At 37.6% G+C, this 64,536-nt stretch overlaps 2 protein-coding genes across 3 annotated transcripts; both read left to right on the top strand.

Moving 5' to 3' along the window:
- The first annotated feature begins 4,158 nt into the window (after window positions 1–4,158).
- Window positions 4,159–11,085, top strand: LOC107786310 (uncharacterized). Of its 2 annotated transcripts, XM_075233681.1 has the most exons (10): window positions 4,159–4,375; window positions 4,466–4,549; window positions 6,238–6,347; window positions 6,484–6,534; window positions 8,136–8,279; window positions 8,376–8,465; window positions 8,982–9,088; window positions 9,637–9,721; window positions 10,067–10,147; window positions 10,651–10,784. In XM_075233681.1, exons 1-9 carry the CDS (start codon window positions 4,264–4,266, stop codon window positions 10,136–10,138), a joined length of 855 nt encoding a protein of 284 aa, XP_075089782.1. In that variant the 5' UTR covers window positions 4,159–4,263; the 3' UTR covers window positions 10,139–10,147; window positions 10,651–10,784. The 2 variants fall into 2 exon arrangements, with proteins under 2 accessions (XP_075089782.1, XP_075089781.1); XM_075233680.1 differs by lacking the exon at window positions 10,067–10,147 and having other exon boundaries at window positions 4,160–4,375; window positions 10,651–11,085.
- A 7,809-nt stretch (window positions 11,086–18,894) lies between these two features.
- On the top strand, window positions 18,895–20,541 carry LOC107786311 (uncharacterized). The gene is made up of 2 exons (XM_016607772.2): window positions 18,895–19,098; window positions 19,393–20,541. Exons 1-2 carry the CDS (start codon window positions 18,895–18,897, stop codon window positions 20,539–20,541), a joined length of 1,353 nt encoding a protein of 450 aa, XP_016463258.2.
- The last annotated feature ends 43,995 nt before the right edge of the window (window positions 20,542–64,536 follow it).

Here is a 64,536-nt window from a genome sequence, read left to right as displayed (position 1 = left end):
GAATCCCAAATGGACATCGATAATACCAAAGTCCTCCTCAAACCAAACTTAGGAAATTCTAAAACCTTCAAAATGCCAACTTTTCACAATAGGCATCGAAATGCTCCCGGGTGATCCGATACTCAACCCGAACATATGTCCAAGTCCAAAATTATCATACGAACCTATTGGAATCTTCAAATTCTGATTCCAAAGTCGTTTACTCAAAGTCAAACCTTAGTCAATTCTTCCAACTTAAAGCTTCCGAAATTAGAATTTTCTTTCCAAATCAACTTCGAATTTTCCGAAATTCAATTCCGACCACACGTACAAGTCATAATACCTGAAGTGAAGTTACCCAAGGTCTCAAACCACCAAACAATACGCTAGAACTCAAAACGACCGGTCGGGTCATTATAGTATGAATGAAAGGGAAAGATGTAGTTCGACTTTCTATGAGCAATTTTGACTTTCCACTTCGATTGTTCCGCTTTTATAATAGTAAAATAATAGATGTAATAGATAGTATAATAGAGTAATAAATAGATGCATTATAAAATCAACGAATATAAATTAATAAAAGTTGTATGATTAGAAATTATTGATCATCCAAGTAAATATTTGTTAAACAAAAACTTTTTTTAAAAAAAAAACTAAAATATGAAGGAGAAATATATAAAATGCACCTTGTACTTGTCCTAAAAAGTCAGTTTTATATTTAACCTTTACGGATGTCCTAATACCTCTCTATCGTTGGCCAAGGTAAATTTAATACCTCCCTCAAAGCTAACAACTATATTTTATTTTAGTTGTGTAAACACGCGCTGACACGTGTCATTTGCATAATTTTTACTTTTTGTTTTTCTAACTAATTCAACAATAACCACCCCTCCCCGAATAAACTCCAAACAATCATCACCCCTAAAACTCAACAGTTTCACAACTTTCATCATTTTTGTCTAATTCATAACTCCCTACAGAGAGCAACTATCAGACCATTTTTAATTTAAAAGATTTTCATATTTCGGTCAACTACAAATTTTAATAAATCACTGTCCAATTTCTTTCAACCATTTTTTGCCATTGAAGACCGTCCAACTAACTTCAAAAATCAACAATAGAATCCATTTATTTTCAGATTTTTATCATCTTTTACTTCCTTTCATTACCAAATTAGAGATTCTTTTTTTTTTGTGTGGGAAAAAAAGCAGTATATTCAGAGCTAAAATTAAGAATGCATTACTGTTGGGTCTCAAAAATATGAACTATCAAAAATATGAACTAATGGGTGTCAGAAATTGGAAGAGAAAACGGAGAAAGTAAAAATTGGGTTGCCTTTAATAATGACATTTGTAGAGTTAAATATGTACTCAATATTAATTAAGGAATAAGGTAAAAGAATTAAAGGAGTAGTAGTAGACTAGCAATAACTAAGGAGAAGAAAAGGTGGGAGAGAGAGATTGGCGGAAGGTGAAGTTTCGACAAAATAAGGAGTTAGGTGTGAGCTTTTGATTTGAAATTTGAGAATAAAAAGAAAACAAAGAAAATAAAGAAGAGAAAATATATGGGGATTAAGAAGAGAAAGGAGAAGAGGAAATGAGGAAGACGATGAAGGAGAACAGAAAAAGAAATAAAAGAACAAAGAATAAGAAAATAAACAATGCAAAAAATATTAAGAATAAATATTTAAGTGCAATTAGTTGATAACATCCAATTAAAAGATAACACGTGCATAGTTTAATCATTTTTTAATATTTTTTCTTGCCTTTCACGCGCATAAAGGAATGTGATAACATATTCTTTGCCAGATCAGCTTTGAGGGTGATATTAAATTCATATTAAAAAAGGAAAGAGTTGTATTAGGACGCCCGTAAAGGTTAAGTATGAAACTAATTTTTCCGGACAAGTACAAAGTGCATCCTATGTATTTTCTAAAATATAAATTTGACCAGAAAATACATATTTTGATTGGAAAGTTTTTTTGTACTAAAGTGAATCAATCAGGATTTGTTAAATTCTTGGTAGCAAGCCATAAAACTAAGAATAATATGAATCTGACAAAGTAATACTGTCTATAAAGATACTTAGTAAATTTTTTAAAATCTTATCGGTGCGGAAAAGATTTGAGGTTATTAGTTGGTGAGCAAGAGCATTCTTTTTGAAGGAAAGGAAAACGACAAAGCTTGAAGTTTTGCCTAAATAGAAACTAAGTTCTTAGAAGAGTTTTAATTGATTTTAATGTCCAAAATATTATGACATAGTTCAAATAAGAAACAAAATTTAATAAGTAAAATTTTTAGAGTTTTAGTTGGTTTTAATTGGTAAATATTAAATAATTAAATGACTATTTCTAAATATTAGAAAAATAATTAAATAAATTTTTAAGTATATTAGTAAAATAATTAATTGACTATTTTATCCAGTATAACTTTATTTTCTTATGAAACACACTTTGAGCGTGTTCTCGTATCAATAGGTAAATATTTTCTTAAATTTCACATAAATGTTTTAAGTAATATATTTGAGTTATAAAATAAAACTTAAATTATAAAGTGTTATAGTGAATATTAATCTCATTTATCTAGCTCTATAAAGAAAAAAAAAGTAAGGATTCATAATTCGTTGAAATGAATGCAAGAAAATAATAATAATAATAATAATAATAATTAATGATAATTTATTTAGAGTATATTTTGGTCTACTATTTTATTCTTATTATTTAAGTTTGCATTTCAATTAATTTTACTCTTAATGCTATATGATAACTGATGTTCCTCTTTTACTGATTTTTTTTCACCGCCAATTTGCTTGATCTACTGGAAGCAAATTTATATACCAAAGAGTTTGTCAACCAAAAAAATAACTGATATTCCTCTTTTACTGATTTTTTTTCACCGCCAATTTGCTTGATCTTGTGGAAGCAAATTTATATACCAAAGAGTTGTCAACCAAAAAAATAATTTAACTTAGGTGATGCATTTGAAAAATAATTGGATTATAGTTTTTGCTAATAATTAATTCAAAGGCTTATTTTTTTTATTATTATAGTAACTCATTAGATTTGTGTTGATTCAAAATTTTAATATTAGCACATCCCAAATTTTAAATATTGAGCTGTAACATGAAAAAAATGACAATTATCTCACGTTGCTAAAATAAACAAATAATTCATTTGAGGTAATTTATATTAAATTTACAGTAAAAAAAAAAATCAATTAGCCCAAATGGTTTCCATGATGTTCCCTTATATTTCTTACCACCATTGAACGTGCATGTGTTGGGTGAGTTTATTAAAGCTTTTAATTAATAAAATTTTAGTTGATGTTAAGATACTACATATTAAGAACTTAATATCGAATGATTACAGTTATATAAATAATTTAAATAAGAAAATAATTTAAATAAGGTAAAATCTGAATTGATTTTGAACTCCTAAATATTAGGAATTCATACATAATTCAAATAAGGACTAAGTCCTAAATATTAGAAAAATAATCTAAATTACTATTTTGTCCAACGTGAAATTTATTTTTAAAGGATAAAAAAGCGAACGACATTTCGCTAAACACCTTCATGCTTTTAATACACGATAGATAGATAGATATAGATATATATAGACATCCAAAATCAACCAACAACTAAATTGGTAGACAAAGTGACAGACCTTTAAAATTTAATCTCAGGTCCTTTTAAACTATAATCTTAACCTTGTCTAAATTTTCTAATTAATGTGCAATAGATTATTAAGATTTAATTTAAATATTCTACTTTCATACATTAATTAATAAATTAAATCATGATATATTATAAATGATAATGAAAGAAACTTTCAGAAAGGAAGGGCGGGATTGGTGGTATGGCTTAATCACAATTAAAAAAAAACAATAATTATACATCAATATTTTTTCTTTATTGATTATTGATATAGCTAAATAAGATTATTTTTTTTATCATTTTCAAAAAATTATATTCTTAAATATTCATTTATAAATTCAGTACATTATTTAATAATAGTATTTATGTATTTTATTTTAAAACATTACTCACTGAGATGGGTACATATGCTTAGCCAATAACTTGGCCTAGCTTATATATTGGGAAGCCCAATCCAACCTAAGGTCCATCTGCAAGTTGAGTTCAACATGGGTCCAAATAATCGAAAATTCAAAACCGAAGCACATTATACAAACCCATTGAACGTCTCAGAAAAACCCTCCTTTCTTCTCCCCAGAAAATCTCTTAAACCCTACTACCATAGAAAATCTCTTAAACGACTTCTAAGCCATGCATAGAAGGAACATTAGGTTGCGAAGAGAGTATCTTTACAGGAAAAGCTTAGAAGGGAAAGAGCGTTTGCTCTATGAGAAGAAACGCAAAATCAAAGAAGCTTTGGAGGGTTAGGTTTCACACTGAATAAACGAGAAAATTTTGAATTGTATATAATTCTTTTTTTAACCTTCTTTATTAACGATTTTGGGTATTTCAGAGGGAAAACCCATTCCAACTGAGCTCAGGAATGAAGAGGCTGCTCTTCGCAAAGAAATCGACCTTGAAGATGAAAATACTGCTGGTATGTTAATTTCCTTTTTGCTTTTGCCCATGTTTCCTTTGCATGTTTTTTTTATAGTTTAGAGGGCTGATTAAGGATCCTGCTACTTGTCTTGGTTATTTGGTATACTTGATTGAATTGGGAATGAAAGTGGTTTGATGTCTAGTATAGGAAAAGAAGTGCGATGTTTACTGGAATTTGTTTAAAGTGATTGATATAAATAACTTGAAGGCCAAAAAATGGCTTTTTGGCGAGTATTAACACCAAGAGTGTGACTAAATGGACAATGAAGCTGGAATGAATCATGGGAGATCAGGGTTCAAATCCTAGCTTCAAACTTCATCCACTTTATGCACTTTTATATAACATCTATTAGGCTTGGAGAAATAGTTCTTTGTTGATTATAAATTGTGGAACATTTGGTCTGTTTAACGGAATGCCAAGAAGAGGAATTTATTTGGTCTTCATATGTGATATAATATTTTTATAGTTGTAGAGTATGAAAGAGAAGGTAAGAGAGAAGCAATGAGGAGTGGTATGACAGATGATGGAAGGCTATGAAACATAAAATAAACTAGAAATTATTAGATTCTGGAAATGCATGAGAAAAGGGATGACATGCCTTATTCACTTTTACTTCTACCTATAATTTGTCTTAGTATCAGTAGGTCAAAATATTAGAGTACGTTCTATGAAAATCAAATCTCCATCATAGAGAAGCTATGTAAATTTCGGCATAGTTTTCCTTTATATAGCGTAGATCTGTCGTGAAATGCATTAGATATTAGATATGATTTTCCTCTTACACTTTGTGCTTTGAATGTCTTGGCTTACTAGAAAAGTGCTCCCTAACGTCGTTGTTATCCTAAACCACAAGGCCAGGGAAGAGCCAAGGAATTGTGGAAACATTAAACATGAACTATCTTCTTAACAGCTGCACCTTGTGTGGTTAAAGAAATTCAATATTGTGATCCTTTTCCTTTCTTGAACCCAGCTGATTCCTGCTATGGCTCTTTCTTCATCTTTCGCTATATTCTGCTCCATATCCTTTGCCTATTGTTCCTCACTTCGGTGGATCTCATGTTTCAAAATCATATTCTCCGGTCCTGTGGTGGATGATCATATCTCACCTTTTTCTTCAGCTTGTAGTATCAGACTTAAAATACCTTTTTCCGCCTTTTGGCTAAAATCAACTATAGTTCATTCTGCTTCATTGCCAAGTTGCCAGGACTTTTTGGTTGTTTTGGCATTCAATGGGTGGTGTCTTCCTAGGGTACGAGTTAATGTCCCTTGTGAACATAGATACATGATGTTTGCTGTCGTCCGCCGGGGTTATGTGGACCTTATGGAAGAAAGGAGAAGTTCCATGTTCTCAATTTTGATTTATCAACCATATAAAAAAAGAAAAAAGAAAAACAAGAGATGTTTTAGGATTTGTTGTAGGGCCAGTCCCTGAATGGAAGTTTCTATTGGAACCTATAACCTTTACAGTTATTGTTCCTTTAATGCTTTAATTTTTGTCATGCTCTCTCTCTCTCTCTCTCTCTCTCTCTCTCGCGCGCCCGCTCTCTCCTTCTTTCTCTTTGTTTTTTTGAAATAAGTGTTCCAGATGGATATGAGGTGGTTTCCAATTACGTTACTTGTTGAGTTGTACGTGCTATGTATTTGCTAGGACTAGTCCTTTATCCTTTTTAATGATGTTGATGCAGTACCTCGATCAACTATTGATGATGAATATGCTAATGCAACTGAAAAAGATCCCAAAATTTTGCTTACCACTTCAAGAAATCCTAGTGCTCCTCTTACTCAGTTTGTCAAGGTTGGTGTACCTATCTAAACCTAGTCCCCCACTCTTTGTTTTATAAGTCATTTATTTGAGAAATGTATTTTTTCAAGGTAATAATTTCTCTTGTTGTCCTTTTCTTTATTTTTCCCCTGTTGTTGTATGGAGACAGGAATTAAAAATTGTGTTCCCTAATGCTCAGCGGATGAATCGTGGTGGTCAGGTTGGTTTACTATTGTGAAGTCTATTCTTGTTTGATGCTTTAATGCATTATGAGTTAACTAGTGATGGCTTTGGGAGCATTATAGCTTAAGAGTTTCATAATATTTAGAATTGGAACTAATTTGTCTCTAAGAATAGGACGAGGTGTTAGTGTAAATTACAATTTAGATTTATTTTTATATGTATGGACATGTTAAACCTATTGCTGGGGTTTAGTCAGCTTAATAATCTTTACTGGACGCTTTTCCATCTTGAAACTTGACCTTCTTTAAACTTAATTCCATTGTACTTGGGAAGATTTAGTTAGTGATAATGTGTATTTAAGAAAGCTAATTGCTTTTTTGCACTGTTGCATACTAGTTCAATTTTGATACTGTTCCTCACTTCCTTTAACCTTGGCTCTTTATGTGGTTGGGACTTGGGAATATGATTATATCTTACAATAAGATGTAATATCACTATGATTTTTGAGAAACCTGTTAATATATTCCTTCCTCTTTGGTGGGAAGAAAACAAATCAGAATCTTGAATTTTATAGTTTGAGATTGATCTTCTGCCCCTTGTTTTACTTCCCATTTCCATGTTAGTCTGTTGTTCTACTGAGCATAAAATAGGGAAGATCAGCACCCAAGGGTGTGGCCTAGCAGTAAGGAATGGACATGGGAGATCAAGGTTCAAATCCCATTAGGGCAAATACCTTACGTGATTTCTTCCCATTTGTAAGCAAGCCCTGGTGGATAGAGTTAGGCATCACCTTGAGCCGATCTTATTCAATGGATTGTGACTTCCCTCACTTGAGTGTTCTATTGAATTTCATTGATGGACTAGTGGACTCATTCGACTCATCTAGTGGATTAGTTGAGGTGCACACAAGCAAGTGGGATACCCCTGTTATCTAAAAATAAAGGAACATCAAGATAAAAGGGAAGAAATTGGATCAGATCCTCCTACATACTAGTTTGAACGATGATGATCCTCTCTCTCTCTCTCTCTCTCTGTTTTTTTATATGTCAATCTCCTATTATACTTGGCAGAAAATGGGGGATTTTGGAGAACACTTTACAATTGACATGCTTATTTTACAAGGTTTTACTGATCACAAACAAAATTGACATGGTTTGGCACTTTGGTTAAGTATTTCTTGGGACAAGCCAATAGTATAGGCAGCTGGGCAGCTCTCTCTACTGTCTCTCGACGACATTATCTTTTTTGTGTTGTTTTATTTCTAATAGTCGCTACTCCATTCTATTATATGAAAATGAAAGGTAAGGAATTGAAGTAACCTGTATCAGCTTTGTGTCTTTGCTTCATAAAATTTGCAGTGGCCCGTATTTTTCTTCACTAGGGCAAGGACATATTTCAGTCGAACTTATTTAATAGAATATAAAAAGAAGAGAGCACATGGCAATGGATGTCACATTTTTTTTTTTTTGTAAAGAAATTGCTGTGACTCTTCGTCTTCTGGACGTTTCTTTTTTCAACCGGGGGAAATGATTTGGCTTAAGCATTTAATTACTTTTATGTACTTGCACAAGTATCTAGTCCTGTTTTATACACTTATTATGTGCTTTCATTTTAGTCTCTTTTTTCCCCTTTTTTCAGGTTATATCAGAAATAATTGAAACCTGCCGAGCTCATGATTTTACAGATGTAATTTTGGTCCATGAGCATCGTGGTGTGCCTGATGGTATTATCATTAGCCATCTGCCATTTGGTCCAACTGCTTACTTTGGATTGCTCAATGTGGTAAGTGGTCTTATTCTTACCTTATATAGTTCCAAAAGTTTTCTGCTGGCTGTGAAGAGTTGCAGATGATGTCCTCATTTAACCATTTTCATGCAGGTCACGAGACATGACATAAAGGACAAAAAATCTATTGGAACCATGCCTGAGGCGTACCCACATCTGATTTTTGACAAATTTTCAACAAAGGTTATACATAACATCCTTTTTTTGATGAAGGGTAAAACCAATCATTTTTTCATGCATTTCCAATGGACTTGCTAGACATATTAACAAAAGAAACAAGAATTCTATGTTATCTCCATATCAAAGTTTATAGCTTCTCAGTGGCTCCCAGTTGGTGACATATTGACATCAAGAGTTTTTAATTTGGTCGCTTATATCTGCAAACAATCAATCCTAGAAGTTTTAATTATATATGAATGTCTGGAGTCTTTGTATTCTTAGAGCCCGTTTGGATTGGCTTATATTAAGTGCTTTTAAGCCATTTTGTAGTGTTTGGACAGAGTAAAAAAGTGCTTTTAAGCACTTGTTTGCAAGCTAAAATGACAAAAACAAGCCAAAAGCCAAAAGTTAGAATTTAACTTATGGCTTAAAAAGCTATTTTGGCTTAAAAGTCACTTAAAATAAGCCCATCCAAACGGGCTCTTAGTGTGACATCTTATATACTGTTCTATGCTAACCAGGGATATTTTGATCATGCAGCTTGGTGAGAGGACAGTTAACATCCTAAAGCATTTGTTTCCAGTGCCCAAGCCTGATACAAAACGTATTATCACATTTGCTAACCAGTCGGACTATATTTCATTCAGGTTAGATTCTTGTTCGTAGTAGTTAAATTACTTGAAAATTAATGGTGTCATACGAGCAGAATGAAGCTTATAAAGTGTATCTTTGGCATTGGCTATCCTTAAACAAGTAGATATATATCTGACTTCTGTTTGTAATGTTCTATTCTTTTTTCTTTTTGGTAACATTTTATTTCTTTTTCATAGTCTATCCTTTAAGGGATGTCTCTTTTAGTTGTTTCAGTCATTAGATTCTACATTTTTGTTCCAGCAAGCTTAGCATAGTGAATCTTTTAGAAAATCGTTAACCTTTGTTTATTTCTATTATGGTGGTGTACATGGATTTGCCTGAAATATCCTAACAAATAGAAAGGTGGAGGGTCCTTACCACTAGGCTATCCCTTCTGTTGTCAAAGAACCTTTTATATAGACCTAAGCATTAGAGGGAAAGGGTCTTTTCTGATTGACATAGAGGATAGTTGAAAAGGAGGTTAAGTTTTGATCATTTGCCAAATATACAACTTCTTCTTTTCCTCCTTGCTTTGTACTAAATTTGATTGAAACATCCACAGACATCACATCTATGAAAAGCACGGAGGTCCAAAATCAATTGAGCTGAAAGAGGTTGGTCCTCGATTTGAACTACGGCTTTACCAGGTAACCATAATTCAAATGAGACTTGATTCATCATTCATGTCTGCATCCGTGTTTATGTATAATTCTGAAACTCTGTTATATTGCTTATCTAAGTTATTAGCAGGCCGACATATCTATACAATTTTCCTTGTTGTATTTGGGGAAAGGTATCATGATAATGGCATATCTACATATTCCTTATAGAAAAATTCGGAATGATAAAAAAAGAAAAAAAAGGCTCTCGTATCTGTATCATGATAATGGATGTCAAGTAACTAGACTGTAGTGATAGAGTTTATTAATCTCTGATTTTTCTTGTTTTTGAAATTTGTCATATTAGTTAACAGCATTGTTTTGGTCTTAAAGACTCAGCGCCTGAAATTGATACTGTGGAGGAGGGTGGAAGTTAGGAAAGACCATACCCTGCTTTCTTCCTGAACAGAAGTGGTGAAATATTTCTGCAGTTTGATATTTCTTTTTTCGCAACTCTCTGATTTGGTGCCAGATAATAATAATCAACCTCTAATCTCTGAAAGTTCTATAATTTAGATCCGATTTGATTTTATGATTTGATGTAAGATAATAGTAGCGCTTCATACTATTTACTTGTTACAGTATAGTTCAACTTTTGTGTGCCTGTCAGTTTCTGATTCTAAATAGATCATTTTCTCCATTTTAAAGTATAACATGGTCGAACATAATGGCCTCATCGAGATGCATGATTTTAAAGTATAATATGGTCGAACATAATGGCCTCATCGAGATGCATGATTTTCTTCCATAGCATGTTTCCAAGTGCTTGTGCCGTCTCTTTATTGAATATCAATTACATAATGTACAGCTTTCGTGCTATGTTGTTAGGATCATGTGATAGCTTTTGGTTTTGCTGCAAGTCTTGATCAGCGTTCCATCTGTCGTGTCTGATCAAGTTACTTGTTTCCTTTCTGTAGATAAAACTAGGAACGATGGATCAGGATGAAGCTCAAACCGAGTGGATCATAAGGCCTTACATGAACACATCCAAAAAACAGAAGCTTCTAGGGGACTGAAGATGCAGAATAGAAACTTTAAAGCCCCAAGCATTAACAGAAGTTGATATCAAATAATTTTGTTAGCGAGAAAACATCACAGAGCAAGATATGTGTTTGATCATGGAATCGCAGGAGCTATTTATCTTAGAGCAATATTTGACGTAATTGCCGCTTGTGGTTCCATAGAGAGGAGATGCTGTAAAGTCTGTGCCTCTGTGTGGGGGTGAAAAACCGAACTCTCTTTGTTTCAAGTAGTCAGTTGGTATTTGGTATTTCCCTTCAACTTGGAATATGATGTAATGAATAATATGCTAGTTTTTTTTAATTTCAAAATTGATTTATATGACTCTTCTATCTTGAGGTTGATGCAGCTTAAATGATGAGGCAAGAAAAAATAGAATGATTCTTTTTGCCTTCAACTTCCTTATCAATCTTTCTTCTCTTTTTTCCTTTTTTGTGGTATTAAGCATATACTTGCATCTAATAAGACAAGCACTTACCTCTAACATCTGTCTCTTGAATATTGCAACATTCAAACCTGCTTTCTTTCCATTCAATTAAAGAAAGAATCCTGAATTGTCAATTTATGAAACAAGTTTCAAGTCAAATAAGACCCATGTGCTTCTTCATGTCTGTTGAAAGGTGAGAATTGATTAGTCCCCTGATTTTAAGTTACCTTCTCTCTGGTGCCTTCGTGACAGCCTGAACAACGTTTGCAGACTTCGTCTCTTCTCTCTTTGTTGCAGGTTTTATCTTATTCCTCTGGGGATAGTCGAAAGTTCCCCTGTAGCTTTTGACACTTCAATTTCGTGATAAAGGGACTTCAAGTCATCACCTATAGACTATAGTAGTGTACAATCTTGGATCATCAGGGTAGGCAGGCGCAATGCTGAAGCACAAGAACTTGATGTCCAGCCTCTAGAGTCTATTCTACAACAAAATTTCTCTTTAAACTTTTTCACAAACGAGTTCCAACTTTTGAACTATTTTTTATAATAGGAATTGCCCTAAAGGCGAAATAACCTTGAGGTCATTCATAGCATTCGAGTATGTTCCCTAATGAACTATTTAAGAAGTTGATATTTTCACATCATACTCGCGTTCAAAAGATAGTCAAGATATACCTTGTAGGAGAACAGATATCCTATCATAGTTCACTTTGGGGTTTGTTTACCCTTAAAATGAATAACAATTGAATTTATACGTGGTTTAAAAGATATGTGATTTAATATAGGAAAATTTACCTGCCATAGCTAAATCTAAGAGCTATTAATGGATCATAGTTACCTTTTAATTTAATTATTTTTTATAGCTACAATGAATTTTTAAAGTTACCCATCATAGCTGATACCAAATACACAGAGTTATTCCACTGAATAATCTTTTCTCTCAACCCTATTTCTCTCTTCTCTCTAAACTCTCTCTCCTTTTTCCTCTCTCTTCTCCCTCGGCAGTAGAGAAGTCACCGCCGATCGTCTTCTCCGGCAGAGTGCTACAGAGCCCAACTAAACAGCCGCCTCTTTCTCTCTTCCCCACACATCACCACCCTCCGCCTTATACCCCCTTCACCGCGAATCACCCTTAAATACTATTGCCAGCCACCGTCAATTTTTGTGTTATTGTGCTATTTTATCAATTTATAAATAAAAAATTTAAAAATTCATGGGGCTTATGGTTTATGTCTCGGGGTATAAGCCTCCCCTCGCAATAAGCAAAACGCTCCACCTTACACTCTCGTCTTTAAAATACTATTATTAGGTTATCAAATTTGAAGAATTTGGTTAGCTTTCTAGGCTAGAGTTTATAGTCTTGAAAGAGGTAGCTACAATTGGGTTGATTGTACGGGATAAGGTACTAGAATTAGTCCCCTGGGTTATTGAGTTGTAATCTACAATATCTCTTAAAAGTTAATAAAATCTTGAGGCAAATCCTGCGAAGATAGGTCGTGGTTTTTACTCTTTTGAGCAAATAAGTTTTCCACGTAAAATTTATTGTGTTGTCTAATTTTTGCACTTTATTTTATGTTTGTGTCTGAAATTCTTAGGTTAAAGAACCAGGTTCTTTAACATGCAAAAATCTGGCAAAATACAATTCAGTCCTCCCCCTCTTGTGTCAAGGTGCGTCCTAAAATAATAATTGGTATTAAAGTAGGTTCTTTCAAGCAAGGCTAATACCTTAAAAAGATTCGAGATGGCTGCACCTCCGGCGGAGTGCTACGGAGTATCAAAGTAGGTTCTTTCAAGAAGAAGTAAGGCTATTTTCCCTCTCTCTTCTCCCTTGGCAGCAAAGAAGTCATCGCCGACCGTCTTCTCCGGCGGAGTGCTACGGAGCCCCACTAAACAACCACCTCTTTTTCTCTTCCCCACACATCACCACCCTCCGCCTTATACCCCCTTCACCGCGAATCACCCTTAAATACTGTTGCCACCCACCGTCAAATCCAGATCTAAAATCACGAAGTTGCGATCAATCTATTAGCGGCGGCGAAAATAATGGAGGAGGAAGATCAGAGGCGTCACCTGATGTGGATCTAACGGAGATGCCAGAATCCATGGCTTCTTCTCCTTATTTGTATCTCACATATGAGTGTATTCGTTTGACCTGAGACTTATTCCTCCACCACTACTTTTTACGCCGGAAAAAGAAGTCGCCTCTTTCTTCTTCATTGCCTTTCACGTCGGAAAATCGTTGTATAAATACGGTGTATTTTTTTATTTTCATCAGAGATCTAAATTATATTTTGAATTTTCGCCAGAGATCCGATGCGGTTTGATTGCATTCTCCATTTTAAATATAATGTATTTTATATTCTCGCGGAAGATCAGACTGTATTCATTATTTTTTAGTTAAATATAGTTAATTTTTAACAGGATTTGAATATATTCTTCATTTTTATTGTAAATACAATTGTATAATATATTTCTCCCAAGATCTGAATTGTTTTGATTTTATTCTTCTTTTTTAACATAGTGTATTTGTATTTTCGTCAGAGATTTGATCGAATTTGACTGTATTCTTCATTTCGTCATTTTTAGTGTAAATATATTCAAATATAGTCGAATATATTCAATCTTGCCACATCAAATAAGGTTGGATACAGTTGGATAGTGTATTCAAATACACTCAAATACACGCAAAAAAAAATAAAAAATATAGCTTAACAGTGTATACACTCAAATACAACAAATTATCCAAAACTAGCTACGAAACATAAATACATAATATATAGCTACGGATTGTTAAAAGCTCCTTAAAAGGTAGTCATTTCTGAAAGCTTCCCTTTAATTTAACACGAATGATCTAAGAACAATAAATAATTAAATTGAAGGAAAACAAAAATAATCAAACCGAACACGATAGATGATTAGGCCTAGCTTTATGACGAACAATGAAAGTTGGTTCTGATTAAGCCCTCGAATCGAGCTTAGTTGCAACTAAATAAATAAGCATCACAAGAACACTTTGAATAGTAATTAGAGAATAAAAATTGACTTTATAGCTTTGGTATGCGTGCCAACAGTGATCTTAAAAATAAAAGGTTCTCCCCTTTATACAGTAGGAAATTTTCTACGAAACATAAATACATAATATATAGCTACGGATTGTTAAAATATCTTCTTAAAAGGTAGTCATTTCTGAAAGTTCCCCTTTAATTTAACATGAATGATCTAAAAATAACAAATAATTGAATTGAAGGAAAACAAAAACGATCAAATCGAACACGATAGATGATTAGGCCTAGCTTTATGACGAACACTGAAAGTTAGTTCCGATTAAGCCCTCGAATCGGGCTCAGTTGCAACTAAATAAATAAGCAGTACAAGAACACTTTGAATAGTAATTAGAGAACAAAAATTGACTTTATAGCTTTGGTATGCGTGCCAATGGTAATCTTAAAGATAAAAGGTTCTCCCCTTTATATAGTAAGGGATTTTCAATCCTAGTACAAGTCTAAATAAGGTAAAAGTCTTTCTCTTCTAGTAAATAGTGATAGGCAGTTGATATCGAGTGACATTTGTGCCGTAATATCCGGTTAAGGGAGGATATTTTGGCCTCTCATTTGTTCTGTCTAACTTTCTTTCCCTTAGCCTCGGTTCTTTACTTTGCTCGAGATCAATTCTTCTCATGCTTGGTTGTCCGATTCTTGGCGCACCATTCGTCCTCCCTGGGCTCTGATATGTGCGAGCCCTCGGCATTACCCGAGGCCATATCGGGTCACGCTGTCCTCTCGTTTCTTTTCCGGGAAATCGGGATAACTTTATCCCCGATTTTACCCGCACACATATAGTTCCCTCACTTTTCGGAGAGCAGATTTATAGAAACCACGAGAAGTGATTAACTGGCCCCGGTTCCTTCCTCCATACGCCACAAACGGGTTGACGAGTCAATGAAACGTCCCATCAATCGCGTCGTTCTGATTTAGGACACGTGTCAGCTGTCGTTTGACCATCCCCGGTTGATAACGTCCAAATTCACTACTAAAAAATAAATGAATACGGTCGCATGCAATATAATTTACCCAACTATGAGTCGGGGTCGAATCCCACAGAGAACAATATGTAGGCGATTATGAATGTAAGAGAATTATCACTGATTATGCAATGCCAAACACTTAGAATGATTGTTGAAAAAATATTATAGCTAAATGCGAAAACGTAAACTAACCTAGAAAGCAAGTAAAATGATCAATGGCTACAAGCATGGGTGCATCGGAATTTACACTCAAGTAACGATCTAATATATTTCACAATTTTATAAATATGAATGAGTTTATTATTTATTAGCTTCGGATAATAATTCTATATTAGTTTCTCTCAAAGACTAACAAGACTTCCTAATTGAATTATTCCTAAAATAATTAAGAGATTAAGCACATCCGAATATGGCTACAAGTAGTTCATTCCTATCCCTAGGTAGAATCTATAAAGTGAGGGTTAACTCCTCAAGTTCTTGTTAATTAATCTTTTCCAACCCCGAATTATTTTTTTCAAAATTAATCCGAAGTGAATGGGCGAGTCCTAGGATTAGCTAATCCTTTTGGAAACATTTAAGAACAAGAATAATTAAAGAAACAACAACTCGCTTCATAATAAATAAAAATCGTTCAACACATAAGCACAACAAGGTATTTAATCCACACTTTAAATATGAATATTTTCATAAACAAGATTCAAGTGTTGGAAATAAATACTACATACTTAGATATACAATACAAAGTAAGGAAATGAAGAAATGAGCATAAAGGAGTAAGAAATTCTCAACCAAAAGCTTCAAATCTTCAAAATCCAAGTGTGTGTGCAAGAACCCTAGCTTCCAAAACTTGTCCTCTCTAGTATATGCATTGAAAATAAGCCAAAAGATGTTCCAAGATAAGATTGTCCAATTACAAATGAGCCAAGTCGTGTATTAAATGGTTTGGCGTCAAAATTATGAAATTCCAGAACTGTCCAGTTTTTCCGCCCAGTTTCTTCTTCGCGTTCGCGAACAGTACTTCGCGTTCGCGAAGGTTTGATTTTTGCTTCTTTCGAGTTTGCGATATCTCCTTCGTGTTTGCGAAGGTTTGTCTCCTGCTTCATCGCGTTCGCGTTTATACCTTTGCGTTCGCGAAGGTTGGCTTCCTCCTTCTTCGTGTTCATGTAGAGTATCTCGCGTTCCCGAAGGCTTGTTGTCCCGATGCTTCGCGTTCACGAAGGGTAATTCACCGGGCAGATTTTCTTTGTCCATTTTAGCTTCTTTTTGACTCGTTTTCACTTGGTTTCTTCACCATCACTTCTAAATCACTTGATACCTGAAATATACCAATAAACCTCAATAAATGCCTTAGTTTCACAACATAATCATACAAAAGCCTAAGTATCAAGAAGAGATAAGTGGGTAAAATACCAACTTATCACCGGTGGGCATCGAATGCGAAACGTCACACATTAATTATTTTCCTCCTATAAAAGCTGCAGTTTCCTTTTTTCACCTTTTTACTTTCTGATTTCGAATCTTCTTGAGTTACCCTCGAATTTTTTACTTGTTCATCATTCTCTCAAATCTTCACAAATTGTTCTTCACATCTTCATTTCTTCATCTTCAATCTATAGATCTTCATACTTTGTCTTTAAATTTTCAAGCTAGACCTTCAAATTTTCATGTCAATCTTTATATCAGCCTTATAACCTTCATATTCCCAGATAAAGATAGCCAAAATCTCAAAATCGGTGCCTAAAAATACTGCTCCTTCAATATCTACCCCGACCGCAGATACCAAGGTTGCCCTTACGATAGTAACCCCAGCATCTCCTCTCAAAGAGTTTATCCCCGGAGGCTGCTCCATAGATAACGACTTTAAGGTCGAAAAAGCCTCCATACAAGGAGATCGAGGTGAGGAGGCGTGGAGGTATATTTGCTTTATCACCGAAGAAACTGATAAGTGCATTTTACCAGATGCTAACCACATAATTTCTCTCATAAAAATAAATAAATTATCATGTTTCCTCCATATTTTTAACTTTATTTTGCAGGAATAATTATAGAAGAATTGTTGTGCGCAACATGAAAAAAAAATTCAAGAAAAATACAGCAAAGAAGTGTAGGATCGAGCTATGATTCATTACTGCCGTGACAATGCACCAAGTCTCGATTTGTCATGATGAAATCTAAACTTAGAATGACAGAATTCTCATCTCTGCAAATTCAAAATCTAGATTTGCAATGGAAATCTAGCACCAAATCGGGAATTCGAATTCTCATATCTGCAAATGCAAAATCTAGATTTGCCATGGAAATCTAGCACCAAATCGAGAAGTCATCATGAAATTTTCTTATTTAAGAAGATGGTGCCCAATCAGAGGAGAGCATCGCAGTAGAGAGAAAGCTTAGAGCTAGAAGTCTGAATCTAAATTGTTAAATAAGCTTCTCTCTTTTATTTCTTTCACAAGTATCGAGTTATCTTTTTTTGTAAATCACAATAGTGGTTTAGTTGTTGTTTCTAAATAAATTCCAGTGTAGGAAATTATTCTAGTTCCTGCTTTTAATTAAATAGTGAAAATTATTCTTCTTAAATATTTCTTTCTATTTTTTTATTTAATGGACAAGAATATTTTCATTGTTAGTACTAATTCCAGTATGGAGTAATTTTTCTTGTGTTGGGAGAAAGACGGATCTTAATATTTCTATATAATAGTAGATATTATTCTTCAAATTCACATGCTTGAGCTAAAATTTATTTAACTTTTATCTGCTTTTACAGTTAGACGTTATTTAATTTAATAACATCTATCTATCTTGTACTACATATTAACTGTTTATTAATTTTATAATCGAGAGATGCGGAAGAAATATTATAGTTAAGTGTAGTATTGATAAATGTTAGTAATATTTATTCAGTAACATCTCTCTTTTATGTTATAATTAATTTTACACTTATTTGTAATCGAGAGAGGCGAATAGTGTAATAATCAGTTATAACAAGTAGGGTAACCGAAAGGGACTTACTAACAAGAGCGAGTTTTAGTTCAATCATATATTTCCGGTTCTTCAATATTACTAGTTTAAAGATTAATTTGTATAACCTAGAGGAGTGCAATTAATTATTTAACTTAAATAATAATATATTTTTATAATCGTGAGAGGCATTTATACATTCTTGAGAAATAGAAATTGAAGAATAATAATTCTATTATATAATAGAAATATTAAGTGAAGTTAAGATCCCAACACATTTTTATTATATTTGTGAAAAATAAAATATTTTCTATTGCTCTATTCATGCATTTTTAGTTAGTTAATTTAGAACTCAACTCTTTCTAATTTTCTCAAATAGTAATTAAAACAAGAAACGTCTGTAGAATAGATAAACCAATCTCTGTGGGTTCGATATCTTTCTATACTATTATTTGACAGAGTACGAGTTAGAATTTTATATACGCTAGACACTCGTCAAAGTTTTGGTGCCGTTGCCGGGGATTGGCTAAAGTCTACTACAGATTAATTATTTTACTACTAATTTGAGATTTTTTTATCTAATTATTTTAACTTTTCTGCAGAAATTTCAGAAAGTGTATGACCCGTTCCTCTTCTAGAGAACTAGTCGATTACGATCCTGAAATTGAAAAATCCTTATGGTTGTTGCGAAAAGAACAAACCTCACGATCTCAAATTTTCACATCAGAGGAAATGGATAACGAAGAACTCAATAACCAACTTCCACCACATCAAGTAGAAGAGCAGTGTGATGAGGTGGCACCACGACGTGATAGAATACTCCGTGATTATGAAAGGCCAAATTATTTTGAAGGAGAATCAAGTGTGAGGGGACCACCAATTGCAGCAAGGCCAAATCCGCACAGGCTTGATTCAAACCATTCAACAATCATGTCAGTTTGTTGGTGATGCAAGTGAAGATCCTCACACCCATCTAATTGATTTTCTTGAATTAGTCAAAACTTGCAGGTACAATGGAGTTACAACAGATGCTATCAGGTGCGGCTTTTACCTTTTTCCTTAAAAGGTGAAGCCAAAACATGGCTGCGAAGCCTGCCTAAAGGTTCCATTACAACATGGGACCAAATGGCCCAAAAATTTCTTAATAAATATTTTTCACCTGCAAAAACAATTAAATTGAAGCAAGAAATCAATAATTTTATGTAGACATATACTGAATTTGTATACCAGGCATGGAAAAGTTTAGCAGCAATGTTAATAAAATGCCCACATCATGGTATCCAAGACCCTGATATTTTATATATTTTCTATCACGGTCTTAAACCCTCTGCTAGAAATGTAATTGATGCAGCATCAGGAGGATCAATAATGGGAAAAACTACTACAGAAGCAATGCAATTGCTTAATAAAATTTCGAAAAATGTTTTTCAATGGTCTTCATACAGAATGATTATCAAAAAAAGAACTGGAGTAAATCAAGTTGAAGCGTTGAATTCATTGACACAACAAATTGCGACCTTAACACAAAAAATGGAGGCTTTTCAGGTAGGTGCTCACTCATCATCCCAACTTGAGAATTGTGATGTTTGTCAAGGTAATCATCTGAATCATGAATGCCAAGCTTCAACACAAAATGAGGAACAAGTAAATGTGATTGGTTATAGAAATAATTACTCATTCGGTAGTCCCATGGCACAAAAACATCCAAGATTTCAGTGGAGTAATTCTAATGGTACTGAAAATCCTCAAAGATTTTTTAATCAAAAGCAGCAGGTACATGGACCATATGGTTTTCAAAATCAAAATAGAGGGCAACAAAATTTTCAACAATATCAGCAGCAACCTCAAAGAGCTCATCAACAAAGCCTGGAAGACATGATGTACAAATTCATTAAGGCTACTGACAAGAAGGTTGAAAGTCAACATTCAACTATCAAGAATTTGAAAATTCAGGTAAGCCAATTAGCGACCCTCATGTCTGGACAAATTCAAGGTGCTCTACCAAGCAACACTGAGAAAAATCCAAAAGAACACCTCAAATCCATCTCTCTACGATCAGGTAAATTTCTTGATGATCCATATGGGGATAAAGAAGGAAAGCCACAAGAAGTGAAAAAGGTAAATGAAGGTGAGAATAAAATGGAACCTAAGTTTCCAAAAGAACAAAAGAATAAAGGGAAAAATGTACAAGAAAATGAATTGATAACAAATCCTTACTCTGTACCTCTCCCCTTTCCCCAAAAGATAAAAAGAGAAAAGCTTGACAAACAATTTTCAAAGTTTCTAGATGTTTTGAAGCAACTTTACATTAACATACCTTTCACAGATGCTTTGACGCAAATGCGTTCATATGCTAAATTTCTTAAGCAAATTTTGTAAAGTAAAAGAAAATTGGAAGAAATTTCAATGGTTAAGCTTACAGAAAAATGTAGTGCTATACTTCAAAATAAGCTCCCTCAGAAACTTGGTGATCCGAGAAGTTTTACAATTCTTTGTACCGTGGGAGGTGCTCATTTTGAAAAGGCGTTATGTGATTCAGGTGCTTCAATAAATCTAATGCCCTTTTCAATTTTCAAGAAATTAGAACTTGGTGAAATGAAAGATACTGGTGTGTCTCTTCAATTAGCTGATCAAAGTACTAAGAGACCAAAAGGAATTATTGAAAATATCCTTGTTAGAGTTGACAAATTTGTATTCCCAGTAGATTTTATAGTACTTGAAATGGAAGAAAATACTGAGGTACCATTAATTTTAGGTAGACCATTTCTCGCAACAAGGAGAGCAGTTATTGATATTCATCAAGGATAATTAATATTGCGAGTTGATGAGGAAAGAGTAATTTTTGACATGCAGAAAATGATGAAATTTTCTGGGGATGAGTCATCATCACCTTGTTTTTAATTGACTTGCTAGATGACCTTGTAGACGAATACAAAGATAATCAGTTAATTACTGATTCATTGGAGAGATGTTTGGCTAGGTAAGGTACCATAAGTGATGATAACCCCATAATTAGAGAACAAGCTGAAATACTAGAAAAAGAGTCAGAAAATGAGAAAGTCTCACAAAGAGTTCCATTAAAAATTGAACTCAAAGAACTTCCTTCTCATTTAAAATATGTGTTTCTTGAACCTGAATTATTTCCAATAATCATTTTATCTTCTTTGACTATAGAACAGGAAAGCAAACTGATTGAAGTCCTGAGAAAACACAAAAGACCCTTAGGGTGGACTATAGCCGATATCAAAGGAATCAGTCCAGCTATTTGAATGCACATGATTCTTATGGAGAATGATTATAAGCCAATAGTTCAACCCCAAAGGAGACTAAACCCAACAATGCAAGAAATCGTCAAGAAAGAAGTTGTGAAACTTCTAGCAGCATGTATCATTTATCCAATATCTAACAGTCCTTGGGTAAGTCCTGTACAGGTAGTACCAAAGAAAGGAGGTATGACAGTAATCAAAAATGAAAATAATTAACTCATACCTACTAGAACAGTCACATGATGGAGAGTTTGTATTGATTACAGATGACTTAATGAAGCCACAAGAAAAGACCATATTCCTTTGCCTTTTATTGACCAAATGTTTGAAAGAGTTGCAGGACATAGTTTCTACTATTTTCTTGACGGATATTCTGGGTATAATCAGATACCAATTGCTCCAGAATATCAAGAGAAAACTACTTTCACATGCCCCCAAGGTACATATGCTTATCGAAGAATGCCATTTGGACTATGCAATGCTCCTGCTACATTTCAGCGTTGCATGTCGGCAATTTTCTCAGACATGACTGAAAGTTTCTTGAAATCTTTATGGATGATTTCACACTTTTTGGTAAGACATTTGAAGATTGTCTCTATAATTTGACTTTGGTACTTAAAAGATGTGAAGAGACAAATTTGATTCTTAATTGGGAAAAATGTCACTTCATGGTAACAGAGGGAATTGTTTTAGGACATAAAATTTATGCTAAAGGAATAGAAGTTGATAAGGCTAAAATTGATCTAATAGCAGGATTACCCCCTCCTGCCACTGTTAAAGGCATTAGAAGTTTCTTAGGGCATGCGGGTTTTTATAGAAGGTTTATAAAAGATTTTTCAAAAATTTCAAAACCTTTGACTAACCTACTGATGAAAGCTATGAAGTTTGAATTTTCAGATAATTGCAGGAAAGCATTTGAGATTCTCAAGAAACAATTGACGAATGCTCCAATTGTTGTTTCTCCTGATTGGAGCGAACCATTTGAAATAATGTGTGATGCAAGTGATATAGCAGTTGGAGCGATGACAAAAGAGAGAGAAGATTTTCAGGCCTATTTACTACACCAGTAGAACCCTCAATAAAGCTCAAATGAATTATGCCACAACTGAGAAGGAGCTACTTGCAGCAGTATTTGTATTTGACAAATTTCGTTCCTATTTGATAGGAACAAAGGTTATAATTTATACTGATCATGCAGCTTAAAGTACCTCTTAGCAAAGAAAGTGCTAGACCAAGATTACTAAGATGGATACTCCTTTTGCAAGAATTCGATCTTAAAATAAAAGATCGAAAAGGTTCTGAGAATCAGGTAGCTGATCATTTGTTTCGTTTGGAAAATGCACCTACTGAGATAAAAGATATCAAAGAGGAATTTCCTGACGAACATATATTTTTAGTCACAACCGTTATAAATCGACCACCTTGATTTGCTAATATTGCCAACTACTTGGCTGGAGGATGGATTCCAAAAGATTTTTCTTATGAACAAAAGAAAAAAACTTAAAAAAGAAGCAAGACATTATTACTGAGAAGATCCTTACTTGTTTAAATTTTGTGCAGATGACATAATCAGGAGATGTGTACCGGATAGAGAAATGAACAATATCTTAGGTCACTGCCATGATGGGGCTGTAGGAGGACACCGTGGAGGAAGAAAGACAGCAGCTAAAGTACTTGAAGTTGATTTTTTTGGCCTACGCTATTCAAAGATGCAAGGAATTATGTCGCCACTTGTGATAAATGCCAGAGAATCGGTAACATTTCAAAAAGGGACGAAATGCCTTTTAACTCTATTTTTGTGTGTGAAATCTTTGATGTATGGGGCATTGATTTTATGGGTCCTTTTCCTCCTTCAAACGGCTATGAATATATTTTGGTAGCTATTGACTATGTTTTAAAATGGGTAGAAGCAATTGCTACTAGAAAAAATGATGCTCATATTGTTTGTGCTTTTCTCAAGAAAAATATTTTTTCTAGATTTGGAACTCCACGAGTTATAATAAGTGATCAAGGAACTCATTTTATAAATAGACAATTCGCTAGTTTATTGTCAAGATATGGAGTAACTCATAAAACAGGAAAGTTGAAGTATCCAATAGAAAATTAAAAAGAATTTTAGAAAAAACTGTTGGTTCTTCTCGAAAAGATTGGTCTTTAAAGTTAGATGATGCTTTATGGGCATACAGAACTGCTTTCAAAACTCCCATAGGCACATCTACTTATAGACTAATTTTTGAAAAAACTTGTCATTTACATGTGGAATTAGAACATAAAGCATATTGGGCTATAAAATTGTTGAATCTAAACTTGCCAGATGAAGGTAAAAATCATCTATTACAGCTTGATGAGTTGAAAGAGTTCAGACTTACAACATACGAAAAATGCTAAATTGTACAAGGAAAAGATAAAAAATGGCATGACAAGCTCATCCGCCATAAAGATTTTAAAGTTGGAGATCAAGTTCTGTTGTACAATAGCCGATTGAGATTATTCCCAAGAAAGTTTAAGTCACGCTGGACAGGACCATATACAGTAACATGAGTGACCCCCTATGGTTCCATTGAAGTACAACATGCAAATGGGGGAGACAAATTCAAAGTAAACGATCATCGTTTGAACCCTTATATCAGCAGATTCTTCGACAAACAAGCTTCAACAATCCTTTTTGCCTAATTTTTAAAATAAGTCGAGCTGACGACGTTAAACTCAGAACTATTTTCTTCCCTTCTCTTTAATATTTTAATTAATTATTAGTAGTAACATATAATATTTCCTTTTTAGTAAATATATATAATAAAATTAGTTTTTTTATATAAAAAAAAGTAAAATAATAATAATAATAATTGCATGTTTGTATTATATATATATATATATATATATATATATATATATATATATATATATATATATATATATATGTGTGTGTGTGTGTGTGTGTGTGTGTGTGTGTGTGTGTGTGTGTGTGTGTGTGTGTGTGTGTGTTGTATGTATTAATATATTTTGCAATGATAAAGAAGCACTCCCATGATTTCGACAATGAAAGTTTTCTCCTATCATGAAAAAGAACATTTTCTTTGCCATAATCTTGTCTTTGTTATATGAGAGAAACCTTGAGAAGCCAAGAAAAACGAAATGAGGCCAGAATCGAAAAGAAATCAAGGAAGCTCCTTTATCTCCCTTTACTTTTAATTTATTTGTCTTTGCCATGGTCGTAATATTTTGAACTGAGTATCTTTTTAAGACTTTTAGTTATTTTAACTTGTTTTGGTAAATAAGTTGGCTAAACTTGATTTGACTTGAAAAGCATAACACTTAGAAAAGACTAATACGATTAAATACTATTCACAGGTGTCATGACCCAAAATCCTTGAAAGGTCGTGATGGCGCCGGACACTACTGTCAGGTAAGCCAACACCAATAATTAGTAAATTCTTATTTTAATATTTTTGAAATTATAGTTTTTTCCCTCAATTAAATAGTATAAGATGGAGTTTACAAAATACATAATAATATCTTTAAAAAAGAAATTTCAATATAGTGCAACCCATAATCATCCCAAAATCCGGTGTCACAAGTGTATGAGCATTAACTAGGAATGTAAAATAAAATACAACAGCTGTCCGGAATACAAATTGGACAGGAAAATTGTAAGTACTCTGAAGGAGACTTTGTTGGCTGCGGAGCGTCGTATAGAATGCAGCTCACCTAAATCCCCGCCATAATCGCGCCTCTGCGCCTACAAGGCCGCTAAACGTATGTGTACCTGCACAAAAATGTGCAACAAGTGTAGTATGAGTACGTAAATCAATGCGTACCCAGTAAGTATCCCGCCTAACCTCGAAGAAGTAGTGACGAGGGGTCGACTCAGACACTTACTATGGGCTATAATTAATATATCAATGATATGATGAATTATGAATTTTATGAGGCAACGGTAAACACAATAACATGAGGCAGGTAAATAATTCTATTGTTAATAAAGGATTCCCAAATTTATTTTCATCTTTTAACAATTTATATCTCTGGCCAATGAAGCCATATCAATTATCAATAATTCCAAAACAATCAATAAAGTCATGCACAAATCATGCCGAGGTCGTACGGTCTGATCCAACAAATATTTAAACTGTGCACTGCCAGAGAGTCGAATGGCGCGAACCATAGATGTATCTATTTAATCTGCCGCGGCGTTCGACCCGTTCCACAAAGATAAACACATTCAAACAGTCAATCGAGAATTCATCAAGGGGGAATTTCCCAAGGAAATGGCAATTTCTCTTTTAACAGTCAAGAAATAATGTTTAGCTTTTCAGAAAATTTATTTTCCAAGCTCGATATGATTTAATCATTTTAAATTGACAACAAGGTTGCAAATATTACAAGTAGAGCATGCTTTTGGGTCCTAGACTACCCGGACTTAAGCATAATAGTAGCTACGCACGGACTCTCGTCACCTCATGCGCGTAACCCCCACAAATAGGAGCACATATTGATTTATTTCATCTATGGGGTAAATTCCCCCTTACAAGGTAAGAAAGGAGACTTACCTCGCTCCGAAGTTCCATAACTGGCTCCAACGCTACTCTAGCACCTCAAACCGATGCCCAATGCTCCAAACTAGCCAGATAATGTATAAACCAATGAAAATATACCCTAATACTAATAACAATTCAATTTATAACAATTCCCAACTCTGCTTGAAATGTCGATAAAATCACCCCGGGCCAACGTGCCCGAATTCCCAAAGTTTCAAAGATATTCATTACCCATAACCTTATGAACTCAAATATATGATTTATTCCCAATTCCATGCACAAATTTGTGGTCAAAAATTCAAAACACCAAATTGTAGGTTTTCTACCAAAACCCCCACAATTTTTACTAATTTCCATGTTTAAATTCTTATACAAACCATATTTTTAACTTATAATAAGTGGGGATCACTTACCTTGAGTTGCTTGCTGAAAATCTCCCCTTGAAGCTCTTCAAAATCGCCCAAACCAAATGAAAATGGGAGAAAAATGGGCCAAGTCCCGTTTTAAAGAAACCCTCACTGCCCAGCGACATTTTCGCACCTGCGGATCTTAGGCCGCTTTTGCGAGTCCGCTTCTGCAAAACTCCATCCGCACCTGCGGCCCTTGCCGCTTCTGCGGCTACTGACATCGCACATGCACCCCTCTTCACGTAGGTGCGGTTAAACCACATGCCTAGCTGCTTCAGCTCTTCCTCAAATTCAAATACGATCCGTTAATCACCCGGAATCCACCCGAGGCCCCCGGGACCACATCCAATCACACCAACCAGTCAAATAACATAACACGGACCTGCTCGAGGCCTCAAATCACATACAACAACATCGAAATCATTAATCGCACCCTAATTCAAGCTTAATGAACTTTAGAACTTCAAACTTCTATATTCAATGCCGAAACCTATCAAATCACGTCCGATTGACCTCAAATTTTGCACACAAGTCACATTTGACATTACAGACCTACTCCAACTTTCAAAATCGGATTCTGACTTCGATATCAAAAAGCCCACTTCTGGTCAAACTTCTCAGAAACCTTCAAATTTCTAACTTTCGCCAAACGACTCCAAAATGACGTACTGACCTACAAATCCACTTCCGGATGCGCTCCCAATATCGGAATCACCATACAGAGCTATTCTAAGAATCGGAATTCCAAACGTACAACGATAACATTGAAATTCACTTCAAACCAAATTTATGAAAATTCTTCCAAAATGCTAACTTCCACAATAGTTGCCGAAATGCTCCCGGGGCATTCAAAATCCGATCCAACATACGCCCAAGTCCCAAATCATCATACGAACCTACTGGAACCTTCAAATCCCGATTCTGAGGCCATTTACTCTAAAATTCAATCTTAGTCAATTCTTCCAACTTAAAGCTTCCGAAATGAGAATTTTATTTCCAAATCCACTCTGAACTTCCCGAAGTTCAATTCCGACTATGTGTTCAAGTCATAATACCCGAAGCGAAGCTTCTCATGGCCTCAAACTGCCGAACGACGTGCTAGAGCTCAAAACGACCGATCGGGTCGTTACATTCTCTCCCACTTAAACATATGTTTGTCCTCGAACGTGCTAAGAACTGCTCTGGAGTTGTCTGAAATCACTACTTAACACCTTGTGCACCTACCCGTGCTATCACAACTCAGTTGGGCACATTAGCTCGAGCTAATGTGAAGATGTTCCCTTTTACTTAGTCCATTAGGCCTTAAAGCCCAATTCCAACATCCGAATTTCTCTGCCAGGCCTGCTTCCATCATACGAACACCATATCAATCTCTATACGATGCACCAATACATGATTGCATACCTTTGTTGGATCCACACTACGCACTGCATAACTTACATGGCCAATAACATCCACTGATAATCAATAGCCGAAATCTCACGAACCCGATGCTCACAATACACCTCATGACATATATAAGTCTTGTTTCAACTCTGGCAATACCGCCATGACGGAAGAGGCGTGTAGAAATTCATAACCAACTAGCAAGTCAACAAATCATTGAACCTATCCTCTTGACTAGAATCATCACCCCATTATGAACCAAATAATGGTATTTGCTCTTTAATATGCTTCATATAATCTGATCGCACTGATACCAGATACAAAAATCTCGTCTCACCGAGTATAAGTTGCCCAGACAATAAGCCACCTCAGGCACAGCCAAAAGTCGCATATGATGCCACAATGTGCTAATAAGCTACAAACCCGAACATGATACCTAAGGAAAATGAACTCTAGAAAGGATTACTCAACCCGCGTAACTAATTTAGACAACCGAAAAGGCGTCATGAACCTTCCTCAGAAAATGGAAAACAAAACACACAAAAATAGCTATAGGGGACTGCACTCAACATCACACTGTTGCGGCGTGCAACCCGGTCCAAACAACATTCCTGTGGCGGCGTGCCACCCGAATCACACATAAAATCTATATAAGGAGATACTTACCGAGCTAGAATACTCATTATTACAAAATACCCGAATATCGGTCACGAGCACGCTAAGTGCATAATACCATCCCTGGGGAGACAGATAGTGCCATACGCTACAAAATTCAAGCACAACTAAGGTGCGATATATGATCTGAATCTCGAGAGCCATCCTGCTCACATAACATCATCGCTACGCGGAACCTCAACACATATGAAATTAACAAGTTGTTTCACAACTCACACAGCACAATATATTATTACATGAAGTAGCCGGCGACGAATTAACATCCAACGTCTGAATACTCCTCCACAAGGAGCGCTATGCTGAAATGAACACCTCCGGCCCGACATAGAGCCCACATTCATATTTAGATCCACTCACGGACCTCAAGCCGATTAGGATCGCACCGTACTAGTCTAATAATCTTTCAAGGGTTCATAATAATCCTTTTCCCCCAAACACACAAGAACAACCATCATATCCGGAACAAACCTCCACAGTCCACAATCAAATGAACCAAGCGCCCTCCGGGCATAAATTCTCACATGAACAATAGTACCGCAAACTCCATACTTAGTTCCAATCTTCGATCAATCAAGTGACTACATGTCACACTTATACAATCTCCCCGTGGGACGTGCTCCCACGACCTTCCGCACCAGATAACAAGTCTGCACATCCATACCACTGGCCATACAAATGTTGTAAAGCAAATCAAAAATCCAAAATCACTACTCAAAGCCTCTTACACATGACACCGATCTCAGGTGACGCTAGACAATACTAGCTTACTCTGACCATCTGAATCCTTTCCCGCTCATCCGAGCTCTTGACATTCTTGTCGACACCAAACTACAACCTTGATCCTCAACTTCCGAACTACTAATAGGGTAAACACTTCATCACATAGAAACCTTTAACTTAACTCATTCCAAGAGAACCATCGCAACACACGACTGAATCCTCATATCCGCATAAAATACCAACCTCAAGTAGTGGTCTAAACCACCATGACCCTTCCGGGGATCCATCTGCACATAACAGACCATAATACTCGAAAGCCTCCAAATAAGATTGGTTACGACGACCGTCAAACCTTGCACGTACCTTCACAAATCACATGAATAACCCAAAACACTGAAGGAGCTGATCATTTCCATCATTATGCAGATTCAACCATTGCTAACCGACCCGACTCTTTCTAATTTACCTTGGACTTGCCTCAGGAATAATAATATCTCCATTCAAAACATGACGAACTAAATCTGCACTAGTCCTGAGTGATCCTATTTCATAAGACCACATTGTCTCAAAACCCACAAACCATCTCATACCCTCCTTGTGCTCACATTCGCATCTTCAACTGATATGCCAAATTTTGATATTTCCTTTATGAATCCGAAGTCATTTTCTCCCATTACTCCAATGCTACACTGCAGACCGAAGATAACATAGAACACCCCAAACCCTTTTCATAATTTGCTACAAAAGCTCAATACTTATCCATACTATAGGCTCGAAATCCTTAGGCACCGCACTTAAATTTTGAACCTACTAGGACTATTGTTGAGAGCCACTCACTATGACTTGGTCCCGAACATAATCTAAATCCAAGGCTCCTCTAGCACATGAACGTCCTCTCAAAGAAGCACCCGGCTGAATCATTTTCCTTATACAACACTTCGACACGAAACCTAGACTCTTAGTCTTCCCCAAACCTGAACACGAATCGATAAGGCCAAATATAGCACACATTCCTCAAATCCTTTGCTCAAATTACTGCTATGTTCTCTTCCCTTAGTCATAGCGACCCATCAATACACTGATAACTAGAAACCACACTAGTTGACAATTACACAATCCAATCATAGACGGTGGGGCTCTCCCACTTAGCCTGAAGCTACCATTGCATAACCCTGGAACCCACCAAGATTCCTTATCTCCTATTGACATGATCTTGCACAATCAATCCGCCAAATTCCTCGAAATCCTTCCATTAACCTTTAATGAACACTCCGAACCACTAGCCACATTTACATATTCAATCTCTTACCGGGTAGCCAGTAGAATTCTCCGCAGAAGCTTCGTCAACACCATGCGACCGCTAAACTACTCATAGGAGATAACCCACCTGTGGAAATTACATGCCGACATGCTTCCAACGTCATTGCACTGGGTATAATTACTACGAGATCAGTAGACCATCTTGAGTCCGAGCTCATTCACCAGCTGCACCAGTCCGTTCACTCCTCATGGACGTCAACTAAAGGTGCGACAATACATTCCAATCCAAAGTCATGTTGTAACCTTCTTCATATCAAGCAACTCCTTTTTGTTTTATCCAATCTCCCGCCTTATAATAGCCAATATTTCAAATTAAGTCCGTAGGACCAATCACCGCCCACCATAATTCCCAAATCACTCTAAACTTTCCTCAAGGCGTGTAGCTATCGTATCACAGAACCCACATGCTATTCTGCCACTCTCCCACTTTGGTCAAACTCACTCCTTTAAGTAAATACCCGACTCCTGTTACTCACACTTGTCCTTCTATAAGTTTATCCATCGCAAGGCACCTCCCACATGTCCTTCCTCATCCTTCGCTGCCCAGTTGTTGCCCTAAATCAAAATCTACCTCTGTAGCACTTGAACTGATAGATCGCTACCAACTTTAAACCTTTCCGGAAATAATCTTTCTCGCATCAATACCAGGAATGCCGATTCAATCCTAAACCTCTGCATACTGCGACCTCTGACAGCCGCTTTCTCGGCACCATTTATAATACTCTGCCCCAAGAAGAATTGAAGGAAACCATAACACCGGCAAACTTAACACATTATACCCAATCAAGGACGATGATGCCACATCCCATACGAAGATTCTGCCACACTCGAAAATATCGAGTCCCGCTACTCCATCAACCCAAGTCTGAACATTCTTAGTTCAATTGCCTTTCCTCCGTCGGAAGTAAAATACCGAATCTTTGAATCATGCACTGAGTAAACCTCCTTTCAAGTCATTCACTGCCCCGAGACATATGTAAAGCATCCTACCATCACATCAATACTGTGCGATAACCACTCATGAGCATCATAGCAACCTGTGCAGCCTCAAAGCTCTCAGAAGTACAGCTACAGAACTTAAATGACAAAATATCCTTCCATAAGGCGACGACAATAGCCCAATCAACTATGCAGGGAGAAACATCCCACACCACATCTGTAGTACCATTACAATTCCTCAATTCCCGATTTATAACCAGCGCTTCACATTGCATAAGATTGAATGGGAAAGAAATGAAGGCATAAGCCTCAAAGGAATCAAATCGCACGATGATGAATCAGGAAGGGAAGTGCTCCTAACAACCCTGTAGCCTCTCGAAGATAAGTACGGACGTCTCCGTACCGATCCACAAGACTCTACTAGACTCTCTCATGACTCGTGAGACCTAAGTGAACCTAGTTCTATGATACCATGTTGTCACGACCCAAAATCCCTGAAAGGTCGTGATGGCTCCGGACACTACTGTCAGGCAAGCCAACACCAATAATTAGTAAATTCTCATTTTAATATTTTTGAAATCATAGTTTTTCCCGTCAATTAAATAGTATAAGATGGAGTTTACAAAATACATAATAATATCTTTAAAATAAATTCCAATACAGTGCAACCCATAATCATCCCAAAACTCGGTGTAATGTAAAATAAAATACAACAGCTGTCCGAAATACAAATTGGACAGGAAAAATGTAAGTACTCTGAAGGAGAATCTGTTGGCTGCAAAGCGTCGTATAGAATGCAGCTCACCTAAGTCCCCGCCATAATCACGCCTCTGCGCCCATAAGGCCGCTAAACGTATGTGTACCTGCACAGAAATGTGCAGCAAGTGTAGCATGAGTACGTAAATCAACGTACACCCAGTAAGTATCCCGCCTAACCTCGAAGAAGTAGTAACGAGGGGTCGACTCGGACACTTACCATGGGCTATAATTAATATACCAATGATATGATAAATTATGGATTTTATGAGGCAACGCTAAACACAATAACATGAGGCAGGTAAATAATTCTCTTGTTAATAGGTGTCACGACCCAAAACCTAACCCGTCGTGATGGCACCTATCATGGTACTAGGCAAGCTGACATTTCCAAAATACTTTCAAAATTTAACAGAAGTGAATTAAGACATTTAAAATAACCGGAGTTTTTCGTAAATACGGGGTAAAACCCAAATAAAACATAAGTGCGAAAAAATTGCCCGACATCGGGGTGTCACTAAGTCATGAGCATCTAGACAACCAAACTAATACAACCAGTGTATAAGTATCAATACCAGACAAAAAGAAATATAGAAGGAGTTGCAGTTTCTGAAACTCAAGCAGGCCTGGACTCAACAATCTCCGTGCTCAGACACACCTGGATCTGCACATGAAGTGCAGGGTGTAGCATGAGTACAACCTACTCAGCAAGTAACAGAAATAAATAAGGAACTGAGAAGCAGTGACGAGCTATACAGTACAGTTCATTTGAAAAGTTTTCAGTGAAGAGTGAACATGCTTTCAAATCCTGTGGTATAAGTCAAATCAGTTCATGCTCATGTAAAACATATATGAATCTTCCAAAAATTTCACAACAACAACAGATAACAACTAGGTGCAACAATAAATAAAAGCAAGTACAGCCTCTCAAGGCAGCAGTCACTCAACCCATCTCAACAGCTTACACCCTCGGCTCTCAGCCCTCAATACACACTCTCAATAGGTACCTGCGCTCACTGGGGGTGTTCAGACTCATAAGGGGCTCCTACAGCCCAAGCGCTAATCCGTACAGACAACTCACGTGCTGCACGGATAACTCACGTGCTATAATATCATATCTGGATCTGCACAGACAACTCATGTACTGCACAGACAACTTACGTGCCATAGTATAAACATAAGGATCTGCACGGATAACTCACGTGCCATAGTATAAACATAAGGATCCACACGGACAACTCACATGCCATATAACAATACCTCACAACCAGGCCCTCGACCTTACTCATCATGAACCTTTCTAGTCCCGTAGCTCTCAATAAAGAAAGGAAAAAAATCCCAAATCAAAATGTTATAGTATATCATCAGGGAAAATAGTGTATACTGATGTAAACATGTACAAGAATCACTATGACTGAGTATTACTACCATGAGCAGGAATATACCCTAAGCATGATTTCTAACATGAAAGGCAGTCAAGTTCTAGTAGACAGGAATGCATATAAACACAAATAAAGGCTATTAGACTTCACAGTCTCCCGGGACGGACCAAGTCTCAATCCCTCACGTCGTACATCCACATGCCCATCACCTAGTATGGGTGCTACCTCCAAACAGTCACATTATACCAAACTCCGGGTTTCATACCCTCAAGACCAGATTTAAAACTGTTACTTACCTCAACAACATAAAACTCCTACTCCGGAATGCTCTTGCACCTCGATTCGGCCTTCAAATACTCCGAATCTATTCACAATCAGTACAATACTATCAATTTATGCTAAAGGAATGAATTCCACAAGAAAAACTACCAATTTAGACCAAAAACTTGAAATCGGCCCAAACCCGCCCCCCGAGCCCACGTCTTGAAATCCGACAAAAGTTACACAACTTGAAAGCCCATTCACTCACGAGTCCCTACATACAAAATTTATCAAAATCCGACATCATTTAGTCCCTCAAATCCTTAAATTAAACTCTCCAAAATCCCAAGCCCTAACCCATCATTTTCACCCCTAATTTCCACTAATTAAATGATTAAACAACGGGAAATAATCATAGATAGGAGTATTAGAGATCAAGCAACTTACCTCAATGAAAACCCCCTGACTCCCTCTTCCAAATCACTCCAAAAGCTCCAAACATCGACTTGAAAATGGTGGAAATGAGCAAAATTCGCGAAGTCTTCTATTTAAAGTTTCTACCCAGGCTTTTCGCACCTGCAACTCAGAATGCGCACCTGCGGTGTCGCATTTGCGCAAAACCTCCGCACCTGCGGAAAATCACTTAAATCACCAACTCCGCGCCTGCGCTCCCCATCCGCATCGGCGACCTCGCAAGTGCGGAAAAGACCTCGCACCTGCGGCCACTGCCTGACCTCCTCTCTTTCGCTTCTGCGGGCACCTACCCGCTTCTGCGGGCTCGCAAATGCGCACACCCACTCGCACCTGCGGTTCTCCCCAATCCAACACACTCTCGCACTTGCGCCAGTCCCACCGCACCTGCGGCCCTACCCTCATAGGTGCGATTACACCAGAAATAACCAACTTCAGAAATTCTCCAAACTTCCAACTTGATTCGTTAACCACCCGGAATCACCCCAATCCCCTCGGGACCTCAACCAAATATACCAACAAGTCCTATAACCCCATACGAACTTAGTCGAACCTTCGAATCACTCAAAACAACATCAAAACACCAAATTATCCTCGGATTCAAACCTAAGAACTTCTAAACTTTCAAATTCCATAAACGATGTCGAAACCTACCAAGCTACGTCCGATTGACCTAATGTTTTGCACACAAGTCATATTCAACATTATGGACCTACTCCAACTTTCGAAATTCCATTCCAACCACGATATTAAATTTTCCACTGCGGACCAAAATCACTAAATTTTTAACTTTCGCCAATTCAAGTCTAATTCTATTACGGACTTCCAAATCACATTCCGGGCGCACTCCTAAGTCCAAAATCACCTAACGAAGCTAATGGAACCATCAAGATTCAAATCCGAGATCGTTTACACATAAGTCACCAATCGATTGACTTTTCCAACTTAAGCTTCTACTTTAGAGACTAAGTATCTCAATCCACTCCGAAACCACTCTAGACCCGAACCAACAAACCGGGTATATCATAATATTGCTTAAAAGCACAAAAGGAAGCAAAAATGGGGGAAACGGGGCTATAACTATCAAAACGACTGGCCGTTTCATTACAATAGGGGATTCCCAAATTTATTTTCATCTTTTAACAATTTAAATCTCCGGCCAATGAGGGCATATCAATTATCAATAATTCAAAACAATCAATAAAGTCATGCACAAATCATGCCGAGGTCGTACAGCCCGATCCAACAAATATTTAAACTGTGCACTGCCAGGGGTTCGAATGGCGCGAACCATAGATGCATCTACTTAATCCGTCGAGGCGTTTGACCCGTTACACAAAGATAAACACATCCAAATAGTCAATCGAGAATTCAACAAGGGAGAATTTCCCAAGGAAATGGCAATTTCTCTTTTAACAGTCAAGAAATGATGTTTAGCTTTACAGAAAATTTATTTACCAAGTTCGATATGATTTAAGCATTTTAAATTGACAACAAGGTTGCAAATATTACAAGTAGAGCATGCTTTTGGGTCCTAGACTACCCGGACTTAAGCATAATAGTAGCTACACAAGGACTCTCGTCACCTCGTGCGTACGTATCCCCCCACAAATAGGAGCACATATTGATTTATTTCACCTATGGGATAAATTTCCCCTTACAAGGTTAGAAAGGAGACTTACCTCGCTCCGAAGTTCCATAACCGGCTCCAACGCTACTCTAGCACCTCAAAACGATGCCTAACACTCCAAACTAGCCAGACAATGTGCAAACCAATGAAAATATACTATAATACTAATAACAATTCAATTTACAACAATTTCCAACTCCGCTCGAAAAGTCGATAAAATCACCCTCGGGCACACGTGCCCTAATTCCCAAATTTTTTGAAGATAATCATTACCCATAACCTTATGAACTCAAATATATGATTTATTCCCAATTCCATGCACAAATTCGTGGTCAAAAATCCAAAATACCAAATTCTAGGTTTTCTACCAAAACCCTCACAATTTTTACTAATTTTCATGTTTAAATTCTTATACAAACCATGTATTTAACTTATAATAAGTGGGGATCACTTACCTTGAGTTGCTTGTTGAAAATCTCCCCTTAAAGCTCTTCAAAATCGCCCAAACCAAATGAAAATGGGAGACAAATGGGCCAAGTCCCGTTTTAAAGAAACCCCACTGCCCAGCGACATTTTCGCACCTGCGACTCTTAGGCCGCTGTTGCGCGTCCGCTTCTGCGGAACTCCATCCGCACCTGCGGCCCTTGCTGCTTCTGCGGCTACTGACATCGCACCTGCGCCATCGCAGGTGCGCGAATCCTTCCGCTTTCGCGGTTCTCAGCAGCCTTGTCTCCTTCCGCTTCTGTGAGCCATCTTCCGCACCTGCGGCCCTCTTCATGCAGGTGCAGTTAAACCAGATGCTCAGCTGCTTCAGCTCTTCCTCAAATTCAAATACGATCCGTTAATCACCCGGAATCTACCCGAGCCCCAGGGACCCCGTCCAATCACACCAAACAATCCAATAACATAACACGGAACTGCTCGAGGCCTCAAATCACATCGAACAACATCGAAATCATGAATCATACCCCAATTCAAGCTTAATGAACTTTAAAATTTCAAACTTCTATATTCGATGCCGAAACCTATCAAATCACGTCCGATTGACCTCAAATTTTGCACACAAGTCACATTCGACATTACAGACCTACTCCAACTTTCGGAGTCGGATTTTGACTCCGATATCAAAAGGTCCACTTTCGGTCAAACTTCTCAGAAACCTTCAAATTTCTAACTTTCGCCAAACGACTCCAAAATGACCTACTGACCTCCAAATTCACTTTCGGATGCACTCCCAATACCGGAATCACCATACGGAGCTATTCTCAGAAACAGAAATCCAAACGGACATCGATAACATTGAAGTGCACCTCAACCCAAATTTATGGAAATTCTTCCAAAATGCTAACTTCCACAATAGGTGCCGAAACGCTCCTGGGGCATCCAAAACCCGATCCGAACATATGCCCAAGTCCGAAATCATCATACGAACCTACTGGAACCTTCAAATCCCGATTCCGAGACTGTTTACTCTAAAATCAAATCTTAGTCAATTCTTCCAACTTAAAGCTTCTAAAATGAGAATTTTCTTTCCAAATCCACTTTGAACTTTCTGAAGTTCAATTCCAACTATGTGTACAAGTCATAATACCCGAAGCAAAGTTGTTCATGGCCTCAAATTGCCGAACGACGCGCTAGAGCTCAAAACGACCGGTTAGGTCGTTACAACGGGTTTTATGATCACCTTTGTAAGCGCATACTTACTTATTGGTGATTGAAATTATAGTTTTCTTTGGCCCAAGTGTATTATGGGGTTAGCTTCTATTGTCATAGTTCTCCTGCTTATCTGAAAATCTAGAACTTGTCTTGAATGCGGATTGAGGCAAAATTCTAGGTAGATCTTTGAGTTAAGAAATGAACGTAGGCCTTCTTTCTTGAGCCATAGCCTAAATTGACCTACCTTAATGATTTTTATCCCTAGCTAGCCCAGTTTAGCCTAAATAAATTATCTCTTATTTTGTTGGTCGCCAAGCTTTAACCCTTAGCATGTTTGTTGTTATGACTTGTTCTTTGTTTACCCAATTCCCTTTTGGGCACTTTAAGAGTTGATCTGAATGTAACACTCTAGGCGTGAGGTGTAATTATAAAAATAATTGGTGAAAGAATAATTGTTTGAGGTTTTCGACCTTTTGAGATGTTGTCACGAGAACTAAAAAAAAAATTAGCTGCTTCCGAATTTCAAAAAAAGAAAAACTAGCAACAAAGAAAAGTTGGCGACTCCATAATTTTTTTTTTTTTTGGAAAGGGATGAAACAAAACAGAGGTTTATTGTTTAAATGAGATGAAGGAAAATTGTACTTAAGAGATAAAATAAATGTGTAGTGCCCATAGGGAATTTGAGTCACTATTATCTATATGTATCCTACCCATCCATAAGCCTACTTTACACCCTTGCAAAAGTCCTACATGATCTTAACTCAGAGACTCCTATATTAGTGGAGAACCATATGATAGTCAAGCTTATGGTTATTTCCAGTAGCTTGAGGTACTTTTTTGTTGAGAGTGAGCGTATTTTTTATCTATGCCCTTCTTTGATCAAGTATCTATATATTATGTGAAATATGGGCATCTCTCTTCATTTGGTGAGATACACTTGGGATTAGAAAATATTATGATTTCAATTCTCAATAGGTGAACATGAGTACAACTGAAAGTTGTTTGAACTTGTAGACTAGTCTTAGTCAATTCTTCTCTGTCAAAACCTCTCATGATTTCACTTAAAGTGTTTAGTTACTATGTTCATTTGTTTTTTTTGCTCGAGGACGAGTAAAAGTTTATGTATGGGAGAATTTTATAAGTACATTTTACCAGATGTTAACCACATAATTTCTCTCATAAAAACATATAAATTATCATGTTTCCTCCATATTTTTAACTTTATTTTGCAGGAATAATTATAGAAGAACTGTTGGGCGCAACATGAAAAAAGAAAATATATATTCAAGAAAAATACAACAAAGAAGTGTAATATCGAGCTATGATTCATTACTGTCGTGACAATACACCAAGTCTCGATTTGCCATGGTGAAATCGATGAAATCTAAACTTAGAATGATAGAATTCTCATCTCTACAAATTCAAAATCTAGATTTGCAATAAAAATCTAGCACCAATCGAGAATTCGAATTCTCATATCTGCAAATGCAAGTCTATATTTTCCATGGAAATCTAGCACCAAATCGAGAAGTCATCATGAAATTTTCTTATATAAGAAGATGGTGCCCGATCAGAGGAGAGCATCGCAGTTGTAATGACCCAATAAGTTCGTATGATGATTTTGGACTTGGGCGTATGTTCGAATAGGGTTTTGGATAACTACGGAGCGTTTTGGCAATTAATAGTGAAAATCAACTATTTGAAGGTTTAAAGTTCTTTAAATTTGATTTGGAGTAGGATTTTGAGTAATTGAAGTCCGTTTGGAATTCTGAGTTTGGGAATAGTTCTGTATAGTGATTTAAGACTTGCACGCAAATTTTCATGTCATTCCGAGTAGTTTAAGTATATTTCGGCGCATTGAAAGTAAATTGAAGAACTTGAAATTCTTAAGTTTGAATCAATTTAGTTTAGAGTATGATTCTTAGATTTGATGTTGTTTTACGCGTTCTGAGAGTTCGAGCGAGTCCGTTTTATGATTTCAAACCTATTGGTATATTCGGGCGGGGCCCCGGGGGTCCCGAGTGTTAACCGGACGAGGCTTGGACCAATTTTGGGAAATTGAGCAAGGACTGAAGCTCCCAGCTACTGTCATAATCGCACCTGCGCTTGGACAGCCGCAAGTGTGAGCCACCAATCGTAGGTGCGAAAGAGAGGAGCCTGCCTAGCCATCGCAGATGCAGAGTAATTTGGCGCACCTGCGAACGCACAGGTGCGAAGGAATGGGCGCACCTGCGCTTGCACAGAAGCGAGCTCTTCTCCCGTAGGTGCGGAACTAGGAAAAGAGGGAAAATGCGCACCTGCGAGGAATTTCCGCAGGTGCGAAAGCCGCATGTGCGGTACTCCTTCCGCAGGTGCGAAAAACCTGTCTGGGCAGAACCTTAAAACGGACGAAAACTCAGTCCATTTCTTTCTATTTTTCATCCATTGTTGGGCGATTTTAGAACTTTTGAGAAAGGGGTTTCAACTAGCAATTGAAAGGTAAGTTAATTCCACACTCTTTGAGTTAAATATATAGATTATAGGTAGATTATAACTAGTAAATCTTAAAAATCAAGGGTTTAGGTGAAAAACCTAGATTTTTATAAAAATGAGATTTTAACCACGAAAATAGTTATGGAATTGGGTAGAAATTATATATTTAAGTTCTTGAGATTATGGGTAACATTTTCATCCGAAAATTTCTAGAATCCGAGCACGTGGGCCCGGTGTGAATTTTAGGAATTTTACCATTTTGGATAAGATAATTTATTTAATAGATAAATTTCGAATCATTTAGCATATATTAATTATTTTGTATAATATTTGGATAGTTTTGGATTTTCGGCGTCGAATCGAGAATTCAACGCGACGTGGGAATCGAAAAGTGGACTTTGAGACAAGGTAAGTCTCTTGTCTAATCTTGTGAGGGGAAAATTACCCCATAGGGATTAAATTGAATATTGTTGCTAATCGCGGGGGCTATGTACGCACGAGATGACGAGAGTCCGTGCGTAGCTACTATTAATGCTAAAGTCCGAGTAGTTTAGGACTCAAAGCATGAATTACTTGTGTAAATTATATTCTTTGTTTAATTAATATTAATTGATATGTATATATATTGTGAATTGTTAGATGAAGATATTAAAGGATGAAAATCTCATATGTTTGATTTTGTGTTTAAATTAATTAATTGTTAAAAGAAATTATTCTTCTTCCCGAATTTATCCTATAATAAATATACTCTCCTTCCGGAGGTACATAAGAAAATGTCCTCCTTTCTTGTGAAGCGGGCCGAACGCCTTGGCAGGATAGATGTATCTATGAATCATGCCGCATGTCCCTCGGCAGTGTACATGACACTCTGGATCGGGCCGTACATCCTCGGCAGAAATCGTGCTGAATAATAATAATTACACGATACTTTAATAATTTATTTCAGCTTGCGAAGCTAATTGATAAATTAGAAGTTTTATTGAAATTGCATGATTTAAATAAATAAATTAGAAAATTGTTGCATTTGAAGGATTTTTATTATTTCTGCTAATTGAATAAAATTATTGTTAACACTGTGAACCATGCTGATTTGAATAATTACAATTTATTCCAATTATTATTATTGACCCATAGTGAGTGTCAAAGTCGACTATCTCGTCTCTACCACTTCGAGATTAGGCTTGATACTTACTGGGTACACATTATTTTCGTACTCATACTTCACCTGTTGCACATTTTATTGTGCAACTACATATATGTATAGCGGCCTTGTGAGCGCAGAGGTGTGGTTAATAATTGTGGGAACATAGGTGAGCTGCATTCTATATTACGACCTGCAACTAACAGAGTCTCCTTCAGAGTTATTATATTTTCCTGTCTAATTTGCATTCTGGACAAATGCTGTATTTTATTTTTAATTCCCTAGTAAATGCTCATGCACTTGTGACACCGGATTTTGGAAATGGTTGTGAATTGTTTAGAAATTTAGTTGCTACAAAAATATTTATCATTTACTCTATGAGTTTTATCTTTACAATTTCATTAAAGAAATTTTTATTTCAAAAATACTTAAATGGGTAATTAAGTTAATTGATTATGGTTGGCTTGCCTGACAGTGGTGTCCGGCGCCATCACGGCCTTTAATTGGAATTTGGGTCGTGACAACATGGTATCAGAGCACTAGGTTCACTTAGGTCTCACGAGTCATGAGCGAGTCTAGTAGAGTCTTGCGGATCGGTACAGAGACGTTTGTGCTTATCTTCGAGAGGCTACAGGGCTGATAGGAATACTTCTTTTTTTTTATTCCTCATCGTGCGATTCGATTCCTTTGAGGCTTAGCTTATGCCTACATTTCCTTCATATTCAATCTTATGCAACGTGAAGTGCTTGTTATATATTGAGGATCGAGGAAATTTTTAATGGTACTACAGATGTAGTACATGATGCTTCTCCCTGTGTAATTAATTGGGCTATTATCGTCGCCTTGCGGAAGGACGCTCTGTCGTTTCGAGTTAAGTAATAGTACTACCTATGGTTTTGTAATTTGGCATTGATTGTTACGACGATTAGTGCGTTGTTATCGCACAATATTTATGTAATGGTAAATTGCCTGTCTATGTGTCAGGGCAGTAAACGACTTGAAAGAAGGTTTTCTCAGTACATGATTCAGAAGTTCCATGTTTTAATTTCAGCGGAGAAAAGGCAATCGGACTATGAATGTTCAGGTTTGGGGTTGATGGAGTAACGAAGCTTGATATTTTCGAGTGTGGTAGAGTTTTCAATTTTGATGTGGTGTCCATCACGGCCTTTACTTGGATTTTGGGTCGTGACAGCAGTAGAGAGAAAGCTTAGAGCTAGAAGTCTTAATCCAAATTCTTAAATAAGCTTCTCTATTTTATTTCTTTCACAAGTATCGAGTTATCTTTTCTTTTAAATCACAATAGTGGTTTAATTGTTGTTTCTAAATAAATTTCAGTGTAGAAAATTACTCTAGTTCCTGCTTTTAATTAAATAGGGTGAATTAATCTTATTGAATATTTATTTCTATTTTCTTATTTAATGGACAAGAATATTTTCATTGATAGTACTAATTCCAGTATGGAGTAATTTTTCTTGTGTGGGAGAAAGATATATCTTAATATTTCTATATAATAGTTGATATTATTCTTCAAATTCACATGCTTGAGCTAAAATTTATTTAACTTTTATCTACTTTTACAGTTAGACGTTATTTAATTTAATAACATCTATCTATCTTGTACTACATATTAACTGTTTATTAATTCTGTAATATAGAGAGGCGGAAGAAATATTATAGTTAAGTGTAGTATTGATAAAGGTTAATATTTATTCAGTAACATCTCTCTTTTATGTTACAATTAATTTTACACTTATTTGTAATCGAGAGAGGCGAATAGTATAATAATCAGTTATAACAAGTAGGGTAACCGAAAGGGACTTACTAACAAGAGCGTGTTTTAGTTCAATCATATATTTCTGGTTCTTCAATATTACTAGTTTGAAGATTAATTTGTATAACCGAGAGGAGTGCAATTAATTATTCAACTTAAGTAATAATATATATTTATAATCGTGAGAGGCATTTATACATTTTTGAGAAATAGAAATTGAAGAATAATAATTTTATTATATAATAGAAATATTAAGTGAAGTCAAGATCCCAACACCTTTTTATTATATTTGTAAAAAATAAAATATTTTCTATTGCTCTATTCATACATTTTTAGTTAGTTAATTTACAACTAAACTCTTTTTAATTTTCTCAAATAGTAATTAAAACAAGAAACGTCTATAGAATAGATAAACCAATCTCCGTGGGTTCGACATCTTTCTATACTATTATTTGACAGAGTACGAGTTAGAATTTTATTTACGCTAGACACTCATCAGAAACGCTCCAAGCAGTCCGAGATGACTGCAAGTGGGAAGGCAAGGATGTAGTCATTCCCGGTCCTGATGAGGACATCACAACACACATGGAGGGATACTTAAGCGTTTATACATATCCCTTCACGCTTGGTCCGATGGACACGGTGGTCCTCGACTTTTGTAAGAGGTACGAGGTCTGTCTCGGGCATATCCATCCGTCCTTTTGGAGGATCGTGACCCTCTTCCGTCACATTGCTAATAACACGGAGGCCCCGGTTCACGATCGACCATCTGCTCCGTGTCTACAACCTCTGAATCTTCCGAGGGGGTTTAATCAAGCTTGCCCGACGGGCAAAGAAGGCTCATTTCTCGAGCATCGACGAGGATAGGGACCGAGGATGGCATGAGAGATTTGTTCGTCAAGACCGAATATCTCATTCCCTCCGAGTTCCTGCCGTTCGCTGAGAAGTGGAACTCAGTACGTAAGTTCGTTTCCTCTTAAGTTGTCAAAATAACCGTCTTTCCTGATATGCATCTCTCGCCCGAGACCCCAATGCAGTCCCCCATTTCAAGGAGTGGGTCGAGGGTATCTGCAAACAATTGACTTACTCCGAGCGCGAGTGGTGCAAACTTTCTAAAGGAAAATGGGAGGCTCGTTCCCGTGGTGAGCGTCCTTCTTCCCCTGATTGAATTTCCTTCTACGTCATTTTATTTTATTGTCATTTCGGTGAAGTCCCTCTTTCTTTTAACACGTTTGCCCAAGACCACCGAGCTCTGGGAAATTACTGAGGCCGTACGTCCCCATCTGAAAAACCCTTTGCTTCGGCACAACTTAATGCCGAGGCTGCTACGAAGAAGGAGGAGAAAACAAGAAAGAAGAAAAGGTTCTCTGACTCCTAGGATGCTCCTGCCAAGGCCAAGAAGAAGAGATCTCGGTCAGGGTCAGAAAGAGTACCAAGAAAAGTACTCGTGCCAGGGCCCCAGGCCTTGATTCTCTCTACCGGCTCAGGGACTACCTCGAGGATGATGACATGGAGTTTGTCGCCCGCGAGCCGGCCGACACTGCACAAGAGCTGGCAGTGCCGGAGGGGGATGACCGTACGGCTGAACCCTCCTCAGTTCGGAGCCCGAGGAAGAACTTGTGGCCACTGCCCCTCGAGAAGTTATTCCGGTTCTGATGGAAGCCGCCGAAGTCCTTGACATCCCAGAGTCACCTTCTCACACAAAGCCTCTTTTTGATGAGGTTCGGGCCGTTACAGAAAAGCCGATCGAGGCTTCACGGGTGGCGGATGAAGCCCTCAATTTATTTTTCGAAGGCGTAGACGTCGGTGTGCTGGAAGATTACTCCAGTTTTGGCCACCTGGAGATCCCGAAAAGGGATGTGCTGTCGGGGTCAGGCGGGCCGAGTTCGAGCCCAAAGCTTGTGAAGTAGTTTCCTGCCGAGTGCGGACCCTGACTGGAAGAAGAAGGTCATATTTACAGTACGGAAGATATCGAGATGCTATTCGGGCCGGTCGGTATGGCCAGCTACCTTCGTTCCTTAGTAACCGAAGAGGACCAAGTGAAGATGAACGAGGTGGACACTCCGAGCCTCTTCAACAAGGCATACCAGGCGCTGAACATGGTATATTTTCTTCCCCTCATATCTTTAAAGAGTCTGTTTTGCCTTAGTGGATTTTAACGATTTTGCCATTTTTTATGCTTCATGACTCGGTGCTTCATCATGAGAGCTTCCACCGGTCTCGGATGGAGGTGAGTCACCTTGAGTTCGAGCTCAAAGAGTAGGTACGGCAAAAGAACATGTATAAATAATCAATTAAAATTTTGATTATAAATTTTTTCTTATTTAAATTTTGTAGGAAGTCATAATATATAGAACTTTAACATAGATATATCTGGAATATATAAGAGTCATAATATTTAGGACGTTTTCTTTTCCTTATATTTGCTTATGCCATTTTCATATGAAATATATTTGAACTTATAGCTCCAAGGGGAAGATTCTATAATAAGATGTATTACTAAAAGTAAGAGATTTGGTACCTAACTAAATATATATTTTAATTATTAAATATAATTTTTAAATATTACACAAATTGACAAATTGAGAAAAAAGTTATTTGAGTAAGAAAATATCTATATTTTCTATATCATTATTAAAGTACGAACCCTTAACGCAAAAATAAATAAATTATTTTCTTTACTTTTTGTTCAAGAACACAAATATATTATTTAATAATAGTTATGTAATTGTTAAAAATTATATAGTTATTGATATATGATACACGCAAAACGCTTACCTAAGACTAGTGGCTACAAACATGTGTACCAAATTTAATTAACTACAATTTCATGTGAAAGAACCTAATCATTCAACAAAAGTTAAGCCAATAGGTGAAGTAGTTTAATGTATATCTTTATAAATCATTTTAGATACAATTAAATTTATAAGGAACGCTATCTCTAAAATAATATAGTAGGGCATTTGTAAGTAGAAAGAAGGAAAAGAAATTAATAAGTTAGTTTCACTTTCTTAACTTATTCAGCGTGAAGAAGATCATCAGTTATGTCCAAGTGTTTGTAAACAAGGTGCCAAAACACTCTTGTTCAATCTTGAAAGATACTAAATACAATGGATAGTCAAAGTATTTTTTGTCAAAAAAGGGCAAAACTAATCTTATTCTATCTTTTAATGATACCAAATACTAGGGAGTCAATGGGGTTGTAAACTTGTAATTACAAACACCTTATAATAAGAACTAAAAAGGTTCAATACAAACATTATATACAAAGTGACGTTTTTAGCTTTTGTCACAACCACAAACGTGGAGAAACCCAAACTCTACAAGTTATCATTTTGATGGTTTAGTTTCACCATATACGCGCTCAAACTTCTTGATAACAGAGATATTCTTTATAATCGCATTTTATTATAAGAGCTAAACTTTTTTTGAAAATATTTTTTTATGTTCTATTACAAAATATATTTTTAATAATAATACTTTTTTATAACAATTAAAAAATATTCAAAACAAAAATAATTATTATAGAGAGATTTAAGTATACCCATACATTAAAAAATAAAGGCAGAATACATGAAATAATACCTGAACTTGTAACCAAATCCCTGTTACACACTTGTTGATAACGAAAAATTTTTACACACCTAAACCTTTTAACAATGTGTCTGTTACATACCATTTTGATTACATGGCAAGAGCGTGTTTTACAAACAAAATAGACGAGTGAATGGAAAAAGAAATGTGTGAACTATCGTCTGGATTTTTTTTAATTTTTTAATTAAAAATATCATCTTCTTCGTCAAGAGCTTAAACAAACAACCAGTTCTCGCAACAATGACGAAATTATTCCCTTTTCTTTTTCTCCAAAATCTCGGCATAGAAAACTTCCCTCCCTCTCCCATTTCTTCTATATTTTATCATTTATTTCCTTCTATCCTTTCTTCGAAAAAATTCATTTATTAAAACAATCTCAAGAAAATCAGAGAGATTATGGCCCCAAAAATCCCAGACATTCAGCATCTTTCACTGTTTATTTCGATTACATAAGCAGTAGGGCTGTTCGTTGGACTTTGTTCTATGATGAAGCAAGGACTGTGTGAAAATGTGATTTAATTGGAGGAGGTGGATGTGGGTTCAAGGATAGACGATGCAAAATGAATGCAGGTGAAGGAATATTGTGCTTATAGTGTCATGGACTACAAGAATGTGCCAATGAAGGATTATTTTCTTCAAAAGAATGTGGTGGTGTCGAGCGGCGCCTATGATTGATTGATGGCGGAGCAGTGGTGAATTGAAAAATTTATGGTGGTGGGCGATTGGATGGTGGAGAGGCGACTAGGTTCTTGACATGGGTGGTAATTGAGTCTTTATTTGGGGCGGTAATGGAGTTTCTGTAATGGGGTGGTAATGGTAATGGAGTTCTTGATAAGGGTATTTGGGAAGATGAAGCAAATTGATTTTTTTTTATGTGTTTTCTTTTATTTTCTTAGTTAATCTACGTGTCAAGATCCCATTGGCACATGATATTATACTTATTTGTAAAGAGTGGTAAAATACAAAAATCGTGTGTAATAGATATACTTTTGAAAAGTTAAGTGTGTAAAAAATTTTCCTAGTTAACAAGTGTGTAAATGAGATTTTGGGTACAAGTCTAGGCGGCATTTTATGTATTCCGCCAAAAATAAAAGGAAAATATCAGAGTTTGTGTTCGATAAGTATCAAAAGGTAAGTTCCACGTATTTATTTCAAAGTATAAAAAAGCCGGTCCACGTCACCTAGCTCTCGTACTCTCTTCCCAACCTTTTAACTTTTTCATTCATCTCTCTCTCAATTTCCAAGAAATCTATCCGTTAGAAACTTGCAACTTTTAATTGAAGTCCTATACTCCAGAAACCCTACATATCCTCCGTCGCCGGCGACAACCCACCGGCAAAACAACCGTTTATTGCCATGACTTTTGGTGTTCTAAGCCCACTGGGAACAACTCTAACGATAATATTTGTGATCTCATTATTAGCTCTGTTTGCTCAGCTCTTCTTTATACTCTGGCGCCGCCGCAATTTCCGCCGTAACATTCCGATTCATGTCCACAGAAATGTTCTAGAACCTTCCGAGATCTCCTCTTCTTCTCCTAATTCGTCGTTTACTTCTTCCCTTTCTTCGACTTCGAAGGAGCTTCTCCTTTTCTTCTGCCTTAGAACACAACCGAGTAATCTCTCTCGGGTCGGACCCAACTCGTGTCCGAGTCCGAACTCCGCCGTGTCATCTCCAGAACCGGCAGAAATGGAGCTTATAGATTTGTTGAAGCTTCAGGGCATGTATGGGCCTTCGAGATTTCTCTTTACAATTAAGGAAGAGGAAAAAGAAGATTTGGAGTCTGAGAAGTCACTGTGTTCTTCTGCTGAGAAGACTAATAAGAGTATGAGCTTGCAGCAGTGTATGAAGATCGACGAAGAGTCGCCTGAAATGACGTCTCCGTTACCGGAATTGGCCGTCGAAGAGTCGCCGGGGTTGGCTGTGACGGTCGATTGTCCAAATAATCCTATGGAGAATCAAATTCAAACGACGCCGTTTTCGACTCCATGCGACTCGCCTTTGTACTTAACTCCTCTGGCTTCTCCGATTCGTGAAGCAAGCTTATAAAACGTGTCGTTGTGCATCGCCTGCCGGCTATCACATTGCCGAGCTGTAGCCTGCAGTAGAAAAAATTATTCTACCTTTTTCTTTTTGGGTATTTATGTATAGTTTGATTTTGACATTTTACCTTGACCAGTTTTCATTTTTTCCAATTCGTCCTATTTATTGTAGTATGTTATTGTAGTGTCGGCCGAATTATCTATGCAATTTTGACAAGAATTATCGTGTTCATGGAGCTTGTATTGCATTAGTAAAACATATATGAGAACTAATTTGCCTTTTGAAATTATCAATTAGTCTGTGCTCTCGGCGCACGATACGCGAGGGCTTGCTAATATGCACCGACCGCCATGTTGTGTAAGAAACGACAGACAGTCCTACCACCAACACTTGTTGTCACTCCGGTTATCACCAATTGAACAATTACGCCAGCATCGGGAGTTCCTCAGGAACTTAACCAGCTTCAGTTAGCTCAATGGATTCCTAGTACGAGTGCCAATGCTTTTAGGGCACCACTGCTGCCGGAGATCTAGAAAACTAAGCCGATAGAGGAAGAGGAAGCTATACCAGTTGCTAAGAAGGGAGGGGATACACATGCAGCTGCTAGAAAGCTGGAATTCTCTGTTGGTTCTCTTGGGGATTTCCCAACCATGGCAGATATAGTCAAAGGAAATAGATCGAAACAACAAGGTATGCAACTAAATTTTTTTTCCTCTGTGGTAAGAGATGGTGTTAAGATAGTCAAATTAAACTCTGTAGAACTTAAACAACAATGTCTGAAATGGGAATCTGCCCTTATTGGATACGTATTGGGTGGCAACCCTGCTTTTAAAGAAATGTTGAAGTTTGTATATGGGGTTTGGAAATCAGTAGCTACTTCGATTTCTGCACGATGATGGGTATTTCATATTTGGGTTTGATATAAAGGAGGATAAGGCCATGATTCTGCAGAATGGGCCATACACATTCAATAACCGACCTATGATTTTGAAAGACGAGAGCTGAAATTCCAAATCCAAAATGAACCAATGCGTGTTATTCCCCTCTGGGTGATACTTCCTGGTCTTCCTTTGCATTACTGGACAAAAGTAAACCTAGGAAGGATTGCAAGCTTCTTAGGCAAACCAATTTACAGAGATAAATTGACTGTCTAGAGTGAAAGAGTATCATATGCAAGAGTTTTTGTGGAGTTAGATTTATCCCAAGTACTACCTGATGTGCTGCTAATCGAACGACCAGATGGTAGCATTTGGGAGCAGAGCATTGACTGTGAATGGAAGCCAAAACTCTGCTTCGACTGCCATCAATTTGGTCACCTCTCAGGGTAATACAAAAGAGAGGATAATTAAGTTGAAACGATACCTCCTGCAAATAAATACAAAGAAGAAGCATACTAGAACTGAATGGATAGCTAAACAGACAGAAGCAGTTGACACTAAGCAGCAAGACTCTGTGTACTACAATCAGGCTGAGGTGAAGGATATGCATGAATCTCCAGGACAAACTCAGGTTGTAGCAAATGGGAAGCGGGTTGTTATCCAAGGTGATGATCACCAGGAGGATGACACTGAACTAGACTTTCTGGTCAACTATGATTTGCCAAAAGCTATGAATCAATTTGAACTATTGAGGATACAAGAGGGCAAGTCTCCAAAGAAGCCAGATAAGGGAAAAGCTGGTGCTGTTGCTATGCAGAGAGATATATTAGTCAAGGGTTACCTCCCAAGGCAAACCCACCCCATGATCATCTGCTCCTGGAATATATTAGAGGGCTCAATAGGCCCTTTAAGATAAAAGAACTCGAGAACTTTTTGCTTGAGAATAAAGTTGATGTTAAGGTATTCTTGAGACTAGAGTAAAGGCTAACAATGCTAAAAAGATACAAAAGAGCTTTGGTGTTGACTGAAAATTCTGCTCTAATTATGAATATGCTCCTAATGGTCGAATGTGGATTGGGTGAAAGTACAAGATGTTGATGTAGTAGTGGAAATGACATCTTCCCAAACGATACATTGTTGGGTTATACTTGGTGATTGCAACACTCTAATAACTGTGGAAGATAGAACGAATGGGGCTCCTGTCCATATCAATGAAACTACATACTTTCAAAACTGTATAGATGATCTGGGTTTAGGCCAAATTACTAGAAGATGTTGCGATTACTCTTGGTGCAATATAAGAGATGTTGCTAAAAGAATATACAACCATATTGATGAGTCTTTGGAAATGTAGAATGGTTTCACAAGTTTGGCTGTATTGAAGCTATATATATGAACCCTGAATGCTCAGACCATTCTACCATTGTACTTGATACTAAAGTGACAACTAAAAGGACTAAGAAACCTTTTAGACTGTTACAGGTTCTACTGAATCAAAAGAGTTTCAAACAACAGGTATACACAGTTTGGGAGAATCCAAAGCAGGTCATACTATGTTTGCAATCTGGAGCAAACTAAAAGAGATTGAGATGCAAACGAGAGGCATGACCAAAGAATTCTCCTCTCTGGAGAATAGATTGAATAATATGCATGTGAAACTGAAGGATGTGCAGGATAGTCTTAATGCTAACCTGTTCAATCCCTAGCTAATAAATGATGAAAAGGAAATTATTATAGAACTACAAAAATGGGAAGCAATACAAGAAAAGGTACTAAGACAGAAATCCAGAGCTACATGGATCACCTGTGGGGATGCAAACTCTAAATTCTTTCATGCCTACTTGAAGGCTAGACTAGCCAGAAATAGAGTGTCCAACATCTTTACCGAGTAGAACCTAAAAATTACAGACCCTGAGCAGTTACAGAAGGAATTTATTCAATTCTTTCAAATCTTACTGGGAAGCTGCACAAGAACTGCCTTGTATTGATGTGAATATAGTCTGAGATGGACCTTGCCTTACCTTGATTCAACAACAACTACTAAAACCTGTTAGCTGGGAAGAAATCCTACGGGATTTAAGGGATATGCCAGGGAATTCTGGCCATTAATCGGAGCGGACATTATCACATTTATACTCTAGTTCATTCAGAATAGTAAACTACTTAAGGCTATTAATTGCACAACAGTCACCTTAGTGCCAAAGGTACCTAATCCTACTTATGTAAAGGGCTTTAGACCTATTGGTTGTTGGTTGATAGCCAAAGTATTGACTTTGAGACTTAAAACAGCGGTGGATAAATTGGTTGGAGCATCTCAATCAGCTTTCATTAAGGGTAAAAATATCCTTGACAATGTTATCATAGCTCATGAGTTGACCAAAGGTTATACTCAGAAGAATATCTCTCCCAGATGTATGCTCAAGTTGGATATCAGAAAAGCTTATTTTACTGCCGAATGGCCTTTCCCGAGAATGGTTTTATTGGAGTATTGGTTTTCTACCTGGCTTGTTAAACTCATCATGACCTGTAACCACAATTAGCTATTCACCTAGTCAATAAGGGGTTTGACTATCAAATTTGAAGCCAAGAGAAGTCTGAGACAGGGTAACCCTATGTCCCCTTATCGCTTTGTTTTGGTAATGGTGTATCTCAATAGATCTTTGAAGCAGCTAAGGCTTAACCCAGACTTCAACTATCACCCTAAGTGTGCAAAAATGAACCTGGTTCATATTTGCCTTACTGGTGATTTGCTTATCTATTGCAGGGCTGATAAAATATCCATGCAGGCAATGTTGAAATACTTTGATCATTTCTCTGTTGCATCAGGCCTGAATCTAGACAAAAGCTCTTTGTAAATTGCTGGTATGTCTGATGAATTCAAGAATCAACTAGCAGTAGAACTAAACTTTTCTATGGGATTGATGCCATTAAACTACTTAGGGGTCCCCCTCTCATCCAGGAAACTCACAGTCAGTCAATGTTTATCTTTCGTGGATAAAATTATTGTTAGAATCAGGTGTTTCACTTTTAGATTTCGTTTCCTATGGAGGCAGACTACAACTTAATTAAAGTGTATTGTTTAAGATCCAAACCTATTGGGCTCAAGTCTTTTTGCTTCCACAAAAGATCATGTTTATGGTAACAAGTGCGTGCATGAACTTTCTCTGGACATGCTCAAATGAGTATTCAAGAAAAGCTCTAGTAGTCTGTGATAAGATATGCCAACTAAGAACAGTAGGAGGCTTAAACATCCTGAACTTCTTGTTATGGACAAAGCAACAATCTGGAATTAGCAAGCTCTGGGTAAAATGGATTCATACATTCTATATAAAAAGGAGAAATTGAACTGAGGTTACTACACCAAAGCAAGCAAGTTGGTTGGTGAGAAAAGTCTTGGATGTTAGAGATTGGTTAAACACTGCAACACATCATTCATGACTCTGTATTTGATAGGTTCAATGTGAATGGATCCTTCAGCATAAACAAAAGTTTACCTATCCTTCTTGTGCACATACCAGAAGGTAAAATAGAAGACACTTATCATGGTGAAAGGTCTTATTCCAAAGCATCATTTCATCATATGGCTGGCACCGCAAAATAGGTTATTATTGTTGACAGATTGAGAAAGTGGGGGATCCAGGTGCCACTTAAGTGTGTCCTACGTTCGACAAATAATGAGGAAACTCATTCTCACCTGTTCTTTGAGTGCTCATATAGCAAGCAGATGCGGCAGAATTTTCTAAGGTGGAAAGGAACAGACAGAAGAGTTTCTACGTGGGAAAATGAAGTTACGCTGTTATCCACACAAATCAATCACAAAGGTGTTAAAGCTTCCATTCTGGAATTCCTCTTTGCTGCTACCATCTACCACATTTGGGCTGAAAGGAACTCCAGGAGATTTCATATGAAGAGTAGGGTATATTCTGACAGAGTTAAGGAAATAATATTTCAAGTACATTTAGTCGAGCAGGGCATTTTGTAAATGAAAAAGCGAGCTTGATAGGTTTCCAATATGATCTAGCTATATAGGTTTTGATTTGGTTATTTTTGTGAGAACTAGTTCTATAGTCCATTTGAGCTAGTTGTGTATATCTGCTTATTTGGTTGAATAAAATATTTTCATTTCGACCAAAAATAAACATAGATGAGACAATGTTCATAAGATATGCACTATAATGTTGAAGTAAATTAAAAAATGATACTAGTATCTTATCTTTTATGGCAACTGCACTTCTTTGCTAGGAGTATCTCTATAGGGCAATTATAAATTGTCTTATTATGCTGTACAAGTAGCTGTTGAGCCTTCGTAGGTGACAAACAGTATTCAAATGGTGTCAATGTTAATCTCAAATTTTCAGTTGGCCATAAACTTAAACAAGACTACAAGAGCACTGGTTAACAAATTGATTATATGTAGAGGGCCTTGTACCTTTGAAATTGCTGTAGAGTTTTCAAAAGATAGTACGATGAATTGGCAAACTTTAATAAAATTTTCATGTATAAAGCTTTTATCACAATATATTTCCTATTTTAAAGCTTAGGTTTGTCTGATTAGTGAATCAGTAATATGAGATCAATGGTTTGCTGAAATTAATAGCCTATCAGTCAAACTTCTTGTGCGTTAGATGTACTTATTTTTTAGTACTTACTACGGGTTGTCAAGGTGCTTGACCAACTTTTGCGAAAAAATTAATGACCCAGAATAGCAGAAAAAAAAACTATTTCTCGTGGAGAGGAAGTATAAATGTGATGACCCGATAGGTCATCTTCAGTTTGAGCCTTCATTTCTGTGTTCCGAGACCCCGAATAGCTCCGTTTAGCCTTTCTTGATTTGCGTGCACAGTCTGCATCTTCTTCCGGAAGGTTTTTATGAGAAAATTGATGAAAATGTGAAATCGTGCCTTAAAACTCATTTGAGTTAATTACGGTCGACGTTTTGTGTAAACGGACCCGGATCAGTATTTTGACGGTCCCGCTGGGTCCGTATCGTGATTTGGGATTTGGGCGTATGCCCGGAATCGAATTCGAAAGTCCCTAACTTGAATTAACGCAATTTGTTGAAAACTAGAAATCTAAAGGTTTAAAGAATTATAAGTTTGACCGTAGTTTGACTTTGCTGCTACCGGGTTCGGATTTCGGTTCCGAAACTCGGAATAGGTTCGTTTCAGTATTTATGACTTGTCTGCCTAATTTGATGCGAAACACAGTTGATTTGACGTGATTCAGGTGTTCGGTTGAAAAATTTTATGTTCTTAGGTTTCAATAGAAATTTCATTCATTTTGGTATCCGATTCGTAGTTCTAGGTGTTATTTTGGTGTTTTGATCAAGCGAGCGAGTTCGTATGATATTTTTGGACTTGTGTGCATGTTTAGTTTGGAGCCCAAGGGGTTTGGGTGAGTTTCGGATAGGATACAGAGTAATTTTGGACTTAGAAGAATAGTTGATGCATGTTTGCTTCTGGTGATGGACTGCAGGTCTCGCATTCGCGAGCTTTGGCTCGCAAATGCGAGCCTCGCTTTTACGAATAATGAGTCGCATTTGCGAGCATGGGCTGAGTTGGGAAGAGTTCGCATTTGCGAGCAATTTTTCGTATTTGCGGACTCTGTCTCTTCGCAATTGCGAATGTGTTGGTCGCAATTGCGACCACTGACTGACTTGGTACTGCTTTGCTTTTGCAAAATATTATTCGCATTTGCGGACAGCCTTGGTTCGCATTTGCGATAAAATTGTTGCATTTGCGATGAAAACAGGCTCAATGACTTTTTCGCATTTGCGAAGAGTTGATGCGATCATCGTAATTGCGAACTCTGTGTCGCAATTGAGATAATTGCAGTTGGGTAAAAGAGAAAAAAAATGGGAATTAGCTCATTTCTTTCAAATTTCCAACCCTAAACACCCTAGAGACGATTTTTCCAAGAGATTTTCTTCCTAAATTCACTAGTAAGTGACTTTAATCTACTTTCTTTCAATTACCCATTACATTTCATAAGTTTTCAACATCAAATATAGAATTTTCATGGTAGAAATTAGGGATTTGGGTAGAATTACGAATTTTTGTAAATTTGGGATTTAGATCTTGAGGTTGGATTTCGAAACTAATTACATAACCGGGCTCGGGGTTGAATGTGTGATTGGGTTTTGGTCCAAATCTCGAGTTTTGACCAAGCGAGTCCGGGATTGACTTTTTCAAAATCATTATAGGTTGAACCTTTTTCACTCATGGGTAGTTTCTAATGTTTATTTTGAATTGTTTGAATGATAATTGATTAGATTCGATTGGTTTGGAGGCAGATTTTAGAGGAAAGGCCCTAGTTGAGCTTTAATTTGATTGCGGAGTGAGGTAAGTATTGGTTAACTTTGGCTTGAGGGATTAAGACTTGTTTGCCTATTTGCTACGTGATTAACATGTGGGTACATCATATATGTGAGGTGACGAATATTTATGCGTTGTTGTTTGGATAAAGCATGCGGAGGGAGCTTGTTTCCTTGTGATTTGTTGCCCTTTTATTATGATATCCATACTTAGATTTGATTATTACTTATTTGATCATTCCTTCTGTAATTATTGCTTAATTGGTAATGGTTGAGTATGTTGGAAGTTGAGGTTTGGAATCTTAGAATCATATTTGACGTAAAGTACATTCTCCGCACTATTTATCTCCCGAATTTATGTTATCTTTACTACTTGGTATGGGAGAGTGTTAAAGTACGAAGGGTGATGTCGTGCCATTTCATTATCTCATTTGTTAATTAATACATAGTGAGGAAGAGAATTAAAGCACGAAGGGTGATGCCATGCCATCTATATCATTTATTCATTGTTACATGGTGAGATCGAGAGTAAAAGCACGAAGAGTGATGCCACGCTATTCTTCCCAATTATTCATTGATACATAAAAAATTAAGAGTAAAAGCACGAAGGATGATGCCGCGCCATTTTATTTTACTTATGTCATCATTTCATGGTAAGGATGAGAGTAAAAACATGAAGGGTGATGCCGTGCCTTCTTTAAATTGTATGTTATCTGTCTTCATTGGTTGATGATTTATTTGGCTATCTTGTGTTGTCATACCTGTCATAGTTATCGTATCTTTTCCCCCTTTTGCATGTCCCATCTCAATTGTACATTGTTAAATCTCTGTTTTGTTGTTGTTTTGTACATATCTATGTTTGTACAGGTTTAATTACGTGAGTGTCCTATCATAGCCTCGTCACTACCTCGTCGAGGTTAGGCTCGACACTTATGGAGTACATTGGGTCGGTTATACTCATACTACACTTCTGCATTTCTTGTGTAGATTTTGATATTTGTCCTAGTGGTGCGTGAGGTGCAACAGCTTAGATTATCGCATCAGAGACTTGAGGTAGATCTGCTGGCGTCCGCAGACCTTGGAGTCCCCTTCCTCTTCCCTCTTTTACTGTTCATTTCATTCGAAATAATTGTATTTATTTCAGACTCTGTTTGTAGAACTTCTAGTTACTCGTGTACTCATGACTCCAGATCTTTGGGAGTAGCTATTATCACATGACTTATGCTGGTGTTGTATTAGATTGAGTTCCTATCTCTCGTTAATTATTATTACCTTGTTGAACTGTTAAAATTTGGCTATTTAACTATCTCACGTCGGCTTGTCTAGCAAGTGGATGTTAGGCGCCATCACGACCCCGAGGTTGGGATTTTGGGTCGTGACAAGTTGGTATCAGAGCACTTGGTTGCCTAGGTCTCACGAGTCACGAGCAAGCTTAGTAGAGTCTAGAGGATCGGTACGGAGACGTCTGTACTTATCTTCCATAGGCTATGGAGTTTAGGAAAAATATCACTTCTTTATTACTCTATCGTGCGATTTTATTCTATCATTAATGATTGAACCCTTCCATTCTTGTTCTCTCGCAGATGGCGAGAACACGCACTGCATCTATAGCCGGACTGGAGCCGGAGCCCCCTATGGCAGCTACGACTAGGGGCAGAGGTCACGCTAGAGGTAGAGGCAGAGGCAAAGCTCAGCCTAGAGCTCGAGCAGCAGCACCCGCAGTGGAGCCTCAGGTAGATTTTAAGGAGGAGGTTCCAGCTCAGACTGTTCCTGCCGGAGCAGCTCAGGTTCCGGAGGGGTTCATAGCCACTCCAATGCTTCAGGACGCTCTAGTCCGTTTGGTGGGCCTTATAGAGAGTATGGCCCAGACCAGTACCTTTCAAGTGGAACCAGCCATCTCTCGGGGCGGGGGAGGAGCACAGACTCCCGCTAATCACAACCTGGAGCAGGTGGCTCCCCAGTACCAGACTCCAGCAGCCCTGCTAGTTGGAGTAGTCCAGCCAATTGTTGCGGCACAGGCCGGTGATAGGCCCGCTTTGTCTTCTGTCGATATGTTGAGGTTGGATAAGTTTACCAAGCTCTTTCTTATTCATTTCAGTTGTGCATCTTCTGAGGACCCATATAATTTTCTGGATCATTGCCACGAGGTATTGCGCAACATGGGTATAGTTGAGACCAATGGGGTCGATTTTGCAGCTTTTTAGATGACTGGTTCCGCCCGGAGATGGTGGAGAGATTATGTTGACTAGACCAACTGGTTCTCCTGCACTTACCTGGGATCAGTTCTCACAACTATTTTTAGAGAAGTTTATTCATGTCACTCTAAGAGAGGAGTAACGCAGGCAGTTCGAGTGTCTTCAGCAAGGTGGTATGACCAATACCTAGTACGGGACTCGATTTATGGACCTAGCTCAGCCATGCCACTATCTTTCTTCCTACTGAGAGAGAGAGAGAGTGAGCAGATTTATTGATGGGCTCACTTTCACTCTCAGGTTACAGATAGCCAAGGAGACCGGGAGTGATATTTCTTTCCAGACGGTCGTAGATATTGCTAGACGGATCGAGTTGTTTCGTGCTCAAGAGAGGGGGCCGGTGTCAGATAAGAGGCCTCATCATTCCAATTCAGTGGTGCCTCATCTGGAGGTAGGGGTACTTTTGGTAGATGTCATCCTCCCAGGCCATTTCATTCAGCGCTTCAAGCATCTTACAGTGCTTCGGGGAGTCGTGGTCCTTATGTATCTCATCTTGAGCAGCTAGCCTACAGTGCACCACTAGCTCCTATTAGGGCACCTCCGATCTAGAGTTATCAGAGTGGTTACCCAGGTCGACAGGGCCAGTTCCAGGGTCAGCAGTTACAATAGACGAGGGCTTGTTATACGTGTGGTAATCCGAGGCACATTGCTAGGTTTGGCCCCTGGTCACAGGGCAGTGTGCAGCAGCAGGGTTCTCGTGCCATGATTTTGGCACCGCTTGCTCCACCGCCCACTCAGCCAACTAGAGGCAGGGGTTAGGCAGCTAGAGGTGGAGGTAAGACCATTAGAGGTGGAGGTCAGGCCATTAGAGGTGGAGGCCAGCCAGCTAGAGGCCGTCCTAGAGATGTGGTTCAGAGTGGTGGGCCCCAACCCCGATGTTATACTTTCCTAGCCATGCCTGAGGCCGAGTCATCCGACGTTGTTATCACAGGTATTGTTCCAGTTTTCCATAGAGATGCTTCAGTTCTATTTGATCCAGGATCTACTTATTCCCACGTGTCATCCTATTTTGCTTCATATCTGGTTGTGCCTCGTGATTTTTTGAGTGCTCCTATGTATGTGTCCACTCCTGTGAGAGACACCATTGTTGTAGATCATGTCTATCGCTTGTGTGTGATTACCATTGGCAGTCTTGAGACTAGCTTAGATCTTCTACTTCTTGATATGGTAGATTTCGATGTTATCTTGGGTATGGATTGGCTGTCACCTTATCATGCTATATTGGACTATCATGCCAAGATGGTGACCTTAGCCACACCGGGGTTGCCTCGATTAGAGTGGAGAGGGACTCCTGGCCACTCTACCAGTAGAGTTATTTCCTATATGAAGGCTCTATGTTTGGTCGAGAAGGGATGTCTAGCTAATTTGGCCTATGTCCGCGATTCTAGTGTGAAGGTTCCTTCTATGGATTCAGTACCAGTTGTTCGTGAGTTTCCAGAGGTGTTTCCTGCAGATCTGCCAGGGATGCCACCCGATAGAGATATTGACTTTTGTATTAATTTGGCTCCGGGCACCCAACCCATTTCTATTTCACCATACCGTATGGCCCCGCTAGAGTTGAAGGAATTGAAGGAGCAGTTGCAAGATTTGCCAGATAAGAGATTCATTAGATCTAGTGTCTCGCCCTGGGGTGAGCCCGTGTTGTTCGTGAAGAAGAAAGATGGGTCGATGAGGATATGTATAAACTATCGGCAGTTGAACAAAGTCACAATCAAGAAGAAGTATCCGTTGCCGAGGATTGATGACTTATTTGATCAGCTTCAGGGTGCCAAAGTGTTTTCGAGGATTGATTTGAGGTCCGGCTACCATCAGTTGAAGATTAGGGCATTCAGTGTCCCTAAAATGGCTTTTCGAACTCGGTATAGGCATTATGAGTTCCTAGTGATGTCATTTGGATTGACAAATTCCCCAGTAGCATTCATGGATTTGATGAACTGAGAGCTCAAGCCCTACTTGGATTCTTTTGTGATTGTATTCATTGATGATATCTTGATCTACTCCCGCAGTCGAGGGGAGCACGAGCAGCATCTTCGGGTTGTACTTCAGACTCTGAGAGATATCCAGTTATATGCCAAGTTTTCAAAGTGTGAGTTTCGATTAGACTCGGTCGCCTTTTGGGGCATGTTGTATTTGCGAAGGGCATAAAGGTGGATCCTAAGAAGATTAAGGTAGTTCAAAACTGGCCTAGACCTACTTCAGCTACAAAGATCCGGAGTTTTCTGGGTTTGGCGGGTTATTATTACCGATTCGTGGAGGAGTTTTCATCCATCGCAACCCCATTGACTAGATTGACCCAGAAGGGTGCCCCGTTCAGATGGTCGGATGAGTGTGAGTTGAGCTTTCAGAAGCTCAAGACTGCTTTGACTACGGCGCCCGTGTTGGTGTTGCCTACAAGTTCAGGATCCTACACGATGTATTGTGATGCATCTCGTATTAGGCTTGATGCAGTATTATGCAGGATGGCAGGGTGATTGCATACGCATCGCGGCAGTTGAAGGTTCATGAGAAGAATTACCATGTTCATGACTTAGAATTGGCAGCCATTGTTCATACATTGAAGATTTGGAGGCACTATCTTTACGGCGTATCGTGTGAGGTATTCACGGATCATCGGGGTCTACAGTATTTGTTCAAGCAGAAGAAACTCAACTTGAGGCAGAGTAGGTGGTTGGAGCTGTTGAAAGACTATGATATCACCATTTTGTATCACCCCGGGAAGGCCAATGTGGTGGCCGATGCCTTGTGCAGAAAGGTAGTGAGTATGGGTAGCCTTATATATATCCCAGTTGGTGAGAGTCCTCTTGCAACAGATGTTCAGGCTTTGGCCAATCAGTTCGTGATGTTAGATATTTCAGAGCCCATTCGTGTGCTAGCTTGCACAGTCGCTCGGTCATCCTTGTATGAGCGCATCAGAGAGCGTCAGTATGATGATCCTCATTTGCTTGTCCTTAAGGACACGGTGCGGCACGGTGGTGTCAAGCAAGTTACTGTTGGAGATGATGGGGTTTTGCGGATGCATGGCCGTATTTGTGTGCCCAATGTGGATGGGCTTTGGGAGTTGATTTTTGAGGAGGCCCACAGTTCCTGGTATTCTATTCATCCGGGTGCCGACAAGATGTATCAGGACTTGTGGAAGCATTATTGGTGGAGGAGTATGAAGAAGGATATAGCTGCATACGTAGTTCGGTGTCTAAATTGTCAGCAAGTAAAGCACGAGCATCAGAGGCCTGGTGGTTTTCTTTAGAGGTTAGAGATTCCTTAGTGGAAGTGGGAGCGTATCACTATGGATTTTGTTGTTGGACTCCCACGGACTCAGAAGAAGTTCGATGCGGTATGGGTCATTGTGGATAGGTTGATCAAGTCGGCACATTTCATTCCAGTGGCAGTTACCTATTCTTCAGAGCGGTTAGCTGAGATCTACATCTGCGAGATCGTCCGTCTTCACGGTGTGACCATGTCTATCATTTCTCATCGAGGTACCAGTTCATTTTGCACTTCTGGAGGGCTGTACAACGTGATTTAGGCATGCGGGGTGGAGTTGAGTATAACATTTCATCCCCAGATGAAAGGGAAGTCCGAGCGCACTATTCAAATATTGGAGGATATGCTTCGTGCTTGCATTATGGATTTTGGGGTTTCTTGCGATTAGTTCTTGCCGCTTGCGGAGTTTGCCTACAACAACAACTACCAGTTGAGCATTTAGATAGAACCCTATGAGGCATTATATGGAAGGCGGTGCCATTCGCCAGTTGGATGGTTCGAGCGGGGGGGAGGGGGGAGCTCGGTTGTTGGGTACAGTTTGGTACAGGATGCCTTGGATAAGGTCAAGATTATTCAGGATCGACTTCGCACCCTCAGTCTAGGCCGGAGAGTTATGCCGATCGTAGAGTTCGTGATGTTGCATTCATGGTTGGAGAGAGGGTATTGCTCCGGGTTTCACCCATGAAGGGTATGATGAGGTTCGGGAAGAAGGGCAAGTTGAGTCCTAGGTACATCAGACCCTTTGAGATTATTGAGAGAGTAGGTGAGGTGGCCTACAGGCTCGCATTGCCACCTAGTTTATCAGCTGTCCATCTGGTGTTCCATATGTCCATGCTCCAGAAGTATCATGGTGATCCTTCAAATGTATTAGATTTCAGCTCAGTCCAATTGGACAAGGATTTGACTTGTGAGGAGGAGCCGGTGGCTATTCTAGCCCGGCATGTCCGATAGTTGAGGTCTAAGAGTTATCCTTCAGTTCGAGTACATTGGAGAGGTCACCGAACGAGGCAGCCACGTGGGAGTCTGATCGGACATGCGGAGTAGATATCCACACCTTTTCACCAGTCCCGGTACTTTTCTATGTCCGTTCGAGGATGAACGTTTGATTTAGAGGTAGAGAATGTGATGACTCAATATGTCATCTTTAGTTTTAGCCTTCATTTCTATGTTCTGAGACCCCGAATAGCTATGTTTAGCCTTTCTCGATTTGCGTGTGCAGTCTGTGTCTTCTTCCAGAAGGTTTTATGAGAAAATTGATGAAAATGTAAAATCGTGCCTTAAAACTCAAAGACTAGGTAAGCCTAACACACAACAACATCTGATAAGATAAGACAATTTAATATTAAATAAAACTGAGAAAAATGACCCAAAGCACAACCAATACCATAATACAACTTTCACAAAATCCAAAAAAATCGGTAATACAGAGTCATAAGTTCTACGGAGAGTACACAATACAATACATAAAAATAATACTGTTTTGAATTCCAATTTAGCAGTAGAATATTGAAGTAAGATGGTGACTCCGAGACCTGCGAACGAAACGGCAGGTATACCTTGAAGTCTCCAACCGCATAGGCACCGCTCTCAAAACCCACATGATCCGAAGTACCTGGATCTGCACAAAAATATGTAGAAGCGTAGCATGAGTACACCACAACGGTACTCAGTAAGTATCAAGACTAACCTCAGTGGAGTAGTGACGAGGTAAGTCAAGACACCCACTAGACAATAACATGTGCGAGCATATAAATATAAAGCTAACAATGGAAGGAGCATCAATATAAAGCTAACTACAGGGAGATCATGAATATATGGCTAACAATGGAATAATAGAAGCAGCAAATGACAACAAGAAGTAAACAAGAAATAAAGAAGTAAATTAATGAACACAATCAAAGTTTGAATGACATCAATTAAGGAACAAATGACTAGTCAAGAGAATCAAGTCGTTCCGACAAATGATTTACAACAAGAATCACTCAGAGGCACCACACCCCCTGATTGCAAATCATAGGCCACAATCACAAATCTGGCACACATGGCACCTCGTGCCCACACTGTCAATCACCTTCGCACGGCAAAGCCCACGTGCTCATATACAATATATCCGTGTCAAATGCCAAATAAATTTTTTGAGAGATTTATTTAAATATAATAAGGCATAATAACAATCTTGAATAAAGTAAAGCCTCAAATAAAATAGTGAGTTTATTTTAGAAATCAAATAAAGTAAAATAAAGTACAATTTATACAAAATAGAGTATCAAATGAGTGTTTAGAAATCTATAAGGTAAAGTAAAATAACATTTTTAAAGTAAAACATCATATAGGGTAATGAGTTTAATCTGAGAATCAATTAAAGTAAAATATGATAACCATTTAAAAATTAGAAAAGCACCGAGTGAGATAACGAGTTTTATCTTAAGAGTCACATAAAATAAAGCATGTTAATAATCCTTTTATTTAAAACCGTCATGTTACCAACAACTCAACATAATTTGAGATAATGACTCTACGCAAGTAAATTCATCTTGACAATCAACTCACTCAGTAACAACAGATACACGAATTGATACATCAAAGCAACACATCAAATCATGTAGAATGCTTGACTCACACAAGAAGTCATGGTCATTCCAACTCAAGAATAACAACAAATCACCAAATACAACCAAAACACAAGTGAAATGATGTAAGGAAAATGATAAATGTTCAATCAACAAGTTGTTCCACCATAGAATGTACAATCAGAGTCACAACCGAAGTACCACACCTCATAATCACAATTCACAATCATAATCATAATTTTTCTTATATCACCGCGTGAACCTTGCATTTATTTTAAAAACATTTCTCCCGAAATAGCTACACACATTTTAGCCCCTTATCGTGTGGCTTCAAGTAATTCTCTTACTAGTAACATGCGTATAAATCCCACCTTATCTCACCACATGCGTTTCAATACCCACCATTATACGCCCGCATGCATATCAATATCACAACACAATAATCAACTCGCACCACACATGCCCATATGCCACAACATTGTCAAAATCAACAATACTAATATTACCATAACATAGCCCACGACTCAACTACAATATGTAAAAAGTATCAATAACAACAAAATGAATGAGAAACAACTCAACAAGGAACAAAATGAATGAGAAACAACTCAACAGGGAAAGATATCCCAATAATCAACAACTTCAACCATAAAGTGTTAATAGCTTTCACAACTA

Source organism: Nicotiana tabacum, chromosome 2, assembly GCF_000715075.1.
Source record: "Nicotiana tabacum cultivar K326 chromosome 2, ASM71507v2, whole genome shotgun sequence".
NCBI lineage: Eukaryota > Viridiplantae > Streptophyta > Magnoliopsida > Solanales > Solanaceae > Nicotiana > Nicotiana tabacum.
This window is presented reverse-complemented; position numbering and strand designations above follow the sequence as displayed.

Bases quoted from the DNA above. Each gene is read 5' to 3' on its own strand.
- LOC107786310 (XM_075233680.1), top strand. From the start codon at position 4,264: ATGCATAGAAGGAACATTAGGTTGCGAAGAGAGTATCTTTACAGGAAA. The intron at 9,089-9,636 runs GTTAGATTCTTG...AAACATCCACAG, and splicing joins TCGGACTATATTTCATTCAG to ACATCACATCTATGAAAAGC. The intron at 9,722-10,650 runs GTAACCATAATT...TCCTTTCTGTAG, and splicing joins TTGAACTACGGCTTTACCAG to ATAAAACTAGGAACGATGGA.
- LOC107786311 (XM_016607772.2), top strand. From the start codon at position 18,895: ATGGATAACGAAGAACTCAATAACCAACTTCCACCACATCAAGTAGAA. The intron at 19,099-19,392 runs GTTTGTTGGTGA...TTTGTATACCAG, and splicing joins ACCATTCAACAATCATGTCA to GCATGGAAAAGTTTAGCAGC.